Genomic DNA, 71,889 nt, shown 5'->3' with positions numbered 1-71,889 from the left:
CTGCAAACAGACAGACAAATTCCCTGCAAAAACTGCAAGTACTGCTGAGCATGAGGCATCACCCACAGACCCACCCCGGGAATCCTCAATGTCAGGACCGGCCGCCAGGGGGTCTAATTGACTAAGGGTCCCTAGTCTGCTTGGGAGAATTTGGGAAGGGGCCACTGGGACTGAACGTTGGAACGATTGGGACTGAATTTCAGAATCCCAGACACCAGAATTAAGTCCCTCTGTCATAAAAGGTGAAGAAAGTTTGACTCTCAGATTTGGAGAAATCAAAGAACGTGAGATTGGGTCACGGGGGGAAACTGGGAAAGTTAGCACAGGGTGACGTCAAAAACTTAGTCATCCTCCCACCTCATCCAGCCCACCACCAGGGAACTCGATTTCAGCTCCTTCTCATCAAGAACCGAACAGCCTAAAAGATCTACAGCTCCTTGGGTGCCAGCTCGTGTTAGGCCAGCCAAAGAGTCTGTCATACTTTGGGAAAAATCTCCTTTGGGGAAGAAAGCCCATGGCCGGGGGCCCAGAGAACAATTCAGCGCAGCGAGGCCATCCACAGTCCTGGACAAGACAGCTAAGGCAGCTCTGAAAACACCTTTCCCCCGGGTGTGACCAGAGCAAGCACACTGGGATTGGAGCTTTTAAATACCCTCTCCCATCTTGAAAACACATGGGTTAGCCTGGAGGAGGAAGAGACCTCTGTAGTGTGAATCCAGAGGGCAGAGTCAGCTCTAATGTGGAAGGAACAAGAGAGGCGCCTTGCTGCTCCCAGCCAGTGATGGGGCAGGTAACCCAGCAAGTGTTAGGTGGTCACTGGTTCTGAGAGCCATATAGAAGAGGTTGTGCCCTCAACTCTGAAGGCCACGAGGTTCAGGATTTGGGGGTTTACTCAACATTATTTCCCCAGGTCCTTAGCACATAGCCGGATTATAATAGATGCTCAAAAAAACATTATCTATTGAATTAATCAATTAGTGAGATGAAGTGTTAGACCAGATTACCAAAAAGGGTCCTTCCGGAAGTATGTGGAATTTATAATCAATGTCTATAAAGTCCTGATTATTTTCATCATGACTCATTTCTTCCAATGTCCATGCCCTCATTTAACCCAGCTGCAGTCCCAGATCACTCTGCACTCCTTTCAGGTTATAACATCCCACCCTAGTTGCTTCACCTTGAGACCCCCCCCACATAGCACACCATGATGTCACCATGCCACTTAACCAAGGCCCAGAAGTTGTGCATTTGGTCATTTACAATATTTTACATTTACAATGTATTGTAAATATGTTGTGAAACATATCTGCAAACGTGGGTATTCAAATATTTGTTTTCCTTCTTGGTTATTTCCCTGGAGTCTACTTTGCAAAAGGAGATTGTTGGACGTCTTTGCCCAATTGGTGACTAGCTCCTCTGGCAGAGTTGGGACCATACACTCGAGTTCTTCCAGGTGCTACGCGTTGCAGTGATTCCTAGTCCCATAGCTAGCAGACGACAAACCAAGAGCATTCTAACTCAGAGCTAAGTGGTCCTAGGACGTCCCAGAGTCTACTGAGAATGCGAGATCCACAGGGTTATTCTTCAACTCACTTATATCATCTCTGGATAAATGACCTCCCACTTCACACACCCTTTCCTGTAGCCCTTTGGATACAACACCACAGTCTGGGTGATGGGTCCCAGGAGAACCACAGAATGGCTCTCCTGAAATACATTGTTTATTTCCTGTCTTCTTATAGCTCGTCAGTGGTGGGGGATGTGGGAAGCCTGCAAAATAAGACACACCGGTGTTTGGGCTTCAGTGAGAGTGTTCATTTCAGATAGTAAGGTTTATGGGCCTCAGACACATGGTCAGGAAAAGTGAGCAAAAACTGTCATGTCTGGGATTCCCAACCCGGTGCAAACGGTCACATTCGACCCTGCCCAGCAGAGTAACCTGGCCAAAAATCTAAATGGTTTCCTGGCCCTTATGAGCCCTCTGGCAAGACGGACTGATTTCTAGGACCACCAGCAGAGTACAAATGCATGCCCCTCCTCCCCACCGTCCCAAAGTCAGCTCTGAGCCGGACCATCTTTTCTTGCTTGTTTAATGGCTGCGTAATATGACCCACAAGGCACCAGGATGCGCTCTGTGTGCGTCTGCCTGTTGATGGGTTGCGTGCACTGCCCAGTAGATGGGATGGTTACGTACAGGGACTGAGTCCCCTCCGTTGCCGAAGCAGTGAGCTGGGGGCGTGCTGCCTGTCCCCTGCGTTCCCCATTATGATATCTGGCATTTGCTTCATTACAATTTGTCGTGCAAAAAGGTTTTTTTCTTTCAGTATATTCTGGGCTAATTTTAGAAATTTGTTTTCACCTTCCCGACATTGACTCCTGGGGCAGCTTGCAAGGTGCCGGGAACAAAAAATCAATGGTGACAGTAGCAGAGTGGGCTCCAGTTCTTCATTAACCTGGAGCTCCGAGCAGCCCCAGCCCTGTCTCCTCCCTCAGGGCTAACCCTGGGCAAAAATGGGCAGCTGGGAAGTTTTCCTCTGGTGACCTTCACCTTTCTGTTCTGAACCCTCTCTGTCTGCCTGCTCTTCCTTTATCCTTTACCAAAACCTATGACCCACCAAGCATGGGGAATGGGGTGGAGAGAAGAAGTAAGATCACTGAGTGCCTATACATATGCCAGACACTGGGCTAGGCAGTTTACATGCATGATCTCATTTAGGTCTATAAATAATTCTCAGAAGTTGGTATCGCCCCCAGAAGAGGAAACTGAGGCACAAAGAGATCAAGAAACAAGAACAGGGCTTCCCTGGTGGCGCAGTGGTTGAGAGTCCGCCTGCCGATGCAGGAGACACGGGTTTGTGCCCCGGTCCGGGAAGATCCCACATGCCGCGGAGCGGCTGGGCCCGTGAGCCATGGCCGCTGAGCCTGCGCGTCCGGAGCCTGTGCTCCACAACGGGAGAGGCCACAACAGTGAGAGGCCCGCGTACTGCAAAAAAAAAAAAAAAGAAAAGAAACAAGAACAGCTAGTAAGGTGGAGCTGAAATGAGAGCCTCTCGAACTCCAAAGCCCGTATTCTCGCCATTGCTCACCATTACACTGGTAACCACCGTGGTGCAGAAATCCAAGAGCAGGTGTCTGGGGGAGCAGCATCCCCCAGGGACACAGGTAGTATGCTTTGCCCAGCACCCAGCTGCCCCCACTCAGCCGAAGACTGCTGAGTTCTACACGCAGGGACTGGCCCTAATGAAGTCTCTAGGGATCTCAGGCTGTGCTCCTGAGTCTCAGCTCCACCCACCAGAGGCAGCAGCATGGACCAAGGGAGTTCTAATTGAGAACTCACAGACCCCCAGAGCGGAATCGCGGCCCTCTGGCCAAGGGTCACCTCCAAGATGTGCAGAGCAAGAAGTGGAGGCTGGGATCTTTGAAACGAGTCAAAGACAGCAAAGCAGACAGAGAAGCAGTGACTTCCAGAGTGGAAAGGGGGGTAATGCTAGAGAAAGTCTAGATCAGCCTTCTTCAGTAGAAATATAATGCGAGCCATATATCTATTGTTAAATGTTCTAGTAGCCATATTTTAAAAAGTAAAAAGAAACCGGTGAAATTAATAATATATTTATTTAACCAAACGTATCCCAAGTACAATTTCAACATGTAATCAAATAGAAAAACTTATTCATAAGATTTTACATTTTTTTTTGTACTAAGTCTTTGCAGTCCCATGTGTATTTTACACTTATGTTCCATCTCAGCTTGGACTGGCCAACTTCAGGAACTCAATAGCCACATGTGGCCAGTGGCTCCTGTATTGCACAGTGCAGGACTAGACCCACCGTTTTTGTTCGTTTGTTTGTTTGTTTTTGCGGTACGCGGGCCTCTCACTGTTGTGGCCTCTCCCGTTGCGGAGCACAGGCTCCGGACGCGCAGGCTCAGCGGCCATGGCTCACGGGCCTAGCCGCTCCGCGGCGTGTGGGATCTTCCCGGACCGGGGCATGAACCCATGTCCACTGCATCGGCAGGCGGACTCTCAACCACTGCGCCACCAGGGAAGCCCGACCCACCGTTTTTAAACGATGTTCAGTGGACCCCAGCGTTCCTCAGAAGTGCTCCAGGCATTCTCTAAATGTTTGCTTTTAATTTCATTTTTTATGGATTTTAAACCTTTAAATTAGTGATATAAAAAAATTCACACTTAAAGATGTCCCATCCCAAATTTTAACACATTGAAGACGATCAATAGGAAAACTTGTGTTTGTATTTGAGAGAAAATATTAATTCATCTCCTTATACAATAAGTTTGTACTAATAAAACATCTTTTAATCTGTTTTAAATATTACTAATATATACTAGCTTTCAATTAAGTAATAACAAGAACAACCAGCATTTACCACACATTTACTGTGTTCCAAGTGCTTTATGGGCATCAGCTCATCAAATTCTCCCAACAAACCTTTGAGGTGAGCAATTTTATTCTCTTCATTTGCAGAGGAAGGTACTGAGTCTAGGGAGTTCAACAGCTGGCCCAAGGTGGCAAAGAACAACGTCAGGATTTGAACTTAACCCCAGCTGTCTAACTTCTAAATTAAAACTTTGTAAGCACCAGACTACAGTTAAAAGCAGAAAAACCCACCACTCAGTATAAAATTCTGAACTTCGTCAAACTTCTGTCTACCTCATATTGCTTCCTCCCTATAAGCCAGGCTCACAGCCTAAGTCACCCCGCCTCTCATCAGACCCTTAGACACAAGCAAGCACACCACACAGCATTCTGTCTAAGCCAACAAGCATTTACTGACACTACTATGTATCAGTATTAGCTGTGGTCCCTTCATAGCCAAGATAAAGCTCTCTAAATCCTGCTTAGCCCTCAGCCACTGAGGAGAGGTTGATTTTATCCTGTAAATGATATGAAGCCAGGGAAGGATTTAAGCAAAGGGGGTGACAAAAGAAGACCAGATTTGCATTTTAGAAAACTCATTCTGGTAGCTGCAGCAAGAGTAGGTTGGAGGGTCTTGGGACTAGAGAAAGGAAATCAAATAGAAAGCTGTCAGATTGGTGACAGTAGATATGAGACAGGGCCACAAATGATAGAAGTGCTGGGTCTTGGTGATGAAATAAATCACTGAGTGGGGGCAACAGAGAGAATGGCGAGGATGATCTGGCTTCTGGTTAAAGTGGTTGAGTTAATAGTGGGACCATTCACTGAAATAGAAAATACAGAAGAGAAGTTGGGGTTGAGGCGAATGAGTAGACATGATGAGTTTAGCTTTTGATATCGGGGTTGACATTGTAATTGACTGCCCAACATCTACTCAGCCCCTCTGCCATCTGTCACACAAATGAAGTCTGAGGAATTCACTCCAGATCCAGGGTGAACCCAATCATATAACCCAACCATAATAAGCCCATCCCATAATAATCCCACTTGCCAATGACGGGTGCGGAGCATAGGGCTAAGCTAATGAGCACATAGCATTCCCCTTGTGATTTTATTGGCGTAGAGACCATCAGTTGACTCACTCCAGACCATAGGAAAGAATCTTTCTTCCACCGTTTTGGGAAAGGAGATCTCTCCTGATGAGAACATGGAAACATGTAGTCCTGATTGCTACCGACAGCACTCCTCCAACTCAGGAGGCTTGGGCTAAGGCAATTCTGGGAGGAGAGTATAATGGAGAGATAGAAAAACTTGGGCCTTGGATGAACTCATTGAACCACTGGATCAAGCCACCCAGAAGCTCCACCTATCCTCCTAGATGAGCCAATACATTTCCTTGTTGCTTAATCCATTTCGAGTTGGGTTTTCTGCTATGTACCATTGCAAACCTCCTACCTGATATGGATATGTTGCATTGAGGTGACCCAGAACTTGGAGCCCCCTGGAGGTGGGCAACACAGCATCCCTAGGGTGGCCTTTGGAACACTAAGGAAGTGGTACCCAACAGGAAGATGCCTCATCAATCTGAAGCTCAAGAAAGAGGTCAAGCTGGAGATGCAGATCTGATGCCATCAGATGGGATAAAAACTGAGAAAGTAGATGAGATTGACCAAGGAAAGCACACAGAGTGTGGAGAGGAGAGAAGAGCGAGGTCAAGGACAGAACCCTGGGAATCATTAACGTTGTGAGGGCTCACTTGCCAGGGCTCTAAAGAAAACAAAGGAATGAAAACAAAGGAAACAAAGATAAGCCAAGATGTTCTGGATGTGGGGAGGAGACCGAAAGAATATGGCCAAGGTGGGGAGAGAAAAAAATAAAGGCAGAAAGGAAAAAGGAGGGATGGGGCAACTGCTGAATGCTGAAGAACACTGCTGGAAAGAGACATGGAGAGGAGTGAAGAGGGAATATTAATTAAGGTGTAGGCCAAGCTGCTTTAGCTATGAGACTCATAGTGGAAGTTCATTTCTCTCCCATATGACAGTCCAGAGGGAGAGACGGTCCAGAGCAGTAGGCTGTTTTTTCCCCACAAGGTCTTGAGGGGCCCAAGTTCCTTCTGTCTGGTTGCTCAACCATCCCATAGGGTCTTGCCTTTGTCCACATAACCACAGCTGGCTCATCACTGGCAGTTGCAATTTCCAGCCCACAGAAAAAGAGAAACAGACAATGTTCAGGGCAAACAGGTTCACACCTAGCTGCAAGGAAGGCCGGGAGAGAATGGACATTTGGGTACACTTAGCAAGTTCCAGCACGAGGGTCTAGGAAGATGCAGTAGGTACTATATAAGCAACTACCGCTCTCTTCCTCAGATTTATCATCTAGGCTTATCGGCATCAATACCTTAACCGAGTCAAATGGATAATGTTATGAATAAGATCTGAGGATCTAATGTATAGCGTGGGGACTATGGTTGATAATGCTGTATTATATAACTGAAATTTGCTAAGACAGTAGATCTTAGGCATTCTCGCGAAAATAAAAAGGTAAATATGTGAGGTGACGGATGTGTTAATTAACTGGATCGTGGGAATCCTTTCACAATGTGTATTATATCAAATCAGCACATTGTATACTTTAAATATATTACAGTTTTGTCAATTATACCTCAATAAAGCTAAAAAAACTTGGAAGGAATAAGAGGAAAATTTTTTTAATTTAATATAGAGAAAAAATAATCTCAGACAACCCCGAAGAATTTCAGGCTCTCCAAACACAGCACTTCAGCTGCCACCCCTTTGCCCACTCAGGAGACAGCCTTGCAGCCCAGTTAATGTTGCATGACCTGCTGGCTGTGTCCAACCCCTCCCTCCCTGCTTCCTGGCCTGTCAGCTTAGCTCTGGGAATGCTCACCAGAACCAGTCAGAAAGGGGAAACCATCACATTCAGGTGCTTTGCATTATGTAGGTCACGATTCCCTTTTTTATTTTTAATCACCTTCTAACCATTGACTCTCCTCAAAATTCCTTCCCTTGGCCGGGCCTCTGCTTAAAACTATCCCTTTATTTCTCTTCTTGCCTTCACCAATCCAACCACCAACTTGTTCCCAAACCCCCTGCCATCTGGCATCTGCCCCATCACTCAGCTGAAACTGTCACAGTGCTCGTTAAGTTTAAAGGTCTTCTCTAGGCCCTCTTCCTCCTCCACCTGGCTGGGTCTCATTAGACACAACTGACCACCCCTTCCTTGGAACTCTGCCTCTCTGGGCCGCTGTAATATGCCACTCCACACACCTGCCACTCCATACACCTGCCCTCCACCTGCTCCCTCCCTCTCCATCTCCTAGTCCTGCTCTGTGTCTTTCTTTCCGTGACTCCTCAAAAGACAGACAAACGCTAATGCAACTTCTCTACAGGGCAGTCATCCTGCTAGCCTGGTATAGTGGAAAAGATATAACCTGGGCTCAAATCTCAGATACGCCACTTATTTGCTGTGTGACCTGGGCAAGTTACTTAGCATCTCTGAGTCTGTTTCCTCCCTGGAAAAACAAGGATACAAACACCCCTCTTTCAAACTTTGTATTACCAGTCTAGGCAACTGCTTAATAACAACCCCTAAAACCTCAGTGACTTAACGAACCTAATGTTACAGTCCAGTGAAGGTGAGCAGGGGCCAGGGTGCTACTACACACGATTATACAGTGACTGAATTATTCAGGAATTCAGTCCGGTGGCTCAACCGTCGCCTGGGGCTCAGCTTTCTTCACTGGATTTTCTGTTTCAGCAAACCACAAGGGAAAAGAGTGAGCAAGTGTGTGTAGAAGACGGTGTGTGATATTTCTAGGGGACAGACATGAATGTGGCGTATATTACTCCTACCCACACTCCATGGTCTAGAACTCAGTCCTGTGACTTGACCTGGTAGCAAGGGATGCTGGGACATGTAGTTCCAGGAGAAAGAGGAAAGGGGATTTGATGAACACAGGGTATCCTCCCTATCACAGGGTCGCTGTGAAGATGGAAATGATAGAAGTAAATCCTGTGACCTTTCTGGAACATAATAGGTGCTATATAAACAGAAGTCAGTAGTAGTTTTTTGTTTTTTTTTTTTTACTGTTTGCCAACTTTCCCAAATGTTTAAGTATGGACAGACAAAGGCTGAGATAAAGAAGGATACCGGGGGAGAAAACGGAGAAAGGAGGAAAACAACTATTGTGGACAGAAATGGAAGTGCTGGCCAGGTTCGGGGGGTAGGAGCAGACAGAGCTTGGCCGGGGGCTCGCAGGGAGCGTGGAGCCCAGTGGTACTAAGCACAGCATCTGATCTCCTGGCCAACACTGGCTCCCACCTGAGCCAGAAGGGACTTAGAAAGCTCTGAGTTTCCTTGGAAACCATTTCTCTGGCCCTCTCTGCACCTTATCAGCCAAGTTGGTTGTAATCAAACCCCCACGGGGCAGAGAGTGAGCTCTCAAACTGCCATCCCGGTGTTCCATCCAAATTGCTTGCATTTCATAGTTAAATTGGTAATTTCCCCACAAGTGTTCCTCCTCCCCATCCCGAGATTTGTTGTGAAAGGGAAGGTCGGGACATGCACCCAGACACATCCAGGCTCCTTGGGAGCACCTCCAAGCAGTCCTGAGTCCTCTGGCACACCTCGGCCTCAGGAACAGCCACGCCTGACCAGGACCCTGTCCTTGGGCCCCCCTGGCTCATGGAAGGAAGAGCTTGGACAAGAGCATTGGAGAAAGGCCTACAGGGGCCACAGTGGGTGACTCCAGAATGGGGGGCACCACTATCCAAAATGAATGGGGGGGACTGACTGTTGGACATTTTGCAGGTACACACTTTCCAAGGGAAAGAGATGGGAGCAGGACCAGAGCACTCGATGATCTTAAAGTCCCCGAGGCCACGGGACTAGGGGACAGCTGGGGACGTCCCAGGGTGGTAGGCAGAGAGATTCCAGGAGGCTCTGAGGCCACTCACCTCCACTTGCTTGGTAACAAGCCAGCCCAGGCCCTAGGGGGACCACAGGAAGGGAGACTGGACCCTATCCCCTGTCCTTTCAGAGTGGAAAAAGGGCCCATCTCAGACAAGGACAGACACTCACAGACACACACTCAGATAGCCATACACACATGTATGTACACAGGCGTATCCAAGAGATCTGTATGTGTGTACCTGTGTACCTAAATGTCATGCATCCTGATGTCCCTCAGCAGCCACACTAGGCATGTTCATGTTCATGGTGGGCATACGGCCAGACTGCAGCCAGCACACGGTGACAACCGTGCATGACAGCCTCTGTGAACACACACGCACGTCGACACAGTCCGGCCAGCTGTGATGGCGTGACCACTGACGGACATGTGTACTCACACATATATGAGGCTGAGGAAGAGGGAGAGCCAGGCCAGGAAATGGACCCCGCTTTGCTGGTGGCTAAGCAGGCGGCGGCTTGGATTCCAAATTATAGATAGAGCCAAGGAGACGTGGCCAAAGTGAGTCTAATCCGGCTGCACCTGAGAGTCTAATCTGGACAGAAGTGTGAAGGCAGGGTGGGGCAGTGTGGGTCCTTCCTGGGTGAAGCAAGTTCCCAGACTGCACTGGGGATCAGGGACCAAGAACAGCCCCTGGGGGAGGACTTCCTCCATAAGTGAAGCTGGATGCCAGAGCCTTAGCCCAGTGGAGAACAGGTAAAACCAGGAACTAGCCATGGCCCTGGGCACCTACAGTCAGGGGACTGCAACAGGGTTTGTGGGCCCTGGATGTCCAGGGTCCCCCAGCTTTCATCCTCTATTCAGGGAAGTATGATTGTACCAGCCACACACACACTGCCATGCTGGGCTCCCCACTCAGAGCCAGGCTGGGTCAGGGTGAGTGCAGGGACTTGGCAGGCAGGGCCTATGGAATCCATCAGTAGCTACAGCTAGGGAGACTGGGGAAGACAGACCCAGCCTCTGAGCCAGCCTCTGGACTCTGTTATTCCCTCTGCTGCCAGGAAGACAACTGGTAGACCTGCCCTCGACCTCCAGATCCCAAGCTAGGGCCCCACCGCTACCACAGCTAGAAGGGTCTTGGTCACACACACTCCCTGGCCTCCCCTCCCACTGCAAGGCAGTGGAGAGCTGAGCTGCACAACTGAAAGGGGTGGGCAGCAGGTGCTGGATTCTGATGCCCAGAACAGCTGTCTCCACCGTTTCTCCTCCAGCCCTAGCACTGAGAAGAATCCCACAGAGCTTCGCAGCCCGCCTGCTCCTTTCTAAACAGACAGGTGTGAGGGAAGAAATGAGAACTCCAGCAGGGCAGGTGCAACCAGCTGTCTGTAGCTACGGCTCTCCACATCTTCTGCAGAGTCTGCTATGGGGACAAGAGACGGGTGGGGTGAAATTTCAGAACACTTGGAATTTCCCAACCACTCAGTGTCTTTCTCTGTGTCTCTGTGTCTCTGTGTCTCCCTCTCTCTCTCCTTTGTATATGCTGCTCTCTTTGCCTGGAATATACTTCCACTGCCTTATCTCTGGGAAAACTCTTATTTAACCTTCAAAACTCTATTCAGGTATTCCCTCTTCTATGAAATCTCTCCCTAGCACTCCCCCTGTTTGATGAATTACTCATTCCTTCCTCTGAATCATAGCATGTGTTATGATTTTCTATTCACGTGGGGTGTCTGTCTTCCCCACTTGACTGTGAGCTCCTTGAGGGCAGGAGCTGTGTGACACAAGTTTCTGCACCCCAGGGTCTGACAGAACATGTCCAGGAGAAGCAGTGTAATACAGAAGTTAAGACAGTGGGCTCTAGAATAAAGCAGACCTGAATTTAAATCCCAACCCTGCCTTGTCTAGCTACGGGACTTGGACAAGTTGCTTCAACACTTAAATTTCAGTTGGCCCACGTATGAAATGGAAAGAATAATAATCATCACTATGTCATCACCTGTCATGAGTAATAAATGATATAATAAAACTTTAGAGATTAGCCTGGAACCTGGCACATTAATTATCTTTCTTATTATCCCATGAGCATCTATGCTGTCGATTCTTTGTTGAAAAGTCACAACGACTCCTGTACAGACCTTTTGCCTAGAAATCTCACAAGCAAGTGCATATAGTTAAGAGGAATGAGTTCCATGAGAGAGCGGGGTGCTCTGGGAGCCCGGAGAAGGAAGCACTCACTTCAGTGGCCATGTGCTCTGGTAGTTATGTTCATGAGCTTTGGTATCAGAAAGTGCCAAGTTCAAATCGTGACTCAGACAGAAACTAGCTATGTGAACTTAAGGAAGTTCTGTAAAAACTCAGAAACACTCTCCCTAAGGGCTCCTCTCCGGGGATGGCTGCTTGAATCAAAGGCAAAGTCGTCTGCAGCCACAACAGGATCCTGTGAGCAGGCTGTCCTGGGAATGGAGCCAGGGGCAGCTCACCTATGTCTCTATCAGAAGCTGTGTCCTTGCACATTTGCTAATCAGCTCTGCTTGGCTTAGCACCATCAGAGACTGGAACTGGCTTCTATCTCAAGGCCCCATGGCCTCAAAACCATGTCAGAGACAAATTGACTCCCCTACCCTTTGGCGGAAGACAAACCACTGCAGTTCCAGGTCAATGAGTCCCTACCATGGCTGTGACCCTGCCGTGACCACTGCTGTGACCCTGCCTCCCTCTTCCTAAAGAGACGGAGGTGCCGAGGGAGGGTTCAACGTCCCTCCTCTCAACAACTCCCCACATCCTCACTCCCAACTCGGAGGGAGAGAGGGCTCCTCCTCCCATCCAAGGGCAACCCTGCAGTCAGATGGAAACTCACACTTCCTCAAAAGTCTGCACCCAAAACATCTCCCCTGCCCTCTTGCAACAAACAGGCTCAAGATCCCCGCCCCCATGCTATAGGTGGCCTTCCCAGAGTGGCCCTCACTTGTATCAAGCAGATCTGGATTCAAGTTCAGGCCTCATCACTTACCAGCTGCATCACCTTGAGCCAGTCTTTTCATATTTGCATCTCAGTTTCCACATCTGGAAATGGAAATTGTAGTCTCCATCTCTGAGAGAGGATTGTGAAATGAGGTGGTGATGCCTGGAAAGGGCTTAGCACAGTGCCTCCCTTTCACCACTCAAGCCCATTTTGTCATTATTATAAATGTGAGCCACTGTCTCATCAGGCTAATGGCCTCTTTTCTTCCTTTCACTAGCAGACTTCGTATATTTCCTGAGCACTCAACCCCCTTAGCCTATTTCAAACGGTACCCTGTCCTCACACCTCCTGCCCAGGTCACCAATGATCCCTGGTGACCTAATTCAATGGCTTCTTGCCAGCTTCCAATTGAGGCATTTGTTGCTGACGCCCACCTGTTTCCTTCCTCAAATTTTCTCCTCCTTTGGCTTCACAGCTACTCTCCTAGTTCTCCTCCAACTTTTATGAACATCCTTCCCTACCTCCTTTCTGCCTTTCCTAGATCAGTGGCTACACATTAGAAACGTCTGGGGAGCCTAAAATACCAATGGCCAGCCCCACCCTCCAGCAAGTCTCATTCAGTTGGTCTTAGGGAGGCTCAAGCATTCTAAGTGCAGCTGGTTTTGAGAACTGCAACCCCGGATGAAGACTATGCTGTTGGCCTTTCTACTTGTTACGATTATTTCGAGTTTACAGAAGAGACAAACTAATAGCAGCTTAGATAAGACAGAGGTTTGACAGCTACTGGGAAGTACTGGGGACAGGAGGCAGATTATAAGGTAAAGGAGTAAGTAGGAGGTAAGCCAGGAGCCACAACTAGAACACACCATGCTCTTCAGAAGTGTGACAACAAAGAGAGAGGCAATGGGAGGTAGGCAGGGAGGGGGTTGGGTTTCCTTTAATGATTTTCAATCTACCCCATTAAAGCAAAGTCTTCAGCAGTGTGGATGGATGCTTACTTTTTTGGGGGGGTGTTATAGTTTTCTGGGCAGCTTAAAAACAGCTAGAATAAACCTAGATATAGGGTATGTATGTGTATTTGAAATATAAAATCTTTAAAACTAAATATTTAGAGGAGTATATTTCAGAGGGAAGTGTCTAAGTGAAATAGAAAAAAGAGCATTTGCTTAACAGATTGAAAATCAGATCACAAATAGATATTTTCTATTATATTAGAAAAATGGTATAGCAGGCAGGCAAGATACTGAAAGTGCAATAGAAGAATTACTCACCCAATGACTCAACATGGCCCAATATGAGCAAATGGGCCTCAAAAAAAAAAAAAAGACAGAGGTTCGTGTCTCTTGTACGTATGGACTCTAGAAGCCTGGATGAGTTTAGTGGCTGCATCAGGTACTTAGACTCATCCTATCTCATGGCACAAAGCAGCTGCTTGAGCTTCACAGCCTTGCTCTAGCCAGCAGGAAGGAGAGAGAAGTGAAAAGCAGTAAAGGTCTGCAGGGACCACTTCCCCTCCCTCCTCACTAGCCATAACTTAGCAATGGCCACACTCAGCCTCATGGGAGGTTGGGAAGTATAGTCTTTATTCCACATGGTGTGTCCAGCTAAAACTTGAGGATCCTGATTCCTGAGGAGGAAGAAAGAGCAGCCCCTGCCATGCTCTCTTCTCTCTCCACACCCCATCATGTGGCAACCCCAGCACCTCTACCACTGCACCTGACCATTTCCCCCAGCCACACCAGGGGCCCCTCAGATGCCCTTATTTCCAAACCTGAACTCATCTTACCAAGACCCATGAGGCAGCAGGAGTTTTTGAGATTACACACTCGGTTCTAAGACTCGAGTGACCATGGATATGTGCCTCAGCCACTATAAGCCTTTGTTTTCTTACCTGTAAAATAAGATAAGAAATATATTTTATAGGTTATTGGGAAGATCAAATGGTTGGCTTACATAGAAACACCTGGTATAGTGCCTTGTATACAGTAGGAGCTCAATACATGTTGGTTTCCTTTCCTCCCTTTCTTCTTTCCTCATCTAGAACAACTATTCCCTTTCTCAAACCATGCTGTCCCCCTCCAAAACTGATATATATTTGGCCATTGGGCCCTGAGGACAAGACCCCTAGATGTGGCACTGATGTTACATGTCCTTGTCAGGACCGTATATCAGATGGTAGAGGGGGAAGAGGAAGAAGGAAAAATTATCTCTGCAGAAAAGGAGCTTATTCTCCTATCCAAACACTTCTCAGGAGACAGGACAGCTCCTCAAGAACTAATCAACTCTTATGGTTCAGGAATCTTTCCCCCCTATCTGCTCTGTACCACCCCCTTTTACCTCAGGGGAAATCTCTTTCTTCTCCTTTCTTCTCCTTCACTCTTTATATTATGGCTAATGGCTATAGGATAAGAGCAGGGGTCCCCAACCTCTGCGCCATGGACATGTGACCTGTTAGGAACCCGGCCACAGAGCAGGAGGTGAGCGGTGGGCAAGCGAGCGAGTGAAGCTTCATCTGCCACTCCCCACTGCTCGCATTACTGCCTGAACCATCCCCCCTCCCCCCCTCACCCCTCACCCCGTCCTTCGAAAAACTGTCTTCCACAAAACTGGTCGCTGGTGCCAAAAAGGTTGGGGACTGCTGAATTAGAGGACAGATGCCATGTTGGCCAAAGTCAAAAGTCTGGTCGGGGACTTCCTGGTGGTACATGGGTTAAGAATCCACCTGCCAATGCAGGGGACATGGGTTCGATCCCTGGTCCGGGAAGATCCCACATGCCGCGGAGCAACTAAGCCCATGCACCACAACTACTGAGCCTGGGCTCTAGAGCCGGCGAGCCACAACTACTGAAGCCCACACGCCTAGAGCCCATGCTCTGCAACAAGAGAAGCCTGTGCACCGCAATGAAGAGTAGCCCCCGCTCACCACAACTAGAGAAAGCCCGTGCACAGCAACAAAGACCCAACGCAGCCAAAAATAAATAAATTTATATAAAAAAAAAAAAAAGTCTGGTCAGCTCCCCAAATCCCTAGTTATGGACTGGCCCAATTCCCCAAGCAGAGACTGATCCTGGACCCCAGCCACAGATCACCCCAGACCCAGTCACAGACTGCTATAAGTTGAACTTTCCTACACCTTTGCTGTTCAGAATGTGGGACCCAACATCATAGGCATCACCTGCAATCTTGTTAGAAATGCAGAATCCCAGGCCTACTTGAGCCACACTAAATCAGAATCTGTATTAATACCTTTAGAAAGCATCCCATTTGCAGCAATATGGATGCAACTAGAGATTATCATACTAAGTGAAGTAAGTCAGAAAGAGAAAGACAAACACCACATGATATCACTTATATGAGGACTCTAAAATATGACACAAATGAACTTATCTACGAAACAGAAACAGACTCACAGACATAGAGAACAGACTTGTGGTTGCCAAGAGGGAGGAGGATGGGAAAGGGATACAGTGGGAATTTGGGGTTAGCAGATGCAAACTATTATCTATAGAATGGATAAACAACAAGGTCCTACTGTAGAGCACAGGGAACTATATTCCATATCCTGGGATAAACCATAATGGAAAGGAATATTTTTTTAAAAGAATGTATATTTTAATTCTTTTTACAATGCAACCCAAGTGTTTCTTATGTGTAGGTAGAACGCCAGCATCACCTGAACCCATCTTCCTCCAGGAGGGAAATAATTTGACACATATGGAGGGAGTTTTTCCTCTGCATCTCCTCTTTCCTTCCTCTTGCCTTCCCCAAGGACCCAACATTCACTAGGTAACCCCTAGTGTCCTCAACAGGACTCTAAGCTCCTGTTCTCCCAGTCACAGCTTTCTCCATCCACTGAGCCAATGCTCTCCAACAGTCCTGCCTGGCAATGAGCACAGCTGGTGTGGAATCCTTTAATGCTGTATCTTTATTTGAATGATGTATTGCAAATTTATGGGAAGAATTGGAAAGAAAGCATGTAAAACACCTAGAAGAGTACTTAAAACATGGAAAACAGCCAGTAGGTCGTAGCTATTATTATTGCCAGCTGTGTGGCCTTGACTATCCCTGGGCACACCACAGCCTTAGTTTTATCACTAGCACTCAACAAACATGCCAACATAGAGTGGGTCTTATAGTGTGAGTTCAACCTGATTCTCAACTCAATGGTAGGAGAGAGGATCAAATCCAGGATCGGCCAATGAAGAGAGGCAAGTACAGACACGGTCATGAGCCTAGACATAAGGTCAGGTAAACCCAGGACAAGTCTGATGAATAAGGAGGAGGCTAGCTTGGCAGGAGCAGGAGACATGCAGAGGAGAAATGGATGATACAGACAGAAGGATGACAGTGGCCAGTGATGGACCTTGAAGGCCAAACTAAGAAGTTTGGGTTTATGCTGAAGGCAATAGGGAACCACTGGAAGTTTTAGATCAGGAAGTAGAAGAGTGCCACAAAGTGCAGAAAGAGACTAATCTAGGGCAGTCTGTGATGGTAAAGAGGGGGGAATGGATTCAAGAGATATTGCTGTAGAATGCAGAGGACTTGTTGACAAATAGGGTGTGAGAAGGAGGAAGACGGAGGAGCAATCCAGAGATGGAACTGTTTCCAAATGGAATGTGATGCCCTAAAACTCCATTCCGTCATCCAAACAGTATTTCTTGAGCATCTATGCTACACACTGCATGGGGCTCTGAGTGTATCACGGTGTGCCAAACTGACAGTTCTTGTCCTCCTGGGAGATACAGCCTGGGGACAGGATGACGCTGAGGTGCCTATGGGGCATCCAGCTAGAGATGCCCAGGAGGCAATTCAGAGAGGAGTCAGGGTTGGAGAAGGTTTTAAAGTCATTTTCCCAACTGCCCTGGACATACATTTCAGAAAGCATCCAGAGCTGGAGAAATCATCAGGAGTTTTCTTCAAGGCTCAGACCCTGCATTTCTCATGATATCCAGTCAAAACCACCGCAGTATCCAGTTTCCCTCTGCAGGGCCCTGCTTCAAGGTGAGCATGGCAGAGGCAGCTCCCTTGGAGATGGACACCTGCCCCAATGGACAGGGGCTCCAGCCTCTTGATTACCTGCTAATGGGGTGTCTCATGATTGTTGTCATCTGATCAGGGACTCATGCTCTCGACAGAACTGAGCAGAGACACAGGCCATAGAATCTGGGCCAGGTAGAGTCATCTTAGGTATATTGTGGTGTAGGTGAGATCGTTCTTCAGCACTGCCTCACCTTTACCTCCACAGTGCCCTCCTCCCACTGTACAATCTGTTCCCTGAATGTACTTCTCCAGAATCCCCAATGTGCTAGCTGGTCCACATTCTCCACCCTCCTGAACTCAGACTATCTCCCTCTCTACAACCCCTCTAGCCTCTGCCTTTCAGCCTCCCAGACTCCCCATTCTCATTCCTGGCCCCTGTAAGCCCAATCAAGTGAACAAATCCACAGTTAATTAAATACTGAGCATTTAGAGTGGGGATGTATCACTTGGAAGTAAACTGCATGAATGATACTATGGAATTATATTTTGACGTGTTCTAATCGCGTAGGTACAACTTAACATTCACTGTGTCTTTTCTGTGGATAATGGATACTTATATCTCTTTTATAGAATTCAGAGGCCAATATAACTGTATAAATGATATAGACGTTTAAGGCTGTATTCCTCTATCCGTGACAAAGGATAGTTAGAACTACAATCTCCTGGCATTCATTCCTTGGAAAAGAAAGCAGTCCCTAGGTAACAAGGCACTCCAGTGTAGAAAGATGATCTTTTCTGTTGCCATCTGCTCTATGATGCACATTCCAGGAATACACCATGGGAGGGACTCCCTTTCCTTCAAAACCTACTCCTCCAGTGATTTTGTCAGTGTGGATCAAAAGCCTGAAAAAAAATATGCACTTCCTTTGACTCTGTAATTCTACCTCCAGAAACTTATTTTAAGGCAAATGTATGTGCGAGGAGGTTTGTGGAGCACTGTTTAAAAGAGCTACACAGAAAAATGGAAAGAACCTAGGTATAATATATACACAGTGAGATGCAATGCAAGATATTTACCTATCTCTCAGCCCAAATCCACCCTTCCACATTCTGCTCTGCTGCTGGGCCCAAGACTCTGCATACTCCACTTCCCAGACTCCAGGACCAGCTGGCTTCCTGTTAGGTTCCGGCAATGGGAGGAACTCAAGGAAGACTGGAAGGCAGGACGAGAAGAGAAGGGACTGAGTCCCTGTTTCTCCCTTTCCTGCCGGCCCCACTCCAGCAGCAGCAGCAGCTGGCTCCGGTCTCCACTTTCTTTCTGCGCTCCCAAACCCAGCCTCCTCAGACTCCTCCGAGGCACCAGCAACAGCTGGTGACACCCCTCCTTCCAAGGTCTGAGCGCCCCAGAACCCTCGCTCAGAGTTCCTAGGTTCCAGTTTCTCCACATCTTTTCTTTTGTTCCTCTAGCCCTCACCTCAGGGTGGTATCTGCTTCCTGCAGTTATTATCTTGATCTCTGTTCTTCCTTCTTGCTCTATCAGCTCCCCAACACCTATGTAGCCAATCGCCTGTATTAAATTCCCTCTGTTTGAAATACCTTATGTGGTATCTGATTTCCTAACTGGATCCTGGCTAATATAGATGCCATTTCACACCCATCAGATGGGGAAAAAATTATAAATGTAACAATACCAAGGGATAGTTAGGATTTAAAGCAACAGGAAATTTTATATATTGCTGATAGCACTGTAAATTAATATAACCAGTTTAGAGAGCAGTTTGGCAGGCAATATCTAGTAAAGTTAAAGATATATTCACCCTTCAACCCTGCAATTCTGATTCTGGGTATGAACTCTAAAGAAATTCTTATGGATTTCACAAGAAGATAGCATCATTCTTTATCTTTACTAACAGTAGAAAATGGATAAGTCGGACTTCCCTGGTGGCACAGTGGTTAAGAATCTGCCTGCCAATACAGGAGACACAGATTTGAGCCCTGGTCCGGGAAGATCCCACATGCTGTGCAGCAACTAAGCCCGTGCGCCACAACTACTGAGCCTGCGCTCTACAGCCTGTGAGCCACAACTGCTGAAGCCCACGCGCCTAGAGGCCATGCTCCGCAACACGAGAAGCCACAGCAATGAGAAGCCCATGAACCACAATGAAGAGTAGCCCCCACTCGCCGCAACTAGAGAAAGCCTGCATACAGCAATGAAGACCCAACACAGCCAAAAATAAATTTATAAAAAAAAAAAAGAAAGAAAGAAAATGGATAAGTCTATTGTGGCATACTCATAATGGAATACTACATAGCAGTTAAAATGAATAAATGAAAGTTACATATAGCAACATGGGTAAAATCTAGAAGCATGGTTTCGAGTGAAGAAAGCAACCTGAAAACGGATGTATGTAGTAGGATATCATTATATATATATATATATATATATATATATATGAAGTTTTAAAGCCTACAAATCAATACTATATATTGCTAATGGGTACACTTGTGTATAGTAATGAGAATATTTTCATGCATGAGAAATAAGAAGCACTAATTCTAGAATAATGGTTACTCAAGGGCAGAAAAGAAAATGGAATCAGGAAAAGAAATACAGAGACCTTTGTCATTATCTCTTAAGCCATGGTGGTAGGTACCATTAAAACGGGAGTCCAGAAGCAGAGGCTAAAGAGGGGGATAGAGTCTGTGTTTAGGAGGAGGGAGGAAGTAGGAGCCAATGAGCATATCACGCATCTACATTCGTCAAAATGATTGTGCAAAAATATAATTTATCAACGTGAAGAGCTGTTAAGGACATATTAAGTAAAAAACTGAGGACATATGGAGTACAAAATATTATGTATTTCATTATCCCCTTTTTATAAGATACAATATATATGTGTGTATGAGGGGAAACAGCTGGAAAAAAATACACCAAAATGGTAACGTGGGGACCTCCCTGGTGGTGCAGTGGTTAAGACTCTACGTCCCAATGCAGGGGACCCAGGTTTGATCCCTGGTCAGGGAACCAGATCCCACACGCATGCTGCAATTAAGAATTCACATGCCACAACTAAGGAGCCCAGCTGTCGCAACTAAGACCAAGCACAACCAAATAAATAATTTTTTTTTAATGGTAAGGTGCCTACCCCTGGGTAGGAAGATTATAAATGACTTTTATTTATCTGTATTTTCTATTGTTTCTAAAACAAATATGAACTTCTTATATAATACATTCTTAAAGTTTTTTTTTTTACTTACTCCTACAGAAAACCCTCCCTTATCCATTGCTGTGATTGCAACATCCCACTGTGGGGTTTCCTAAAGCTTGGAATATAAGATGATTTTAGGTGGTCAATGCAGATTAAGTATTTCTTATTCTCATAAGTATATGTTTACTTTAACGTATATTACAAAAATAAATTAGTTTCAACTAATGGTGCTGAAACAACCGGGCACTCACATAAAAAAAAAAACAAATCTAGACACAGATTTTATACCCTTCACAAAAATTAACTCAAAATGGATCACAGACCTAAATGTGAAATGCAAAACTATGAAACTCTTAGAAGATAATGCAGGAGAAATATAAATTAGCACATCAAACCCATGATTCAGTTGATACCCAAATTTTTTAAAATGGGATTCCTGCAGTGCATGGAGGCAAGGATTATCTTTTCAATAAATGGTTCTGGGTCTGCAGGATAGCTATATGGAGAAAATGTAATTTAGACCCTACCTCACTATACACAAAATCAATTCCAGGTAGCCTAGATGTTAAAGATAAACAATAAAGCTCCTAGGTCAAACATGGGAGAATCTCTTGGTGACTTTGGGGTGCAAAGATTTCTTAAACAGAATAAAAAACTACCAATCATATAGGAAAAGACTGAAAAACCAGACTGCTTTAAAATTAGGAACTTCTGTTTATCGAAGCACACCATTGAGAGAAAGAAGAAAAAAAAAGCGAAGAGTAGAAGATGGCAATATTTATAATCAACAATAGACTTGCTTCCAGAAGATATAAAGAAGTCCTACAAACCAATCATTAAAAGACAGACCACACAATTGACAAATGAGCCAAAGACTCAAACAGGCACTTCACAGAGGATGCCCAGTTATCTCACAAACGTAAGACAAATGAGCAGTACTTGTGGAGAACTGCCAGTATTCTTTCTTCTTTTTTTTTTATGGTTAAATGATAGTTTTATTGTGTTCTCTTTCTTAATCTGAGAAGTGATTAGATGGGTCCATTCACTCTTAGTTTCCTGATTTTCTATTCTTGAAGCTGCACACTTAAGATTTGTTTACTATTCTGTATATACATTATGCATCAATAAAAAGATGACTTAAAAAAAGAAATCTGGGTAAAATAATAAATAACGTTTTCGGCCTTGCATTGATCTACAGAAAGTTTAGAAATGTAATACTGCATTACATAACTTTCAAATAGAAACAATAGAAAGATAAACCAAAAAAATAAATAAAATTGATTACCTTTGGAGGGAAGGGTAAGAACAAGAGGAAGGAAATAAGAATAAACATTAGACTTCTCTGCAATGAAACCGCTCATTTTTTTTAACAATCTTCATTCATAATCATGTAAATAGCATGATTTTAAATATAATTTTTAGATAAATTAATTTCTAAGAAATATAAATCAATTTAATAATGAAGGTAGCACATAGATGCAGCAAAAATTATGATGGTGTCAACCTGAATTACTGAATTCATGCTGTATGAAAGTAAGATTTCCATATGACTGGGCATGCTGCCACTGCCCTTGTTACAACCAGGGCAGACATTGCTAATCTATCATAGATCTTTCTCATGGATCCTAGATTTCACCTCAGAATCCAACTCAACACAGCATTCCAGGAATAAACTAGCGGTTACCAGTGGGAGAAGGAAGATGGAAGGGACAAGACAAGGGTAGGTGATTAAGAGGTACAGACTACTATGTATAAAATAAAAAGACTAGGGACTTCCCTGGCAGTCCAGTGGTTAGGACTCTGTGCTTCCACTGCAGGGGGCACAGGTTTGATCCCTGGCTGGAGAACTAAGATCCCACATGCCACGCGGCAAGGTCAAATAAATAAACTACAAGGATATATTGGACAACACAGGGAATATAGCTAATATTTTATAATGACTATAAATGGACTATAACTTCTAAAAATTGCAAATCACTAAGTTGTACATTTGAAACTTATATAATACTGTACATGAACTATACCTTAAAACAAACAAACAAACAACAACAACAACAAAAAAAAAAACAGTACTCTAGGCAGCACTGACACAGGAATTAAAACACGTTTGCCATCCCTATCCTATCACAGTAGGTTTCAAAGAACCAGGTAGAAGCGGTCACAAACTCACCCAGGTCTCCTAACCCCTCATTTCACTCATGGGAAAACTAAGGCTCAAAGAGAAGCGGCTTTCCCAAGGACACACCAGAAGTTTAATTTTCACTCTGCTACACCACTACCAGCCTTAACATTCCAGCCTAAAGAATGGGCCCCCACACACCTGGGCAGAGGGGGGAGACAGAAGCAGTCAGCTGTGATGAGCTCTTCAAGGACTCCCAGGTAGGAACACCAGAGCTCACCCTTGTAACGAGCCTGCTTCTGCATCCAGAGCTCTCCCCTTCCCTTAATAACCAGGCCACTCTCTTCCCTAACCACCATCACAGAGCCTGCAGGGCTTTGCTGAGTCATACTGGGGACTCTGCCATTTCCCTGCTCAGAAATTGTCCGTGACTCCCTATTTCCTTAGTCCTAACTCCTTTACCTGGCATTCCAAATGGTTTGTGATCAGACCCCAAGCTGCCTCTTTTTCTTCCTCTCAGCTTACTACCCGCCATGAACTCCAGTGCAATCTCACTTCCAGATCTTCGTCCATGATGTTCCAACTACCTTGTGCTTTCATTGAGTCTTCCTTCCAGACTCTGGGATGAAGCCAAGCCATAGGGTGTGGTCAAGAGGCTCCAGCTGGAAGGAAAAAGGACTCCTGAGGCTGGAGTCAGGTCAAAGGGTGGACACGTTCTCTGGGGCTTTCTCAACCTTCTTTAGACAAAGGACCTTTGAGAATTTGAGTAAAACTATGGCCCTCATTCCTAGTTAAACACACAACATTTTTCACTTAGGGTCAATGGGCAGGGGAACAACAACTGTTGCTCCAGTTTTCATGGCTGTGTAACAAATCACCTAAAAATTTAGTCATGTAAAACAACCACCATTTTATTCTGCTCCCAAATTTGTGGTTCAGAAGTTTGGGCAGGGCATCACTTCCAGCAGACTCTACCCGTCAAAGCAGTCCCAAGCCAGCCCAGATTCAAGAGGAAAGGAATTAGCCTCTGCCTCCTGGTGGGATGTGACCCACCATGCACAGGTTTATGCAATGGGAGCTTTGTCCTGGCCATCTCCGCAATGATCAATGTGCCACTCGAAGCCCCTGCTCACATGCAAAATGGGGTCACATCAACCAGGCTGCTTCATCGAGCAGCCTGGAGAGAACAATGCTTAACATTCATCTAAGTCACTTTTTCAACAGGCTTCCTCATGCTCCGCGGTTCGCCCTTTCTGCCTGGAGAAAAGCTGCGGCAGCTGCACCGCACACCTCAAGGGCCACCCTCAGGAAGTGCCCTCAGTGACAATGCTTTCCTGGCAGCTCAGGACCTCATGGACTAATAAAAAAAAAAATATGTGTTCACCCAGCTTTCTTCTGCAGTCAGGTGGCCTCATCTGGGGCAAAGGTAAATCTGATGAGAGACCGAGAATCAAAACGAAAAAGGTTCAAACAAAAGACGTCATTGAGAGAGAGGATGTAAATTGGTACAACCTTTCCAAAGGGCAGCTTGGCCATATGTATCAAAATGTAAAATGTGTGGTACTCTTTGACCCAGCACTCCCACTTCTAGAATTTAGCCCAAGGAGATAACAGACCAAATGCAAGAAAACAAATACATAAGCACTACATGGGCAGGTACACAGAGTGTTGTTTATAACAGTGAAAACTTGGAAACAACCTTCACGCCCCCATGTCACTGATAGATTAGGCAAATAAATTGCAGTTCATTAATATTAATATTCAAAGAATGAAGTAGATCTTTATGGAGTGATATGGAAAAATCTCCAAGACATACAGTTAAGTGGAGGAAAAAACTATTTGAACCATACATATCATAAATCATATTTCTATAAAACTACGTGTGCTTCAGCCCAGAGAGACATGGCTGGAAGAAGGTCCCCTGGTTTGTAGCATTTGGTGTGAATTTTGCTTTCTTCTGTACTGTTAAAATGTTTAATAATGAGGAGGAGGCTTATATTACACTTACTATGGCTGTGAACTGTGGTAAACCCCTTACTGATGTTAACTCACCTTATCCTCACAACAATGCTGTGAAATGTATACTGCTATTATCTCCATCTTAGAAGACAGGGATACTGAGGCACATAGAGGGCAACAGCTCACCCCCAGTCCCATAGCCAGTAAACGACAAAGACGGGAGCCAAACCCAGGCAGTCAGCCTCAGAATCTATGCGCTGTCATTAAGCTATCCTGCCTCTCTCCAGCGATTTGATAAAGCATATTTACCAAAACAGTAAAGACTTTTTTTAAAAGTCACCAAATTGGCCTTAAGAATCTTTACGTTTCTAGAAGGAGCTTCCATGGGTCTTTGCAGGGGTTTTTCCTGCCCTTTTATCCCACTGGATGTACAGAGAGATATCCTCCTGGGAGAAGTCCAAGGGATGTGACAAGGTCTGCCCCAGGGAGCCCCATAGTGCAAACGGGAAATTAAGGAGACCCAACGGGAGGCTTGTCCTCTTGGGCTGGAGTGTGGGGTCCTTCAAGTCTGTGGCTGTTCAAAGGCCAAGAAAGAGACCCCTGGAGCCTGCAGACCCAAGCTGCAGCTCCTGACCTGAGGCTCCATTCAAGGCTGGAAAAATGTGTTACGATAAACATGTTTCAAATGAGACCCCAGTGGCTAGAACGTGAGATCCAGCAGGTAGTGGCATCAAAGGATGATCACGAGAAGAGATGATGGGCAGCACAAAAGGATGCAGGGGGCCCAGCCAGAGTCCACACTTGGACTCTGGGCATGCCTGCAGGAGGGGAAGGCAGGCCCACCAGGAACTGCGGCATGAGGATGAAAGGAACATCTGGGGAAAACTCATCCTAAGGGAAGGGAGAATTGCAGCCCAGAGCTTGGTCCAAAGACGAAGGTAGAGGCGATTCTGAGGACAGCTCTGCTATGTCACCTGGTTCCCCAGCACATCCCTACAGTCTCAGGTCCTAGGACCTAGGACACAAGGTGCCTCCATAAACACAAGTGTGAGTTTGAGAGGCCATTCCTCTCCCACCTCCCTGGATCCCTGCCAGCAACCGAGTCAGCAGCAGTCCCCGGGGCCCCCATGCACAGTGAAATGAGAGTTGCAGCCCCTTCAGCCCAAGGGATACAGCTGGCACTTCGCACTTCTATAGGGACAGGAGAGAAGCGGTAGACACTGGTGGTTGTCAAAGGCACATGAGGCATCCTTGGGATGCCCAGAACAACTTGGGAAGGGATTAAAGGTCTCAGGACTCGTCTCAGAGCAGTTAGGAGTTAAGTTACCCGAGGAGAGCATGCAGTGTGAGAAGGAGAGGTTCAAGAGCAAATCCACAGACAGACAGGAGAGAAAGAGGGCGTGCAAGAAGATCCAGTGTGCGATCCTCTGTGTCCTGGGGCTGCCCTCATGGGGAGGGGGATGGGTTCTTCCCACCTCGTCATCCCCACTGCCACCCCAGGCCCCTCCTCCTTCTCACACTCAAGAGCCCCTCTCCCCAGCTAGCTTTCAGTGCCCCCATCCACACCATTTAGGAACCCTGGTCTGTGTCTTCCTTCCATCAGAAGTCCTCAAGAATCAGGTAGGGGGACTTCCCTGGTGGTGCAGTGGTTAAGAATCCACCTGCCAAGGCAGGGGACATGGGTTCGAGCCCTGGTCTGGGATAGATCCCACATGTCATGGAGCAACTAAGCCAGTGCGCCACAACTACTGAGCCTGCACTCTCCAGCCCGCGTGCCACAACTACTGAGCCCACGTGCCACAACTACTGAAGCCCACACGCTTAGAGCCGGTGCTCCGCAACAAGAGAAGCCACCACAATGAGAAGCCTGTGCACCCAACGAAGAGTAGCCCCCGCTTGCCGCAACTAGAGAAAGCCCGCACACAGCAACGAAGATCCAACGTAGCCAAAAATAAATAAATAAATTTATTTTAAGAAGAAAGAATCAGGTAGGGCTACTAGGCTGGAGGCAGAAGGGATCTTACTCTGGAAACTTTCTTTTTAAAGCAAAGCAAGAAACAAATGGCTCTGCAGTCCACAGGGATCACCTAGGGTTGGAAATTTACAATGCATTAAGGTTGAGCGACCTATAAACATGTCATAACACGCTCTGCAAGCTGCTGCCTCCGTGACTTGTGGGCACGGGAGCCCCAACGGGCACAGGCAGTCACGTTCCCCACGCACACAGATGGACACACACCCATGCGTGCCCATCCCTGGAACACACTCTTTCACGTCTGTGCTCATGTGTGCCTGCACTCTCCCTACTCTCCACACACAACTCTGTGCACACGGCCCCCCAGATAGATGTGCACTCACAGAGCCTGCACACGCGCTCCTATAGGGAGAGAAGTGCCACTACATCCAGCCCCACGCTTGTGCGCACTCACACCTGCTGCATTCACACATACACACAGATTTGCACGCTAGTCACCCCACACCCTGCACATACCTTCACCCTGCATACACACAGATGCACACGCTCACTCACACCTGCCCCACCCACATATAAGGATGTGTGTGTACATTCACAGACACTTATCCAAAATATAGACATTAATATGCATACACAGTCATCCCACACCAAATGTATGCATTCGCTTTACTCAAAGCAAAGATGTGCACAAACATGAGTGCTCACCCGCACACACGGAGCGTGTATACAAACTCAGTCCACTGAGATGCAACACAACCACATAAACATTCAGCATTCCCACAGACTCCAATAGCCGTTTGGGTGACCACCCAGCCTGGACTCTTGATTTTTTTTAGCTTTCTTTTCTTTGGAAACGATGCCACCATTTGCCCAGTGGCTCTTCTGAAAGCCTGAGCATCACCCTGGATTCCACCACCTTCCTCGCCCTCCACATCCAGACCATCCTTAAAGCCAATCATTTCTCTCATCTCCGAAGCCATCGTTCCACTCCATGGCACCGTCTCTCATCTGCACCACTGCTACAGCCCCCTCCCCAGCGTCCTCATTTCTCCTGTAGCCACCTACAATTCATCCTCTACGTGGCAGCCTGGAGCAAAAGACCTTTCAGTGGTTTCCACGGCACTCTAACTAAAAGGCAGACTCCTTACCTAAGCCCACAAGTGGATGTGATCAGACCTCTGTCTCTCAGGCCCTGACCTCATCTCACACCTCCCCTCCCCTCTCTCAACCACCTCGGCCTCCTTTCATGGTCTCGAGCAGGCCAAACCCTTCCTCCCTCGGAACCTTTTCATATACTGCTCCCTCTGCCTGGGATGCTCTTTCCCTGACTTTTCCTATGGCCACACACATCTAGGTCTCTACCGGAATGTCACCTCCTCCAGTAAGGACTCCCCTGATTTTCTAATCTAAACAGGATGCTCCCCATCATTTTATTTTTTTTATTGAAGTATAGTTCATTTATAATAGTGTGCCAATCTCTGCTGTACAGCAAAGTGACTCAGTTTTACACATATATAAATTCTTTTTTTAATATTCTTTTCCATTATTGTTTATCCCAGGAGATTGGATATAGTTTCCTATGCTATACAGTAGGACCTTTTTGTTTATCCATTCTAAATGTAATAGTTTGCATTTACCAAACCCAAATTCCCAGTCCATCCCTCTCCCTCGCCACCCCCACCCCCCTTGGCAACAACAAGTCTGATCTCTATGTCTGTGAGTCTGTTTCTGTTTTGTAGATAGGTTCATTTGTGCCGTATTTTAGATTCCACGTATAAGTGATATCATGTGGTGTTTGTCTTTCTCTGTCTGACTTACTTCACTTAGTATGATAATCTCTAGGTCCATCCGTGTTGCTGCAAATGACATTATTTTATTCTTTTTAATGGCTGAGTAATATTCCATTGTGTATATATGTACCACATCTTCTTTGTCCATTCATCTGTTGATAGACATTTAGGTTGTTTCCATATCTTGGCTATTGTGAATAGTGCTGCTATGAACATAGGGGTGCATGTATCATTTTGAACTATAGTTTGTCTGGGTATAGGCCTAGGAGTGGGATTGCTGGATCATATTCCCCATCATTTAAATCCACTGTGTCTTGTTTCCTGCATAGTACTTACCATAAGCAATTTCTTTACGTTCATGTCTGCCTTTCCTCCTAAGCCTGCACTGTCCAATAGAGTAGTCACATGTGGCTAATTAACTAAAATTAAATAAAACCAAAAATTCAATTCCTCTGTCAAGTTAGCCACATTTCGAGCTCTCAGTAGCCACATGTGGCTAGTGGCTACTCTACTGCACAGAGTCTATCGTCATCACATCATCACAGAAAGTTCTAGACTGCAGCTTGGAGAGAGCAGGGCAATGTCTCCTCTACTCACCAACACGTACTCTGTGATCACCATGGTGTCTGGCACACGGTAGGGGCTCAGGGAATATTTATTGAATGAATTCACACATGTGTACACAGTCCTAAAAAAGAGATACCCCTTCCACCTATCAAAGACCCCATTCAAATGCCACCTCTTTCTTGAAGTCTTCTCACCATCCTTCCCTTCCCCTTTCTCCCAGCCATGGTGCATATATCTCGGTCACAGATGGGTCCTTATTGGGCACAGACCTGAGTTTGCTGCAGGCCCTTTTACCCGACACTGGCTGTGAGATGAGACGAGAAGAGGAATGGTTCAAGCTGTATCCTCATCAAGAACCCCCTCCATTCACCTCTTTAAAGGCAGCAGAGCAACTGCATTAAAAGCACAAGCACTGGACACAGGCAACCCTGGTTCACACCCAGCTCTGCCTCTTACTAGTCATGACTCTGGGTAGCTTGCTGAACCTCTTTGAGCCTCAATTTCCTCATCTGTAAAATGTGTGTAATAATGCAAACTTCACTGCTATTAAAAGTAAAAGAAATAATGCACGTCGAAGATGTTGCAACATTCCCTTGGAGGAGGGCGTTGCCTACCTTAGCAGAAGTAGGATTCATTTACATCCCGCCAGCCCTAAACCAAGTCTTGTGTGGAAACCTCAGTTTCTTCCTAATTTATTCCAGAGATGTCTGAAATTCTTGATAGATGGCTGCTCCAGATCACTGCCCAGATGGCCTAATGATTAATGAGGCTCTGATCCTGGCCCAGTGGCTGCAAGTCTAGAGCAAAACAGTCAATGGCTATACCTCAGTAATTAGTTTACATGCTATTAAAACACAAGTATTCATACCAACATTTTGTTAAAAGCAAGCTACAGTTACCACTGAGCCCCAGCCATGGTCCTTGGAGGTCATTCCACCCAAGACGGGGTGAGGTCCATGGCTGAGCCTCCTTGGTCCTTCTGGCTTGAGTCTCTCCAGGTAGGATGATGGGGGAAGAAGGCCCTGGCCAAAATAAATGATCAGAAAGGAAGGAGCAGGCCCCCGGAGGAAGCAGCTGGCTCAGGAGGATAAAGGACGGGCGATCACAGGGACTTTAACCCTCCATGTCTTGGCTATAGTGAACAGTGCTGCTATACGGAAAATACAGTATGTGCAGTGATAAAGTCGTGGCATCTGACGCTAAACTGCCTGGGTCCAATCCCAGGCTGTTCCTCACTGGTTGGGTGACCTTGACCAAGTTACTTGTCCTCTCTATGCCCTTGTCTGTGTAGCAGGGAAAATTGTAGTACCTACTTCAATGGGTTTTTGCGGGGATTGAATTAGTTAATATTATAAAATGCTTGGAATAAAGCCTGGCACCTGTTAAGTTCGGTACATAAATTGGGGAAGAGAGTTGAGGTGCGCTAAGAATTGGGTCTGGGGACTCTCCCTCCACCTTTGCCCTCTCTTCTTCCTTATGTCACCTTACAAAACCTTCTTCCCACTTTCTCCAAAGTCCTCTGCACCCAACCAGCCCACACCCCAAGTCTAGGCAGATTCCATCAGAGACCCCGAGTGGCTCTGAAGGAAATACAAGCGACTGAAACGGGGAAAGAGGCTCAGACACTCATCCTTCTTGTCATCCAGGGTGCAGGAATTAAAACCACAACGAGGGGTCTCGGAGAGTCTCACAGAGGGCCGAGATGCGCTCAGAACGCTTCTGAACGAGTGCAGCTTTGTTCAGTTGGAAATCTTAATGCAGCATATAATTCTCTGGGCAGGCCTCAGGTGTCCATGATTCAGGTTTTTAAAATACTGAAATAACACTGGTACAGTAACCAAAATTGCCTGCATTTCAGTACAACAATACAGGGTACCAGAACACCAGAATATTACGTTTTACAAAGTCTTAGAATCCCCTTATCACGCCCAGCTTTCATGGTCAAGAGCTGTTTCAGAAGAGAATACGTGGCCTGTCCACTGAGGCAGCCTCTCCATGTTGCGAAGCCTAGGGCCGGGGGTGGGGGGTCGGGGAGGAGGGAGAAAGGTGGAAGAGAAGAAATCACTGAAGAAGACAGATGGGCATCAGGCCTGTGAAAGGCAGTATAACCGCCCCTAAAGATGTCCACATTTTAGTTCTTGGGATTTGTGAATGTTACCTTACAAGACAAAAGAGACTTTGCAGGTGTGATTATGTTAAGGCTCTTGCAGTGGCGAGATTATCCTGGATTTTCTGGGTGGGCCCAAAGTAATCACAGGATCCTTATTCTTATAAGGAGGCAGGAGAGTCAGAGGCAGAGAAAAAGAGAAGATGGTGATGACAGAAGCAGAGGTTGGAGTGATGTAAGGCCACAAGCCAAGGAATGTGGAAGGCCTGTAAAAGCTAGAAAAGGCAAGGAAACAGATTCCCCCCTCACCAGAGTCTCCAGAAGGAACACAGCCCACTCACCCATTTTACACTTCTGACCTCTAGGACGGTAAGGTAATATATTTGTTGTTGTCTTAAGCCACACTCCTGGACAAAGCCCACTCTCCTGGAGCTTCTCAGGCTAGTGAAAAGAGACAGATAATAAATGAGTAAACAGACAGGATCATTTCCAATAGCTAAAAGTACATGAAGAGGGCCTCCCTGGTGGCGCAGTGGTTGAGAGTCCGCCTGTCAATGCAGGGGACACGGGCTTGTGCCCCGATCTGGGAAGATCCCACATGCCACGGAGCGGCTGGGCCCGTGAGCCATGGCCGCTGAGCCTGCACGTCCGGAGCCTGTGCTCCGCAACGGGAGAGGCCACAGCAGTGAGAGGCCCGCGTACCGGGGAAAAAAAAAAAAAGTACATGAAGAAAATAAGAAAGGTGACATGATAGAAAGTTACTAGTTACAGAAAGGAGCTACCTCAGATTGTGTGGTCAGGGAAAACCACTTGGAGGTGGCTAGAATGACCAAGAGCTAGCCAAGTAAAGATCTGGGAGGAGAGCATCTCAAACTATATGATTAGCCTTTGCACTGTAACAAACCACCCTGAAACTTAATGGCATAACAAAACCATCATGTATTTGCTCCCAGTTTTGCAATTTCAGCAGAGCTCAGGGAGAACGGCTCATCTCTGTTTCATGCAGCATCAGTTGAGATGACCCCCCTGGGGCTGGAGGGTGTACTTCCAATATGGCTCACCCATATGCTCCAGCAAGTTGGGAGGCAGACACTATATGAGGCTCTTCCACATCTGCTAGCCTCTCTCTATATTCCTGATAATGGAGCTATTAAGAACTGGGGGCCTCAGATGCCAGGAGGAATAGTTTATACCATGCCCCCAAAGGGCTGCATGATGTGGCCTCTGATGTGTCACAGACACACAGTGGGCAATTTGTCACCCCTGCTGCTTCTAGAACTCAGATTGTAGGAGGAACTTCCTGTGTGCCAGGCACCGTTCTAAACTTTCTATCCAGATGTATTATCTCACTATATCCTCACAATAGCCTTATGAAATAGGTCTTATTACAGATGGGAACACTGAGGCCCAGAGTCACAAAGCTAGAAATTGGCAGATCTAGAATTTGAACCCAGGTAGGTGGATTCCAGGGACCACTACCCTAGACTGCCACATAGCCATCATTTGAAATCCCCAAATTTAAGGATGGCAGGAGACCCTGCAACCTTCCCTCTTATGGGGAGAGGCACAGGAGATGCAACAGACCTTTCTGGAGAGGGGCACGGACCAAGGCGGCATGATGTTTCAGGAAAAGAACCAGCTTGGAATAACGTATACACACTACTATATATAAAATAGATAAAAACAAGGACCTACTGCATAGCACAGGGGACTATACTCAATATTTTGTAATAACCTATATGGGAAAAGAATCTGAAAAAGAGCTTTTATATATATGTATATCTGAATCACTTTGCTGTACACCTGAAACTAACACGACATTGTAAATCAACTATACTTCAATTAAAAATAAAAAAGGAGAAGAACCAGCTTGAGAGTCAGATCAGTGTGGGACCAAGGCCTGACTACCACTTCCTAAGGGACCACAGGGAAGAACCTTAGATCCATTTAGCCTCATCTTCCATTCAATAACACAGAGATCCTCATTCATTCATTCATTCAGCAAATAGGTACTGAGCGTCTTTTATGTGCCAGGAACTGTGCCATGAGTGACACACACACTGTCCCTTGTCCTCATGAATCTGACATTCTAGCTAGGAAGACAGATGAGAAAACAGATGAACACACGAAATAGATTTAAGCCCTAATGAGATCCATGAAAGAAATTAACAAGGAGCTGAGGGCAAAGAGCAGGGGAGGGTACCTCTTTGGGATGAGAATGGTCACCCTAAGGATAAGAAGGAGCCGGCCACGCAGAGAGGAGGCGCAAGAGCACCCAGGCAGAGGGAAGGGCACGTGCCAGAACCCCAGGAAGTTTGGGAAGCAGAGGAGCCCAGCAAGGCTAGCGCGCAGTGAATGAAGGAATCATAGCAGAAGATGCTCGTCACTCTTCTGGGCTTGTCATGAGCTTGGAAAAGGATCCTGCTCGGAAGGCAGTAGGCATGACGCCTTCAGTAGGCATGCGGTAGACACTTAATAAACGTGAATTCTCTTTCCTCCCTGAGAGAGCTGGGTGCTCTGGGTCCAGAGAGAGCCTCCTTCTCGGCCAGGAGCTGGGGTCAAAACTTCCGGGCATCTTCAGCCACGAATCCCTGATGGCTGCTCGAGGTCCCCGAGCTCCCAGCCTGTTTGCCACCATCCAAGTGCGCATTTTCTCCCTTTGTCTAATTATTCCTAATTGGAAGAAAAATTGTTTGGAAAATCAGCTGGCATCTATCTCCTCAGCTCCGGTGTCCTAGCAACCCAGCTCTCGAGGATGACACTGGGAGAGGAGGCGCTTTGTCGCCTCCGCACTGCAGGAAGCGCCAAGGAAGGGCGAGCGCCACAGCGACGCCCCCAGACTGGCGGCTCCCCCACGCGCCCCTCCCAGCCGCACCCCATCCCCACGCGTGCACACACCCGCGCACATCCGCGCGCTCTCTCCACTGAGGCCACCCGCGCTGTCCCTGCCTGAAACGTCACCTCAGCCTCTCTGGAAAGCAGAAGGTGTCTCCGAAATAGATTTCTAATTTTCCAGCCACCTGCTCGGCTGAAAGATATTCTGGAGTCTATAATTACTTTTTAGGCACTTAACTAGAGTCTAGTTTCTAGGGCAACCTGATGCATCTCTTAATGTGTTTATGGATAAATCGCACCTTCAGGCTTAGCTAGAGTGGCCTGAGAGTGGCCCAGCTAGGCCCCGGAGGAAAGAGCTGCCTCCCAGCTTCATTCAGCCCTTTTTTGTTTTTTGGTTTTTTTTTGCGGTACGCGGGCATCTCACTGTTGTGGCCTCTCCCGTTGCGGAGCACAGGCTCCAGACGCGCAGGCTCAGTGACCATGGCTCACGGGCCTAGCCGCTCCGCGGCATGTGGGATCTTCCCGCACCGGGGCACGAACCCGTGTCCCCTGCATTGGCAGGCAGATTCTCAACCACTGCGCCACCAGGGAAGCCCCCATTCAGGCTTTTTAAGAAAAATAACACTGACCTCCACGAGTCTGGGGAAGGAGTAAATGAGATGATGTGGGTACGGCTCCTGGCACAGGCCCAGGGAAGTTCTCCGAGAATATTTAGCAGCTGTAGTAACAGTTTTAATGAAAACAGATGGCATGGCCTCCACCTTATGGAAGCATGCAGACTCGGAGGCCAAGCCTCAGAGGCAGAAGCCACCTCTAGCTTCCACCTGACACCTTTGGAAGGCAGAGAGTGTGGTGGCTGGACCAGGGTTCCAATCCCCATGGCACCATTTATTGGCTGTGTGATCATGGCAAGTTACTCACCATCTCTGTGCCTCAGTCTCTCCTCCTGGGAAGTAGAAATAATGATGGCACCCCCCTCAGAGGGTTGTGATGGGGCTTAAAACAGTTAATTCATGGAAAGCACTGAGCACGGTGCCTAGCTCATCGTGAGCAATGAGTAAGTATTCTATTACTGTTATTACCAAAAAAAAAAAAAATTCACAGAACAGCTCCCCCGGGGCCAAGAAAGCCCTGTGTGGGTGTCAGGAGACAGAGACGGCTTCGGGGGGGCTTACAAACTAGAGCAGAGGTCTCCCATGGGAAGAAAATACCCACATATTGTAACTTCCATTTGTGTTTTTATCTCATCCTTTTTAATTTATATTTTATATATGTCTTATGATGCTTATATTATATATTATATATATATTGCCTCATTCAATCCCGTTTCAAGGACAGGGGAATGTGATTCAAAAAAGGGTAGGTGAGGGCTTCCCTGGTGGCACAGTGGTTGAAAGTCCCCCTGCCGATGCAGGGGACACAGGTTCGTGCCCCAGTCCGGGAAGATCCCACATGCCACACAGCGGCTAGGCCCGTGAGCCATGGCCGCTGAGCCTGCGTGTCCGGAGCCTGTGCTCCGCAACGGGAGAGGCCACAACAGTGAGAGGCCAGCCTACCGCAAAAAAAAAAAAAAAAAAAAGGTAGGTGAGAGGGAGTAAAACAAATTATTTCAAATGGAAGGGGCCCTAGGGGTCATTCCACCAACCCCCACCCATATTTCACACATGCGGACACCGAAGGCCAGCAAGGGGACTGCACTCAACCCAGAAACAAGAACCAAAGCTCTGAGAAATCCACAGAGAGCCCAAGAAGCTGGAGCCACAGGATTCCTGGGAGACAAGGGCCCCATGGGCAGCGCAGTCAGGAAGGCTTCCTGGAGGAGGGGACAGGGACCAAACTTTGAGTGAAAGAGCAAAGTCTCATCTGGGCAAACCTCGAACGGAGAGGAGGAGCCATTGCTTATAAAGCCCCTCAACATGGGCTCCCCAAGGGTCATGACGTGGGTGGACACTCCCCTTGGTCACCTCCTCTCCATCCTTCCCTCTGTCTCCCTTTCTCTGCATTTTTGTCTGCCTGTCTTCTTTGGGTCAGTCTCTCTCTTTCCTGAGGTATCTGGTCATTCTCCAACCTGGGGCGAGGGGCCAGGGAGGGGTCTCCTTCCTGGATCCGTATTGTGGGTCCCTGTCTCTCCCGGGCTCTGGGTCTCTCGGTCTCCCAGTATCTCTGCCTCAGAGCACATCCGTGGGTTGACTTGACTGTCTGTCACCTCCTGGGCCTGTTTCTCAAGTCTCTCTCTCTCTGGCTCTGAGTATGTGTGAATGGGGGTGGTACGCAGCTGGGTTTCTCCTTGTCTGATTCTGTCTGTCCATCCGTCTGCCTGCCTGACGTCTCTCTGGGCCTCTCTTTAAGTAGGTGATTCTCAAAGTGTAGTCCAGAGACCAGTAGCGTTTCTTGGGAATTTGGTAGAAATACACATTCTTGGCCCCTCCCCCTGCAAAGATTCTGTCTTCGACCAAACTCTATTCACGCTCCTCTGAGCTCTTCTTCAACTACGCTCTTTTCCAACTCAGCTCTTTTTCATTGGTTTCCATGTTCATCTCTGCATTGTCCAATTTTAGCAAGGATCCTGCTAAGTCAGTTTAACCAGAAGCACCCCACCGCCACCCCTCAATAGATATCTGATCAGGTTCCTCACCTTCCACCATCCCTCACCTGATGTCTGATCACCCTGGCCTCCCTTCAGCAAAAATTCCGCTAGGCTGGTTTAGCCAAAATCTCCCCTCACCCATGACGTCTCCTCTTAGTAATTTTCCATCCACTGACCCCCTACCCTGCTCTTTGGCTGTAAGTTCCCACTGACCCAATCTCTCTCCCTCACTGCAGAATCCCATTGCAGTAGTCCCTGTACCTATCAGGATACCCATTTCCCACCCCCCAGGCCCGGGAATAAAATCTTCCTTACTGTGCTGTAACGAGCAGCATTGAATATTTTTTCCTTTAACACCCCAAACAGACTGAATCTGAACTCTGAGGTTGAGCCCAGCAATCTCTGTTTCTAAAAGCCCCTCCAGGTAGCTGGGGGTGTCTGATAACAGGCCAACTTTAAGCACCAAGTCAATCTTTCTGGCTCTGTTGGGAGTGGGGGATGGAAGGGGGCTCCTTGCTCTCGGCCTCCTCTGTCACTGTGTCACTCTCCTCTAGGTCTATGTCTGTCACATCCAAGGCGACGGGACAGGAAGCAGCTGCATCCCCAGGGGTGTACTTCACTTGCTGTCCCCTGTCTCCAGCAGCTCAGACGCAAACAAAGAGCAGACATCTGAGAAAAGGAGAGCTGCCCAGTTAGAAGCACAGAGCAGTTTGTTGACTGACCACAAAGCCTGGAAAGTCTGCTCTGGATTAATTGGGAAACATCAACTTCTCCTTCTGCTGGAGATGTTCACCAGGCTCTAGTCGGATCACCTATTACAGCTGTAGCACAGAATCACCCGGGTGCTTTTAAAGCTGCCAGGAATGACTGCCGGAGACTGTGATGCAGTTGGTCTGGGCGGAAGCCCGGGCATCAGCATTTTTTAAATGCTACCCGGGTGATTCTAATGTGCAGAGAACAAAGTCCTAGGGTAACCCTCGTTACCCCCCTTAAAGATGGAGATCAGGATCCCCCTTTTACAGATGGAGAAACTAAGGCTCAGAAAGGGAAAGTGCTTGAGCAAAGTCATGTAACTAAAACTGGCATAACTGAGATCTGAACCCGGAGCTGTGGTCCATGTTCTTTATTCCACTCCGTGCTTTGCATTTTGCACATAACACTGTCATTCTCCATGGCTCGCTCACTTCTGGTCTCCCAGAGTGGCTGTATGTTGCCCACTCCAGCCAAGCCAATGGCATCTTCCCCGGCCAACTCCACCCCAGTTCTCTGCAGCAATGAGGGCCCTGGCCCTGGGCAGCCAGCTCTGCACCTCAGAAATGGCTGACCCCTCCCAGCAAGTGAACTCTCCTTCTTGGGCTGTTTGCAAGACTTGTTATTTCCCCACCAGGGAGCTTTCCTTCCTAATACCCCCCAGAGTGCCTCCCTCCATGTAAACACTCTTCCCCAGGCCCCTGCCCTAGAATCTGGCCAGCAGGTTTCACGTTATGACCGCCTGGAGGGGTGGGATAGGGAGGGTGGGAGGGAGGGAGACGCAAGAGGGAAGAGATATGGGGACATATGTGTATGTATAACTGATTCACTTTGTTATAAAGCAGAAACTAACACACCATTGTAAAGCAATTATACTCCAATAAAGATGTAAAAAAATAAATAAATAAATAAATCTCATTATCTTGTGGAACAAAAGAAAGAAAGAGAAAAACAAATACCATATGCTAACACATATATATGGAATCTAAAAAAGAAAAAAAAGGTTCTGAAGAACCTAGGGACAGGGCAGGAATAAAGACGCAGACGTAGAGAATGGACTTGAGCACATGGGGAGGGCAAAGGGTAAGCTGGGACGAAGTGAGAGAGTGGCATGGACATATATACACTACCAAACGTAAAATAGATAGCTAGTGGGAAGCAGCCGTGTAGCACAGGGAGATCAGCTCGGTGCTTTGTGACCATCTAGAGGGGTGGGATAGGGAGGGTGGGAGGGAGATGCAAGAGGGAGGAGATATGGGGATATATGTATATGTATAGCTGATTCACTTTGTTATACAGCAGAAACTAACAAACCATTGTAAAACAATTATGCTCCAATAAAGATGTTAAAAAAAAAAAAAAGTCGTTGGTTGCTTTCGTTTGGAGTCCTGCACCCTGTGCTCTGCAGCTACAATACTGACAGTGGCGCGACTGCCTGACAACAGTTTCTGAGACCCACCACAGAAGTGCCCCAACCCACAGGAGTGACCCCAGACCAGCGGGGGTTTGGACCACAGGCCCTCTTAAGCTCAAAATGTCTTTGAAGCCTCATATTTTCTCTTTAAAGCCATGTCAACTTTGCATTCTACTCCATAATGCATCAGGGTTTGTTTCAATATAAAATAATGCCAATGGATTGAATTTTCACAAGGAACGTGTATTATTTTGTAATGTAAAATATTCAATTAGTAAGTAAATATAATGCTTCTAATTCCTTACCATCAAGTAAAGTAAAACTGATGATCCAGGGAGATGCCAGGTTCACTCTGTGGCTTTATGAATTCCCAACACACCTAGGGTGTCCCTAGGGGCACCATAATACAGTCATTCTGCCTTTCATTCACTCATTCAACAAATATTCTTAGAGTACCTAGAGCGCCCCTGGCATTGGGCTGGAGTCTGAGGATATGAAGATGAGTAAAAGAGAAATGGTCCCTGCCTCCAGGGAGCTTCCAGACCACTCAGGGGACCAAGATGTTAAAACACACACACACAAATAAAAGTATAATAACTTGTAATAAATGCATTGTAGAAAAGGCAAAGGATGCACTGAGCAAGAATAATGGGGGCAACTAAACTTATTTACAAAGGAGTGGCATTTAAACTGAGACATAAAAGATGAATAGGAGTTAGGCAGGTAAAAGGGAGCAGTGGGACAATGTTCTAGGCATAGGTAATAGCCCAGGTGAAGAAGGAAAGGAGATAAACCCAAACTTTTCAAGAGGCTCAGAGGTGAATCCTTCACCCTCTGCAGCGAGAGCTCCCAGGCTAGAAGCAGCAGTAGCCCCTTCCCAAGCCCTGGGAGGCAGCCAGGCGCTCTGCCAGACCCAACGCAGCTGCAGTCTCTGGGCACAAAGCCACCTGTGATCACACAGCCAGCTCCCAGCTACATACCGGCGCTGAAGGAGAACCTGGAGCTAGGTGGGGTGAGGGCTGGTGGGACCCATGGATTCAGCCCCCGGGTGGCAAGGCATAGGACTGTGGTCAACTCTAGGTCAGGGTCAAGCCCAAACGAATCCTCTAGGCTTCCCCACATCTTCCTTGAAGTCTGGCAACAGTACCTTCGGGGCACATGGATGCGGGCAAACAGCCTTTAGGTACCATAGGGCCAGCTGCCCTCTCAGCCCAGGCCTCGTCAGAGATTCCACCTGTTGCCAAGGTCACCCCTCACCTTGTGCTCCAGGTGTGGGCCACAGCCCCTGGTCCTGATTTGCAGCCCTGACACCTTCCTGGCAAGCCAGTCCATGTAGGATTGGGGGCTGCCCCCCTCCTGTCTGGGCTGGACCCGTGTCCCGAGCCCTCGGCCACCACGGCAGTGGCGGGCTCCTTCTGGGGTCTGGCCCCACCCTCCCCGTGCTCAGCCCAGCTGCCCCGCAGGATGCCTCCCACCAGCCGCCTAGAGGCCTGGCTGGTTCCTCACGGACCCTGCCCTCCTCCCACCTGGACTATTGCCACAGCTTCCTGTCTGGATTCCGGCTTCCATCATCCTTCCTCCTGTAGCCAGAGTGACCTTTCTAAAAACACAAATCTGATAGTGTTGCTTCCCTGCTTCAAACATTTCAGTGAACTTTCCATCACCTTAGGGTAAAGTCCAAGCATCTCGGTAAAAGTTAGGCAAATTCTGCACCTCCACCCGACTCCCCACACCCCTCTGCTCTCAACTTCCAGAAAGAAGACTTGTAGCGTAGGAGAGGACACAGGAGAAGGTTGGGGGGAGCGTGTAGTAAAGCATTCAGAGGCAGGAGCACAAGCTGCAACACCCCAAGCCTCTGGCCTGAGCGCCCCTCCACTCACCCAGCGGAGCTGGACCTGCCACCAGAGAATGGCTCCTCCCCTCGCTCTGAGGGCGGAGACTGCCGAATGGGGAGCTCAGCCAACCTGGGCCTCTGCTGCCACCCAGAGGCTGAACGGAGCAGCACAGGCAGATGAGCTAGCCGCAGCGACCCGGAGGGGAGCCCCTCTCCCCTGGACTCCTCAAGGGTGAACAAGGTCCGGTCAAGGGGAGGGGCCAAAAGCAAGGGCCTCCGTCTGGGTGACAGTGTCAGGATCCAGCTTAAAGGGTCCTAAACACATTTCTTTTATGCATCTGCCATAATGCTTTGTAATTTACCTGTTCCCACATTTGGCTCCCCCACTAGACCCTGTAATCTGAGGTCTCTGCTCACAGAATAATCCCCTGATCTCCGGTCAGCCAGCCTCCCCAGCGTCTCGCGCCCTTACCGCTCTGCCCTTTCCTTCCCAAACCCCTGGATCGTGGGCAACCATCTCAGGACAGCTAACTCCGGTAGAGCTTCAGCCTCTCCACACACACCACCTCCACCACCTGCCTGCAACGGTACCTGCCTTTCCCACCACCACCATGTTTGTCCTGTCATTCATTCATTCACGAATTACTGAGAGCCTCCTAGGTACCTGACTCTACACTAGACCCTGGGGTGATGGCCTCAAGCAGACAGACAGGATCCCCCTCTCATGGAGCTTACCTTCTAGCTGGGGCAGACAGACAGACAAATGAGCAACGTAATTTTAGGTAGTGATACACTGTAACGAGTTAGAGTACTAGGAGGGTGGCAGTGAGGAGAGAAATTGGTGGTCAGGGAAGGCCTCTCTGAAGCCAAGCATAATGGTTTTAAAGTATGTCCATAAATTCTATGAAATATGTCCACTGGCTTCACAAAGTAGAATCTAATATCCCTCCCCATAGGCCCCTTACGTGCAGGCTGTACTTAGTGACTCATTTCTAACAGAATATGGCAGAAGTAAGGATATGTTGACCATGTATGACTTCCAAGATAGGGCATAAAAGGCATTGTGGATTCCACCTGACTCTCTCTCTCTCTATTTTTTCACTCTAGGGGAAGCCAGCCATGAAAATGCTCAAGGAGCCCCATGGAGAGGCCCAGATGGCTGGGAACTGAGGCCTCCTGCCAACAGCCATATGAGTGCACCATCTTGGAAGTGGATCCTCCAGGATCAGTCAAGCCTTCGGATGACTGCAGCCAGTGCCAACATCCTCACTGCAGCCACATGAGAGACCCTGAGCCAAAACTACCTGGCTGAGCCACTCTGGGCCAATTCATCCACTAGACACAGGAGACACAGTGCCCAGGGCCCACAATACTTTTAGGACCCACAAAAAAGTTTTAATTTCCATTCAAGTTAGGAGGAAGAAATTTTAGGCCAAAGAAAATGCTTTAATATATAATACTAATGTATCTGTCCTTATACCAACACAATCATAAAATATAATTCTTTTGGCCATGCCCTGCGGCATGCAGGATCTTAGTTCCCCAACCAGAGATCAAACCCATGCCCCCTGCAATGGAAGCAGAGTCCTAACCACTGGACCGCCAGGGAATTCCCAAAATATAAGTTTTAATATTCTTTTAAGAAGGAAGGGGCCAACAAAGACAAACATCATAATGTGGTTCTGCAGCTGCTCTCAAATTCCTGACCACAGAAACTTTGGGATAATAAATATTTGCTAGTTTAAGCTACTAAATTTGGGGGTAATCTGTTACACCAAATTACCAAATTTTGAGCACCATTTGTTACATGGCCTTGTGAAGATTTGAGGGCAGAGCACTGCAGACAGGGAAGAGCAAGTGCAAAGGCCCTGGGGTAGATGTAATCTTGGCATGTTCAAAATGAACAGAAAAAGACTTAACCCCTTTCAGCCTCTGTTTCCTCATCTGTAAAATGGGGGTGGTGATCATCACAGCTCCCCATTAGTTTGTTGTTGGGGGTTAAATGAACAGTATCTGGCACAAAGTAAGCCCTCTATGTTTGCTTTTATTATCCAGCCTCCTCCTGGCCTCTATTCCTCCTCCCATGTCCTGCCTGTACCCGATATCTGAAGGCCTGAGCCATCCTCTCACCTGCCACCTCAGTCTTCTCCCGCCCCTGATCTCCACCCACACGTCCAGCAGCTGGGGGTCCAGAGAGGCTTCTAGATGGGATCCTGAGAGAAATTTTTCTGGGAGAGACAGCTGTTCCACAGATGGGGATGGGAGGAATTCAAGTTTTGCAGCTCTCTCCTGAAATCACTGCTTTCCTTTCCCATCACCCACTTGCTAACTTACCCAGATCCAGTGAGAGTCTCCTACAATCCTAGAAAATTCCTGATTCTCAGGCAAAGCCCCTACTTTCCACTAAAATCCCACCATTTGCCCACACATCCTCCTGCGCTCTGCCGAAGCAGGGAGAAGCCCTCCTCCACCACTGTGATGGCGTAAAGGCCAAAGCAGAGTCATAGCCCAAGGTCCCAGCCACAGTGGTGGAGGGAGGGTCAGAATTGCTTTACACGCACACACACACACACACACACACACACACACACACACTCCCGTACAGGGAGGCCTGAACTCTCCCTTTGCTTAGGATGAATCCTTCAGACAGGATCACAAACAGGTTAGGAAGGAGAGCGTTGGAGTCAACAGTCCATGGACTGGCTGGGTGTAGCAGATGTGGCTCCACTCACTGCCCCTGCCAAGCAGAGACACCATATTCTGTAATGGTAATAACAACAACAACAATAATAATAATAATCTGTAGTGGGAGGGTGCTTCCTCCATGCCAGGCACTGTCCTAAGACCTTTACATGCATTCAGTCCTCACAGCAACCACATAAGGCATGGACCATTATTACCTCCAATGATGAACTGAGAGCACAGAAAGGTGAAGTAACTTGCCCAGAATCACACAGGGGCCAAGTAGGGATTCAAAGCCAAGCTCTCCATCAGCAGAGTGCAGCCTGAGCCATACTGGCCTGTGTGCCCCGCCCATCTAGGCCACAGCTGCCTGGACCCCAGGGTGGCCAGTCCACAAGAGGAAGGGCAGACCAATCTGTTGCTCTGTTAGCTAGACTGGCAGCAGGGGGCACAGAGGCCAAAAGGAGAAGCTGAGCATCCATGACGTAGCAGGGACAGATGGCCTTCAGGGCCCGGTGTCAGAGAGGAGAGAGCGGCAGTGCAGACAACAGCCAAGATGAGATGACAGAGGAGCTACTGGGTGAGGGGCCTGAGACAACCTCGATTCTGCGGCTCCCAAGTTCCAGGCTGCTGGAGGCCTGGTGGTCCGGCGCTCCTGCCCTCGGAGACCTGGAAACCCTGCTGCATCTACAAGAAATCCCCTTTATGGGGCGAGCTTGGAAAAGTCTCCCATCCTGGCTCTCAGATGAGCTCTGGCCAGAACATACTGTGTGACCTTGGGCAAGTTACTTAACCTCTCTGAGCCTCAGACTACTCCATGGAATGGAATTTTGTGAGAATTCAAATAGATATTGTGTGTGGAGCAGTTTAGGAGGCTGCCAGCACATGACAGGTGTGAAGTAGATGGTAGAGACTGCCGGGATATTTCTGGTACTTTTTCCCACCACCTCCACCTTTTTGGTGAACTAAATCAGGGTGAGCACAGTTCACACTTGGGCTGGGGCCCTGGTGACACTTGGCCAATGGGGCCCTAAGTGAGTTGCGCCACGAGCCTCAGGTGCCCCATCTGGGTGAGAACATTGCTGTGGGATGCCTGGGTCAACTGTCCGCACCCCAGCTCCCCTCTGGGGCCCTGACCTCTGCCCAGTGTTATCAGCCCCCTTCCCTGCCCCCAGCCAACAGCTAGAATCTGCCCTGTTGTTTTCCTTTAATTAACTTATTTGGAGATAATGTAAAAATTACACATGTAGTTCAGAGAGCTCTAGTATACCCTTCACCTAGCTTCCCTTCCTGTTAACATCTTACACAACCGTGGTGGTATGCTTACCAAAACCAAGAGATTAACATTCACACAATTCTGTAAACCGAACTCAAGATGTATTCAGACTCCAATTTCACTGTCTCTCTTCTGCCTGGTGTTTAAATTTGCTGAGCGTTCTGTGCAGGGATTGAGACATCCCCAGCCCAGCCCTGTCCTCAAGGAACTCACAGCCTGGGGCGGGGTGGGGACCAGATATGGAAAAACAAGCCGATTACCCAGAGATAGGAAGCACGCCTTGCCCTTAGTTCCTGCAGGGGAGGGTCTCAGTCTGAGCCAGCCTTGAGGGACAAGTAGTGCCTGCCCCCTTTTCCTCTTTCACCATCTCCAGAAGCCAAAGGGGTTCCTACAGGCCCGTTTCCCCATGACTTCCCAGTGAAGGCAAAGGCAGAACCACAAAGTAAGCAAAGACGAGGCATTCTGGAAGCAGACAGACTGACCAGCCCAAGCCCAAGCCCAGCTTCACCTCAGCGCTGTGTGACTCTGAGCAGGTGACTTAACCTCTCTGGGCTTCGGTTTCCTTGCTCTTTCCTTCCCTTTCTCTCCATCTCTCTTTCATACCCTGCATTGCGGGCTCTCTCTGTCAGAAACAGTGTCTTTCTGTCTCCAGTTCATCTCCCCTCAGCCTCTCCCAGCCTTGGCCGTCCCCCCATCTCAAACCCCTTGGAGTCCCATTAATTTTGAGAGGCTGTCTGTATGGATTGCTGCCTGGCCCAGTCCTGGGGCTCAAAGAGCTGTGTAATTATCCACTTGGAGCGGAGGGGAAGTGATAACCAGTTCTTCCTCCCTCCTTCCCTGCCTGCCTCACGTTCGTCCATTTCCCTCAAACGTCCCCAGGGAAGCTGATTATGGAGAAGCCCGCTGGGTGAGGAGGGGTGGAAGGTCAGAGAAAGTGAATGGGGGCATCCCTCCAACCTCCACCAAATACTATGGTCGTGACACCCCACCCCCCTATCCCCTTCCCTACCCCGTCCCCTCAACTCCCAACCCCCACCTGGGCCCTTTGTCTGCCCTGGACATCACAGCTTAATCTCTAGACCATTATCTCCAGCCTGGAGCTCTCCTATGTTCCAGCCTTGTTTGGCCAACTGTCCCTGGGACACCTCCCCGTGTACATTCCACTGGCCCTGAAACCTCCAAACCTGGACACACCATCTCCCCCTACTTCCCCCAACCCTACCCTCCTCCTCCTGATGTCCCGAAGCACCAGCCACCCCGGCTCTCAATAATACACCTGACATCATTCTTGCCTCACTCCCCTCGGCTAAGCCTCCATAACCACCCATTTCTCTGTTTACCACAGACACCAGCACCAGCTTCCGCATCCTAAAAGTCACCTGGGAACAGACCCCTTCCTCAGGATAGCCTGGAGTCCCTTCAAACTGGCAATGCCCGGGTCTGACTATATCATCTTCCCCCAGTCTCCCTGCTTCATCCGTGGCACCTCTTCTTCCCAATCACTGATCCCAAACCTCTCTTACTCCTCCTTCCCCTCTCTACCTGCAGCCAAACACTCCCTGTTTTTTGCCAGGAGAATGAACTTTGGGGTCGGTAAGAACTGAGCCACAATCCCAGTTGTATCATTTCCTAACTGTGTGACCTGGAGCAGATGACTTCACTTCTGACCCTCAGTCTGATCATCTGTAAAATGGGGCTAAGGGTACCCACCTTGCAGGGCTGTTGAGAAAACGCCCAGAACGACCATCTCAAATGACTACAGGGCCAGGCAAGTCCCATGCATGAGGGAAGAGGCCGGGAGGGGTCAGTGCAAACTAGAGAGCAGATACCTCATCAGAAGGGGGCAGCTGCCCGTCACTCCAGCTATCGATGCCGCAGGGAATGTGGGCCCCGTGTTGCTAGAACTTCCAAGTTTTCAAGAGCGGCCCCCAACCAGCTTTTCATGTGGAATCTCCAGATATGTATATGTTGGCAATTAATTGAAATGTTTCTTTAAGCCCCATGAAGGCCAAACAAAACATTTGCCTCCGGGTCACCAGTCTGTACTCTCTGAAGTGTGCAAGGAGTTGGACCCAGTGCCCGCGCATAACAGAGAGTCAATAAACATTAATTCCCTTCTCTGCCCTGCTTATTGATTCTCTCAAAAGGAAAAAACAAAAGTCACTCCCGGCCGTTCCTCCCACTCTACCCCGATCGTCATCACCATCTCCATGCAGCCCTCACTGGCCAGCAGCCGCCAGGCCCTGTCCATCCACAGACCGCGGCAGGGCTCTGCGCCCCTCATCCAAGGCGCCTCCCCTCCCTGGGTCCCCCCATTCCTGGCCTTCTGGGCAGAAGGGAGCTCTCTGCTTGGGTCCAACACTTCAAAGCCCCTGCCCTTTCACTGTCTAACTTATATTTCCAACAACCTATAAAGTATTATTGACCCTAACATGCAAATGAGGAAAATGGGGTCCAGAGAGTGTACATTAGTCAACAGATACTTATCAAACACCTACCATGCACCATGCTCTATAAAATGGCAAACCCAAGGTCACACAGAGTATTCTTGGTTGCGAGTGACAGAAACCTAAATTAAATAGACTCAGACAGAGGGACCATGCAGTGGGGAAACAACACTGGGTTCCAAAGATAAACGGAGCCGGAGACGCAAACATCTTCCAGGCACTCACTTGCTCTTCATCTCTGCTTCCCGCTCTGCCCCAGAATCATTATCTCATCCAGCCGAGCAGCATTTCCAAACAGCAGGACACCAGCAGGTCCAGTGTTGATCATCAACGGACTCTGTCCCTGCGCATATTCCAAAGTCCCAGGGAAGGACCCTTGGCAGATCAGCGTGGGTTACATTGTCACTTTGGGTTGATCAACTGAGCAAGGGAGGTGTGACTGATGAGCTCGGTTTGGGGCCAGCCTCACCCCTGGGCCAATCAACAGTCTACAGGAGAGCAAGCTTGTGAGGCTGGTTGGCCTAAGGATGGGGGAATCGCACAGGAAGTGAGGCTGCTGCTTGTTCAACAACAGATGTCTTAGTTTGGGCTCTCCCAAAAGGCAAGCCTGAGACACGGGTTTGCAAACAAGTTGCTTATTTGGGAGGTGATCCCAGGAAATATGGGCATGGGAATGGGGAATGAGGCAGAGAAGGGAAGGAAGCTGGTGAAGGTATGTAATTGAGTGAGTTTCTGTGGACAACTGAGCTCAGTCCTGCTGGGGATTGAACTCAGTCTGGGAAAGACTAGGACGTGGACCTCACAGTTATCTCAACCCAAGGGGGAGGAGCCTGGAGGAATCATGCCCTAACTTCCGTAAGGCATTGGCTGAAGCCTGCCCCCCGTGAGGCGGCAATTCCCTGGCACTTCCAGGCTGCCCCATTCATGGGCAGAGAGACCCCAGAAGCCCAGAGAGCCCCGGCCAGCCTAGTGGCAGGTGCCGGCCACTGGGCACTGAGCCCACCTACTGTAAATCACCATGCTTTACATAGGTCCCCTCAACCACCAAAACAGAACAGGCCAAGGAGATGTGGGCTGGGTTCTGACAGCACCCGCTACCTGTACTCACCGCTTGACGGAACAAAGTTTAAAACCCAGATCTGCCCAATTGTTTGCAATAAGCCATGTGGTCCCCACACTAGACCGTGACTGAGCAGAGGTGCTGAGCACCCAGGCCAGAGCCCACAGGGAGGTCCCTGGCCCTGGAATGCCAGCAGCAGAGAATGTGGTGGCCAGTGGCCAAAGCTGCAAGAACTGTACATCGGCCTCCCAACCCTCTGCAAAGGAGGCTGCACAAGCTGCCCACAGACAGCAGAGCACCCGGTGATTTGGGCTATCAGTTCAGTCTTACTGTGGGCCTGGCTGGAGGGATGGGGAGGTACGGAGGCATTGGGCCCCCAGCCTCAGGGACAGTGGGTCTCACTGCTGCCGTGACTCAATCCGCCCAGAGCCACAGAAATAGTAGAGAGAGGCCAAGGGGCGAGGCCAGCTCCAGCCCCCTCGGGCTGAGCACGGGAGCATAGGCAGAACTGGGGGTGGGTCTAGGGCCCCAGGGGAACAGCATGACTATGTGCCCACCTGGGGCCCCAGGAAGATAAAATAAGAATGTTGGGAGCTCCCTGGCGATCCAGTGGTTAAGACTCCGTGCTTCCACTGCAGGGGACACGGGTTCGATCCCTGGTCAGGGAACCAAGATCCCCCCGCATGCTGCGCGGTGCAGCCAATATTATTAATTAACTAATTAAAATCTAATATCTAAAAAATAAAATAAAATAAAAAATAAGAATGTCCACCCAAGCAACCAGAGAGTTATAGCCTGCAGGGCAGGGAAGTAAAGGAATGGGGGCTGGCCGTGCCAGCCATGACCCACCATACTTTTCCTCTCCATCACTTTCCTCCACATCAGCCGTCACCCCCGGGTACAGGAATGACTCGAAGTCTCAGAAAGAAAACTTGGCTTGGTCAAGGACATGCGGCTAGGGAGCAGAAGGGGACTTGAGCCCGGGTCTGTGCGGGCTCTGTCTGTCACCCAGCTCTCTCTCCTTCCCAGCTCTGCTTCCTCTCTGCTGCGCCTGTCTCCCACCCTTCCTAGACTCCTGCCATCCCACAACTCCCCTCGTTCTGCAAAAGCATAGCCGTGAAGTCTTGCCAGGGATGGGAACTCACAACTCTTTCCAGGAGAAAGCAAAGCTTCTCCATCAAAGGAGCAGGCTGTCTGGCTAAAGCCAGCCCAGGCCTCACAGCAGACACAGGTCAGCAGCAGAGGAAGCTCTCCCGGCGGCTGGGTCCGGCTCTTCCCCCAGAACCTACATGACGGGGTCTCCCCCACCCCCCTCTAGGCATCTGGAGGGCAGGAATCCTATCTGCAGCATCTCGTGTCCTTCCAGTGACGGAGAAGGATTGGACTGCTCAGGCCCACATGACTGTTTACCCCTCCCCGCATTTCCCCTCAGCGGAGCTGAGACGGGCTCTCCCAAAGACATGTCCAAATCATCGGGGACAGAAATCAGAAAGCAGCATCAACTCAGTCTCACTCCCAGATAGCAGTCCTGTCTGGGAATTACAGCAGCTAGCTTTTATTACATGTTTATTATGTACCAGGTGTATATATTTTACATATTTTTATTCATCTGAGCCTTACAACGATCCTATGAGGTAGGTTCTGGCATAGTCCCTATGTTCCATGTGAAACTGAGGCCCAGAGAGGCTAAAAACTTGTGCAGGGCTGCACAACCAGTAAGCAGGATTGCTGGGGTGGGAATTCAGGCAGCCAAGCTCCAGAGCCCAGGCTCTCAAAACAGTTTCACTTCAGTACCCTTATGCCCAAGGATTTGGCAGTGTTCTTGGCTTTTTTACTTTCGATAAACAGAATCATTCATCCATTCATCTTCGAATACTCATAAAGCACCTACTACATGCCAGGTGCTGTGCCAGATGGTGGAGATGGAGCAGCAAGCATGATTCCCATGACCTAACCTCTGGGCCTGGTCCTCTTGAAGATTACAGTCTAAAGGAGGAGAGGACATTAAACACACAAGCACACCCATAACTCTAGGAATGCAGTTGTGACAGGGATACAAAGGAGAAGCACATGCAAAGAGAATAGATAACAAAGAACCTGACCTAGTTTCAGGGGTTAAGAATGGCTTTCCTGAAAGTGACATTTAAATTGATATCCAGAGGGACTTCCCTGGTGGCACAGTGGTTAAGAATCCGCCTGCCAATGCAGGACACGCGGGCTCGAGCCCTGGTCCGGGGAGATCCCACATGCTGCAGAGCAACTAAGCCCGTGAGACACAACTACGGAGCCCGCACACCTAGAGCCCGTGCTCCACAGCAAGAGAAGCCACCGCAATGAGAAGCCTGCGCACCACAGTGAAGAGTAGCCCCCGCTCGCCTCAGCTAGAGAAAGCCCGTGTGCAGCAATGAAGACCCAACGCAGCCAAAAATAAATAAATAAATTTATTTTAAAAATAATAACAAAAAAATAAATTGATATCTGGAACTTGATGGTAGCTAGCTCAAAGAAAATGAGGAAAGAGCATTGAGTCATGTGCAAATGCCCTGAGGTGGGAAAGAGACTCCTCCGTTCTAGAAAGTGAAAGAAGGCCACTGTGCTGGAGCACAAACACGGAAGGGAAGAGACGGGGAACAAAGGCTGGCAGAGGCCAGGTCATGCAGGACTTTATAGGACATATTAGCAACCGGAGTTTTTTTTCAAGACAATGGGGAGCCTCTGAAAGACCCGGAACAGATTGTTTTAATATGATTTGTATTTTCCAAAGATGACTCTGCTTGTGTGGACAACTGCTTAGAGAGGGGCAAGGTGAGAGCAGGGAGTATTACATACAGGATGCACATAGAGCATTTGACATGGTTTCTGGCACAGGGGAGGCGCCCGGTGACGAAGCTGATACTATTACCCCATTGTCCAGCCTTCCCACCTCTCCTGAGAACAGTGAACGGACACCACCTTGGCCTCACAGGCCAACCTAGCTTGTTCGTCCAAGACCAAAAGTTTACTTGCCTTTGGGAACAGTAGTTTTGATGGGTAACTGGTGGGGTATCGGGCCCTGATGCCTGCGCTGTCCTCTGCCCTCTGCATTCAGAAGGGAGCCCGGGGGGACGGCTAGTCTCCAGAAAAGACTCCAACTCTCGCTCACCCCCCACCCATTAACAGGGAGAACAGGCAGGGCTCAGCCTGAGCCAGAACATGTTGGAGGCGGTGACAAGAGCCAGGAGCACCTGGGCTGAAAACTGGGGGGACAGAGACAGCCCAGTAGAGGCCAGGGAACCAGGAAAGAGCAGAGTGGGGAAGGGATAGGGTGGCAGATATAAAACAAGATCTAACTGCAGGTCAAATGGCTCTCCAGCAGCTCCTTTGATGTGTCTGTTCCCATCTCCCCAGAAGAAGCGAACCCTTCTCCAGCTCTGATCCCCCGCCTTTCTACCTCGCTTGTCAGCTTCCTGAAAACGTGCCACCCATGGCTCTCTGGCTTCTGTCCCCATCACTCTGCAGAAATCACTCGGGCAAAAGTCCCCAGGGACCTGACCGGCCTCTCTACCGCTGGGTTTCCTCCCGTGCCCGCCCTGGTTTCTCTGTCCCTTACTGTGCTTTCTCCTCCACAAGCATCTTTCTTGCCTGCTTCCTAGACGTCAGTGCTCCCCCGAGCTCTGCCTGGACCATCTTCTCTTCTCACTCCGCACACTCTCCCAAAGTCACCTCGTCCACTCTGACAGCGGCTCCCACCACCCCCTTGGGGCTGAGAACCCCCAAAGTACATGCCCAGCTGTTGCTGCCAGCTGCTGGCTACGGACAATCCACACAGCTGTCCTCCACACTCTCCCATTCAGCACATGGAACATTGAACTAACTCCCAAACATCTGGAAAGAACTCCCCCTCACCTGCCCCTCCCCTCCCCCGCAAGCAACCTGCTCTCCTCCCATATTCCTTCCTTCCATCAGGAGACCCACCACCTGCCAAATCACCAAAACTAGCAAACTGGGCGCCCTCCTGGGTCTTCCACCTGCCTCCTTCCCTGCATCCACTCAGAGTCCAAACACTGCCAGTTGTATCTGACAGCTATTTCCCAAATCCACCCCTCTGGCTCATCCCTTCCCCAAATCATTGCAGTAATTTTTTTACTGGTCTCACACGCCTCTTCCTTCGAAGAGCGGGAGCTTTCTAAACATACCATCAATCCTCATTATTCACAGATTCCATATGGGTGAGTTTGTCTAGTCACTAAAATTTATTTGTTTAACCCCAAAATCAATACTTGCAGTGCTTTCGCTGTCATCCGTGGACACGCACAGAGCAGCAAAACACTTGAGTCACCGATGTGCACATTCCCAGCTGAGGTTGAACAAGGGGTTGCTTGGTCTTCTTGTTTCAGCTGATGCTGTAAACAAATGCCCCACTGGAGGTTGATTTAGTACCCCTTTTTTGCATTTTTGTGCTTGTGGAAGGTGATTCTGCTGTTTAAACTGGCCCCCAAGCGTAGCACTGAAGTACTGTCTGGTGTTCCCAAGCATAGGAAGGTTGTGACGGGCCTTAGGGAGAAAATACGTGTTAGATGAGCTTCGTTCAGGGGGACTTCCCTGGCGGTCCAGTGGTTAAGACTCCTTGCTTCCACGGCAGGAGGCACGGGTTCAATCCCTGGATCCCTAAGATCCCACATGCTGGGGCCAAAACAAAAGAGGATAGAAAGATGAGCTTCGTTCAGGAGTAAGTAATAGCGCTGTTGGCTGTTGAGTTCAACATTAATGATTCAACACTATATATAATTAAGGTGTCTTTCAAGAGAAACACACGTAGAACAAGGTTACGTATTGATCAGTTGATGAAAATGCTGTAACCAGAGGCTCACAGGAACCGAACCCTGTATTTCCCCTACTGGCAAAGTTTCAAGATTTGCTAATTCAGTGTTTGTGGTGACTTACAGAACGTAACTACCATGAAGAATGAGAATTGACTGTAGCAATCTGACCACATAGCCTCCTTCCTTCCCCCAGGTCTCCCTCTGCACACAAGATCAATCCAAGCCCCTTAACACAGTGTTCCAGATCTTTCACGGTCCAGAATGTCCTTGCTTTTTAGTGCCCCCACTGCTGCCTCCTCCAGCCCACTCTCCAAAGCTCTTCCATCATCCTTCACTACACACTCTATGCCCTCTGCCTCAAAGGCCTGTCCTCCTCATCTCCTCTTGGTGAACTCCTACACATCCTTCAAGACCCAGCTTAAATGTCACTTTGTCTGGGTCTCCCTCTGGCAGAACTTGACACTCCCCTCTCTGTTATATGTCTCTTATAGCTCTTCTCACAACGTTGTACCCGATCCATTCATGTGTCTCCTCTCTCCTGTACTTGGCAATCATTTGGAGGAAGAACATGGAGGGGGACAGATATGTGTGACTCTCTTTGCAGGGTGTGTATATTTCATACATCATTCATTCCAAAAACGTAAACAGAGGCCTAACATGGTACCTAACAGGCCCCATACTAGGCACTCAGGGCCCAGCACTGCCCCACAAGTGTGTAGCATCATGCCCATAGTGTGGCCTGGGTGTAAGAGTGTGTGCATGTGGGATGTGCCACGCTCGCTGTAGACCTGCGGTGTTTGTGGCTCTTGGACACACCGTCCATTGAATTCAGGCCCCGTGTGACCTGCCGATAAAGGGCATCTTAGAAGCTAATTAGACCAACAGGCTGCGACCAGGCACTAATGAGAAACCCTCCCGGGGCACCTCCTGCCTGCCCTCCCCACTCCCCAACCGTCACTGCCTGACCCGGGTTTTGCCTTTTTAACCCAAAGACATCATCCATCCACATGAGATTTCCTCTGGCAAGTAGTCTGTCTCCCCCTCCTTTCTCTGCCTTCCTTACATCTCAGAGAGAAGAGATGAACAGGGAAAGGGGGAGGAAGTCATTTTGGGTACCCACCACGTGCCAGGTGTGTGCGGGCAGTTCACATACATCAGAGGCAGTGGTAGAAAGGGCTTCCTTTGTGCCGGGCACTGTTCTGGCACTGTGTCTCTATTGGCTGGGCTAATCTGTGTGCCAACCCTACGAGGTAGGCAATGCTATTGTCCCACTGCACGGATAGGAAACTGGCACCACACGGAGAGGAAGAGGCAGAGCCGGATTCAGGCCACGCAGCCTACACTCAGGCACCGCCCTGCATCGCTCTCACTGTCCTCACAGGACACCCCTCACGGGCACAAAATGTCTCATTGTACATCCGAGAAACAGGGAAAGTCCCCAGATCTGAAGGAACCAGAGGTGAGATTCAAATCCAGGGCTGTGAGATTCCAGATGCAGGGGTGTGCGCCCAGACGTAGGGGTGTATGAGCTCCAGATGCAGATCTCCCCTGCCTTAAGGCAGCTCCTTCTTCTGCCTGACCCATTAGACAGGGAGGCACCTACTCTGGACAGGACTCATCCACTCCAAGGGACCCCAAGTCCCTTCTGCTGGAACTCACCCTCAACGTCCTTCTTACATCTCTGTGTCTCTGCGACCCTATCTGTGTGCCTGCCCCGGGCTGGGAGACCCTGACAACCTCTTCTGCTCCTCTCTTTATCTGTGTAGCCCAGCCCCAAACACAGCACCTGGCACACAGCCGTGTCTCAGCAATGATTTTTGAATTCAAAACACGGGCTGATGGAAGGGCTAGTGTGTCTGGTATGGGGGTAGGGGGCAGCCCCTCGGGGTTGGGGTAGACAGTGAAGGGCAGTCAGCCATGAAAGGGTTGGGGAGGAGCTTGGTGTACGTGGTCGGGGAGGAGTGGGGCTGTGTGTGCAGGGGAGAGGGTGGCTTTCCATACAACGCCTCAGATACTCAGTGTTGGGGTGCAATGATCGAACTAGATTCCAGCAGCAATGGGAAGCTGGGCCCAGAAACTGTTCCATGAGCTCTTCGCCATCATGAGAGGCTATGCAGCTGGTACTAGACTTATCAACTGGTAATTAAGGTCGAGCTGGTGAGCTCCTGGGGGTCAGGGGCTGATACGTGTTATGTTGTGCTCACGACAAGCCCCTAAAAATGTCCGTTCATGGGAGCTGATTTGCTCATTCAATAGGCGGGTCCCTGGAGCAACTTCAATTAAAATCAACTATTCCAATACAGTGTGATGAGACTGTGGAGGCTGAGGGCAGTGGAAGCCCCGAGATGGGGCCCTAAGCCACCTGGGGCTGCACAGTCAGGGAAGGCTTCTTGGAGGAGTAGGCCAGGTGAGGAGAAAGGTGAAGGAAGGGCATCCAGGTGGGGACTATTGATGGGCAAAAGCATTTGGGCTGGAGAGAGAATTTGGGACTCATGGCATTTCCAAAGGTAACTAAAGCTGTGAGAACAGAAGGCCACTGAGGAGCAACTAGAGAGGGAGGAGAGTCTGGAGCGGCCCATAGAGTCCCAAGAAGTGGCAGTGGGAATTTCTGGAAAGGATAAGAAGCCAGGTCAGGCCTTGGCTTCTTCCACACAAGGCCAGGGATGGGAAGACAAGCGGGGACTCAGAGTGGACCTGTGGTTGTCCCCAAAAGGATGCCAGGATTTGGGGCCCAGCCCCTGGGAGGAGGGAACCCCTAAATTTCCTAGGCCTCATCAGAGGCAGTCTGGGGATGCTGGGGCCCAGCCAGTGGCAGTGCCTGGCGCAGCTCCCCCTCCTGGCCGGTGGCACACCCAGGCTGCCTGCCGAAATGTGCAGGCTCTGTCCTAGGAACGGGCTTCCCCAGACACTCTCCCTGGTTCTGACATGAGTTCCCGCTGCCTGCTGAGTTCGACGGCTGGCAGCCAGGAGCCGGTACCCAGAGAGCCCTGAGGAGTAGCCACTCAGGTAAGGCCATCTGTGTCCAGATGTGCTCTGCCCCTCAGCACACCTGGAAGGGGGAGTCTTCTCTGGTGGAGTGTCGGGGGAGTGGCCTGGACACAAGGCCGCCCTGCGTCCTGATGGTGGAGGAATGAAGATGGGCCGCCCCCCTCCTCTGCTCTGAGTTTTTCCCCTTTCTCCCCAGCTGAGCAGAGGTGGGAGCCAGGGACTGAGTGGGAGAGGGGCTCCCAGAGGGGCCAGGAGCTAAGCAGATGGGGCAGCTCTCCCTGGGCCTGCAAAACCCCACCAACTCCAGGTTGGGCTGGGCGGAGCGCCCCTGGGCTAGAGCCTCCTTGGGTGTTCCCTGAGAAGCTGCCAGGAGTTCCACCCACCTTAAGCAGGACTGAGCAAAGACAAGTGGATGATTCAGAGCCAGGGCCCACATTCTTATGTAGACAGGACAGTGGAGAGACAGGGCAGGGAGCAGAGTCACCCCCAGCCTCCCCTACTGGGGATTCACCTGGTGGAGGAGGGAGTGGACACAGCAGGCAGCTTCCCGAAACCTAAGGAAAGGGGCCCAGGCCCAGAGTGTGGGCTCCGAAGCCAGCCTGCCTGGGTTCAAATCCCAGCTCTGCCGCTTACCAGCTGTGTAACTATGAGCAAACCTCTCTGTGCTCCACTTTCCTCATCTGTGAATTGGGAATAAAACATATACCCTTTTATACAGTTGCCGTATTGATTCATGCAAAGTGCTCAGAACAGTGCTGGCGCTGCATAAACACCCGATAAATGCTGGCTTTTATCGCTACCCTGCCCATCTGCAGTGGATCACGCAGTTGGTGAAGGGGGCGGGGGGCAGGACAGCACAGTCACCTTTGGCCTAGACCAGCACTAACCCCTTAGAGCAACAGGCTGTGCAGACAGGCTCCCTGAGGTCCCAGGGAGCCCAGTAGGGTAAGACCACCGTGCACAGGTCTCAGTGGACCCCCCCAGGAGCCAGGCAGAGGAATTCCAAGAGAGGTCGTGGGCGCCCCTCACTCTGAACCATAGTCACATTCCCTAATTGGAGGTAAATCTGATTCCTGTGTGTCCATCACACCAAACTCGCCAGCAGAACTGACCAGAGCAGCATTTCCCATTTCGGTGTCTTGACAAGGCTGTTCTACAAGATGACAAAAAAGGGTTCTACAGTCAAAGGAGTTGGTGCAATGCTGCATATTCTGTCCTCCTTTGGGAGATTCGTAATGTGAATTTATTAGCATGGTCAAGTAAAGGGACCTATTTAACTGTGCACTGAACATAGTGCTTGACTACTTTTCTTGAACACAGAAGAGAATCCTTTTCTCTTGCTGCTTCTGTTGCCAGCCTATTGAGCAGGGTTCCATGGAACACCAGTTTGGGAAGCACAGGAATACCAGGCTACTCTACGAAGCCTATTGTATCAATATCAAGAGAATCATCGCTTTTGTTTCAGCTGCATTGCCATTGGCCTTGCTTCAAGTGAGCCGCACGTGAGCAGGACACTGCCTGGATATTTATGGTGTTACACCAGACGGGAGTTTGGGGACAAGGTTCCAGCCTCCTCTCTAGCCCCATCCCCCAAACCAAGTAAAAGGCAAAGAGCAGGTTCCCCTTGGGAGGAAGCTGTCTAAAGGGAGACAGCCTAGCTCAGAAAGGAAAGGAGAAGTCATCCCCAGGTCTGACTCGCTGAGGAGGAGGGCCATGGTTGGGAGAGAGAGGGAAGTCAGCATGTCCCACCTCCTTAAGACCTGGGAGGACGAGTGGCTCCCCGGACCCGCCTTCACCCACTGCTATGGGGAAGAGTTGGGTTCTGGGCTGAATGACCTGTGCTCAAGGCCCAGCTCTGCACCTAATCGTGTGTGACCCTGCACAACCCCTCTGAACCTCAGTTTCCCTCAGCTGTAAAGGGGACGATAATAGAACCTAGCTCCGCCGTGGCTGGGAGGATCCAACCCAGTGACACTGTCCTATAAGGTGCTGAGCGTGAGCGTTCTATAAACTTGGGAAATGACAGTCATCCTCTCCCTGCAGTAGCGGCCGACGCCCGGGGCCACCATGAACTGGGGGATCTTCGAGGGGCTCCTGAGCGGGGTCAACAAGTACTCCACAGCCTTCGGGCGCATCTGGCTGTCCCTGGTCTTCATCTTCCGCGTGCTGGTGTACCTGGTGACAGCCGAGCGCGTGTGGAGTGATGACCACAAGGACTTCGACTGTGACACCCGCCAGCCGGGCTGCTCCAACGTCTGCTTCGACGAGTTCTTCCCCGTGTCCCACGTGCGCCTCTGGGCCCTGCAGCTCATCCTGGTCACGTGCCCCTCGCTGCTCGTGGTCATGCATGTGGCCTACCGCGAGGCCCAGGAGAAGAAGCACCAAGAGGCAGCAGGGAAGAACGGCAGGCCCCTCTACCCGGACCCCGGCAAGAAGTGGGGCGGGCTCTGGTGGACGTACGTCTGCAGCCTGGTGTTCAAGGCCGGCGTGGATGCCGCCTTCCTCTACGTGTTCCACTCGTTCTATCCCAAATACACCCTCCCTCGCGTGGTCAGGTGCCACGTGGCTCCGTGTCCCAATACGGTGGACTGCTTCATCTCCAAGCCCACGGAGAAGAACATCTTCACTCTCTTCATGGTGATCACGGCCGTCGTTTGCATCGTGCTCAACCTAGTGGAGCTGGCCTACCTGGTGAACAAGAGGTACCGGGAGCGCCTGCTGGTGAGGAAAGCCCGGGCCACGGGCCTGGGCCACCGCCGGAACTGGGCCACCGCTTCCTCCAAACAGGACGACCTCCGCTTGGGCGACCTCATCTTTCTGGGCTCAGACGCTCCCCCTCCTCTCTCACCGGACCACCCTCGAGACCACGTGAATAAAACCATCCTGTGAGGGGCTGCCTGGTCAGGCCTGGGTTGGAAGGACCCGGCAGCCAAGGTGCAGCCTTGGGGGTGGGAGCGCTGTGCGGGGAGTGGGGACAGGCAAGAGGGAGGGTCCGACGACCTGGGTTCAGATCCCTTTTCCCTAGCTCCTGCCGCCTACCCCAGCTGTGTGGCCTTGGGCAAGTTACCCCTCGGAGCTGAACCTCGGCTTCCTTTTGTGTACAAGGGAGAGGATGAGGCACCCCCCAACAGGGCCGCCGCTGTGAGGAGGGGCTTAATACGAGAATGGATGTGCACATGCCTTCAGTGTGTGGTGCCCATGGTCAGGGCTTAATAAAAGTCAATTCATTCACTGATTCAAGGTGACCTTTGATCCTTCGACCTTTGTGAGCCTTATCAGGTCATGGGGTCAACATCTCTGCCCCTGCAAAGGGCTGCACTTGATCTAGCCAGGTAAGAGCGCCCCCAGCACTCCTGTGGGTGTCATGCCCCTTGCTCATGCTCAAGTCTAGCCTTTATCCCCAGTTGCAGTTTTAGGCCCGTGGGTTGTCTGCAAAGAGAATGGAGCTTAATTACATGGGGAACCGCGTGTCTCGGTGGAAAGTTAATGGACTTTTGAGTCATAACACTTGCATTTGAACACAAGTTCCAGTGGAACTCTGAGAAAGCGACTACAGCTCCTCTCCAAAATGGGTTAACAATACTGAGCTGGTGGGGTCGTGAGTCTGGATGAGCTCACGACTGCGGATGGGGTTAGCCGGCTGTAAAAAGGCCACATAAGCATTAGTCACTGGTATTAGGAAGTGCTCTATAAATGCTCGTGGGAAATGAGGCAAAGGAGCCCCTCCCTGGCTGCACACTGACGTTCACTGTTCCAGGCCCAAGGCCTCTCTGCAGCCCCCACTGGGTCACACTCCGACTTCCCCGGAAACCCAGGCCCATAGAGGCTGGACAGGGAGGCTGTGCATTTCATGCTGCGACCTGCATTCCTTGTCTCCACCAGGGCAGCGGTGCCCTTGTCCAGAGGAACCATAGGCAGGCCCTCCCACGCCCTACACAACTCACCAGCAGCCCAAGCTCTAGTCCCCAGAAATGTCCTGCCAGGGTAGAATGCAATCCTGGACTGGATCAAGGTCTCCCCTTTCCACAGATGTCAGCTGCTGAGGGCCTCAGAACCAGGCTTCCAGAGAAAAGGTAGGAGAGAGGCCTGGGGACAGGGGGACGGGGGCAATAGGGCAATGGGAGGGGGACGGGGACAACGCCATCTGGTGCCGACCAGGTCCCGAACACGAGGCTACCAGGCTCCTGCGCCTGCTCGGGCAGTGTCCCTGCCAGCTCGGGGAGCCAGACCCAGCCATGTCTGGCCAAGCTGCAGAGAAGGCGTGGGCCAGGTGAGAAGGGACACAGGTGTTTGCTCTGAACATGTGCCCAGCAAGCCCGCCCGCCTACCTGCCTGCCCACCCGATCGCTCTCATTTGGTTCACTGGCTCAGAAAGCTCCCCCAGCAGGGGAGTGAGGAACAAAAGCTGCCTCCAGGAGGCCCTCGGGCAGATGGGCAGACAGACCGGCCCAGGGACAGGAGAGTGGCTGCTAGACCCAAGAAAGGTGAGGACCAAATCGGGAAGGAGGCTGGGCTGGGAGGCAGGGATGAGCTGATGATCCCCAGGGGACCCCAGGCTGTGGGCCAGACTTCAGGGAGGAGTAGGGGGGACAGAGGATCTCTGGAGAAACCCCAGGGAAGCCCCAAGGAGGGGAACGAATGTCCTGCCAGACCAAAGGGAGGACAGAAGACTAGAGAAGAGATAAATAAGAGGAGGGATGAAAAAGAAGTGGGGTTTCGACTGGGTTTAGCAAATGTCTATTGTGTGTTCACTGGGCCAGGCTCGGTGCTGAGTCCTGGGGAATCAGAGACGAATGATATGCGGAGGCTGCCCTCCAGAAGCTGACAGTCTGGCACGGAAAACAGGTGAACAGACCATTTAAGTACCTGTGAGGCATTCTTCCAGAAACGATGGAGGAGGAGGCTCAGAAAATGTCCCAGAGGCACAAGGTTTGAAGATGCTGATACCTGAGTCAGGGATAGGGGAGGGCCCAGGGCCAGAGGTGGAAAACGATGTCACTGCAGGTAAGGGGTGTGGAGGATGGAGCACACAGCACACAGCCTGAATGAGACAATGGCCTGTGTGGGCAGCAAACAGCCACTGAGCAGACGGAGAAGGGAGGTGTCCCTGAAAGAAAAGGTAGATGGTGGGGGAAGGACCGTGCCAGAATCTTAGCTCTGTCCCTTCCCCAATCCCTCCCAAAGGCTGGAATGGTTGGAATTCCAGAGGAACCCACTGTGGTCAGGACAGTCAGCCCTCAGGCCCAGCCCCAAAAGAAGGGGTGGCAGGATGATACCAAGCCACCATGGTTCCAAAGAGCCTGTTTCATTTGGAAGGGAATGTCAGGGTGGGGGACATCCTGGAGCCGGAGAGGAGAATGAGGATGGATATCACTCCGGGGTCTGCCCACCAGGCACAGGGCCTGGCTCATGCTGGCGCTCAGTTGGAGAAAGTTGAAGGATAAAAATACACATCCCTCAGATTTCCCTGGCGGTCCAGTGGTTAAGACTCCATGCTGCCATTGCAGGTGGCACGGGTTCGACCCCTGGTAGGAGAAGCTCTGCACGCTATGCGATGCGGCCAAGAAATAAAGATACACATCCCTCCCGTCCTGCCGGGTCCAGCGCTGGGAGCTGATGGGAGAGCAGATCATCCAACCCACACTTTGTTACTATTTCTTTAGAAGTCATGTGACGCCGCAGGCCTGAAGGTCAGAGTCGATGAGGTTGGTGGGCACATCCATGCAGGATGATTACCCTTCACATGTATCTATGACTTTGTAGAATAAAATATGCCTTGATTCTGGAACTGGAAGATGGAAGTTCAAGACCAGCTCTGCCACTTCCAGCCGTGGGCCTTGGGCGTGTTCCTCTCTGGGCCTTAGCTTACTCCCCCGTGAACTGGGGACAATGGCAATCCTTACCCCACCGAGTCATTGCCAGTGTGGACATGATGATACGGTGGTCGTGAAATGGTTTGCCAGTCACACCCTTAATGAAGGTTCCCATTTCCAGGTTCTCCTAGGCCTTGGGACCCCCTGGTCTAGATCATCCACACGAGGAACAAAGGCCACAGTCAGCATGAACTGGGCGTTCCTGCGGGGCGTCCTGAATGGGGTGAACAAGTACTCCACGGCACTGGGCCACATCTGGCTGTCCATGGTCTTCATCTTCCGCGTGCTGGTGTACGTGGTGGCGGCCGAGGAGCTGTGGGATGATGAGCAAAAGGGCTTCATCTGCAACACCCGCCAGCCGGGCTGCGCCAACGTCTGCTACAATGAGTTGTTCCCCGTGTCCCACGTGCACCTCTGGGCCCTGCAGCTCATCCCGGTCATGTGTCCCTCACTGCTCGTGGTCATGCATGTGGTCTACCGCCAGGAGCGCAAGCGGAAGCACTGCCTGAAGCACGGGCCCGACATCCCATCCCTATACAACAACCTGGACAAGAATCGGGGCGGGCTCTGGTGGACAGACCTGCTGAGTCTCCTCCTCAAGGCGGCCGTCGACTCTGGCTTCCTCTACATCTTTCAGCACCTCTACCAGGACTATGACATGCCCCACGTGGTGGCCTGCTCCGAGTTGCCATGACCCCGCACTGCGGACTGCTGCATCTCCCGACCCGCGGGGAAGAAGGTCTTCACGCACTTCATGGTGGCCGCAGCCATGCTCAACCTCAGTGAGGTCACCCACCCGGTGGGCAAGAGGTGCCTGGAGACCCTTGGCTCCAGATGCCGGGGGTCTCAGCGCTGGACTCACCTGCCTGAGACATGCCCACCGTATGCCCTCTCCCAGGGGGAGCACCCCCAGGATGGGAACTCTGTCCTAATGAAGGCTGGATCAAGCACAGTGGATGCAGGTGGGTATCCATAACCGGTGGGGTCAGCAGCTGAGGCCACCAGAGCCTCTGCCTGCTCCCTAAGGCCACGGCAGGGCAGGTGAGGAACGTGGGTGTGGAGCTCAGGAGACCCATCCAGAGGCTAATGCTGGGAAGCAAATTGGTCTCTGGGTCCTCAGCCCCAGGGAAGGAAGGTTGATGGCTGGAGGGGATTTTATATATGGTGATAGGGTATGTCAAACCCTTAATAAATATGATTTTCTCAGTGTTTTGCAGACCAGGGAGGGAGTGATGGGAAGGAAAGCAGGGGGGTTCACAATGGAACTTGGAGAGGAGGCCAAGACCACTCAGTGGGCCTCTGAGCCCTAGAACCTCAGATCCAGGTTTACCCATCACACACACACACACACACACACACACACACACACACAGGCACACCACACTCACACACCCACACCACACACAGAGCATGCCCCCAGGACGTGGTGGGAAGCCCAGAGGCTGACCCAGGGGTCTCTGGACTCTGCAACCAGCTGGTCAAAGCAGGAGGGGAGGGACCCCAGGAGACCCTGTGCCAGCATGAGTTGGTTCTCAGTGAGTGTCACTCAGATGAGTGCACATGGCTCCCCCATTCCGGCCTCCCGAACCCTGCCCAGCACAGGTCCCCAGAGGTAAGTCCCTTGGAGGGTAGGAGAGGCAGGCCTGCTGTGCGTGGGGCAGTGCCGAGAGCACATCCCGGATGGGCAGTCTGCCAGTGTGTCTAGGAGGCCCACGCCCACAGGCCAGGGACCCACAGACAGCATCCAAGCTAACGGGCCCCTCACAGATCCTCAAGGATGAGGAACTTCCCTTCTCTTTACTGGCTACACAATCCCTCATCCTCCCCTATACACACCACTCAGACCTTGACAACGGCCAAAACCAGCCTAGACTTGCCCTGAGTCCCAGAACACACACAAATGGCTCATGGAACAACCATCTGGGAGACCCCCAGGCATCTCCCACTCGGCAACCCCCAAACTGACCACGTCATCTTCCCCAAACCTGCCCTCCTCAAGGATCACTACCCCCCCCCATGAATAACACTGCCATCCGCCCAATTGTCTAAGCCAGGAGCTAGCCTGACATCCTCATCTCCGCCCCATCTCCCAGCCCCTCACACCCCACCTCCCAGTACAGCACCAAATCCCACTAATTTCAACCCCTAAATGTTTCCTGAATCTACCTCTCCTCTCCCACCCCACAGCCTGACCACTTCCCACTGGGCCTCTCCCATCTGCCCTCCTCTACGGGGACAGAGCGGTTGTGTACGAATCTGACCACATCATTCCTCCTGCTTTGACAGTCTTTCCAGCATGGCCACCACCCCCATTGCCCTCCACCTGGCCCCGCTGACCTCCCCAGCCTCACCCCCACCCTCCTCATACCATCATAACACACCAAAGGGCTTGTGGATCTCCAACCAGACACATCACGCTGGTTCGTGCCGGGAGCTTTTGGACATGCTGTTCCCTCTGCTGGAATGCCCTTCCTCCCTCCGCTAGGACGCTTCCTCAAACCCCAGGGACAGCCTCAACCACATTCTCTGTGCGCCAGCCTCGCCTGTACCTCTGCCATTCTCCCCGAATTGGAGGGGTCCTCTCCGCGTGAGTCTGTAAGCCCTTCACGCACAGGGCGATGAGTCATCCAGCTCCCTGCTGCCTTCAATAAAAGTTTGTTAAATGAGTGAAGGGGCGATGAGCTGCTTGACAGAAGGGACCGTGTCTCATTTATCTGAATCCGAATCCTCCACCACACCTAGCCCAGGGAGTTCAGCATGGTGTTTCCTTGCTTGTGTGTTTTGTTGTTTTAACTAATCCAGCCTAAAGGTTGTTTGTTCGTTTTTTTAAGGTATTCAGCAATTATTCTTTATTGTTACCGGAGCTGATAGATACTAAATCATTTAGGAGACACCATTTCATAGGTAGTATACATCCCTTAATCCACTTCATTGTTGGGGAGCTAGAATTCGAAAGAAGGAACATCGTGCCAGCCTCTTCAGCTTTCCAGGGGAACTTGGTACTTCTTCCCAAGGTATCCACCCCCATCATACAGTGAGGGCACAGCGGCAGGAAGCTTAGGTCTGAACGGAATGGCGTTATGCAGATACACTGAATAAGTCCATATTACATATCTTTGGTTGACTCAGTCTTCCACCCAATAGTTTAAAAACTTCAGTTCACATGTGGGCACCTTCATTCATTCTTTTATTTGTTCATCTAAAAATAGTTATTAAGCACCATTTGTGGGTGCTTATCAGCTATCAGCATCCTTCCCAAGAGGGAAGCTTTGGGGAAACTGGTCATTCCATTTCTGGTACCTCCACAGAGCCTAAAGGTTTTTATAGGTGAGGAAACTTTGGCTTAAAGAGGGAAGGGGACCTTCCAAGCCCGCAGAAATAAGCTGAATCTGTGGGGGGCTGTGTCCCCCATGATCCCTGGAGAGCCTCCAAGCCCACCCCTGATTATTGAACAAGATCAGAGAGCCACCGAATCTTAGGTCAGGGTCCCTGGAAGCAGAGCCCGTGGCAGGAATTTGTGTGCATGTAAGGAAGGAACAGAGGAAGCAGGATGGCAAGGGGGAGGAGCTGAGCAGGGTGTGTGTTCAGGGAAACTCAGCCTTAACCTGATTGATCCCCATGGGGTGAAGGGCATTTGGATCATAAGTCCCATCACAGCGTTGTCCCCCTGGAGGAAAGGACATCAGGCTTAGGAACTCCCATAGCCGTCAGTCATTGGTTTCACCCCAAGCAGGAGGGCTGGCAGGAGGGGTAGGTGGCTCCCACTCAGTCAAGGTCAATTCTCCAGGGGCAGCTATAAGCCATGAGTGGATGTCCCCCAGGAAAGGGGACATGGGCAGGGCACCGATACCATCCACTGAACTCCCAACCTCAAGAAACAAGGTGGCCCCCACTGCCAAGCTGTGACCACCCAACCCTGGGGAACATGGTGGCCCTCTCGACCAGTTCAGAACCAGACGGCCCCCAGCTGCTCAGCCCAAGGCAGCTCCCGCATGCAGGACAGCAGACAAGCCACAGGCAACACCCTCTGAGATTCCAGGCTTCCCATTCCAGGGGCTGCTGCTGGGTCCAACACAGGGCAAGAGCATCCTAGGACCTTGACTACTCCCACGCCAGCCCTCTTCGTGGGCACTATTCCCAGAAGTCTCAAGTCCTGAGCCAACTGAGCCAGGTGGAGACCAAACACCATCTGACCGGCCTGAGGCCACCACTCTCTGACATTCCACCTCCATCTTCTTGAAAACTCTTCCCTCTTAGGCCCTGCCATCTTTCCCCCCAACCCTCCACCCACCCCCATGGCTGCACCTACTTCTCCTCGTTCATTAAAGACTTGAGCACGTGACTCGTAGTCTTCTGGTATTCTCTCACGGCCCAGGGCTGCGGGGACCACCCATGCATCACTCTGCCCTCTTCATTCCATGCCGTCCTCGTGTCCTGTGACCTCCTCCTCCACTCCATTTAGCTACCCACTTGTAGGACCACACCCCGGACCTTGTCTTCCCCTACAACTGCTCCACCTCTAGAATCTTCCATCCAATTCAGGTCAGTGAATATTTATTGTTCACTTTTATGTGACAAGCCCCGTGCCAGGTGCACAGGATTTATCTGGGAAGAATCAGGTACAGTCCCTGACTTCGTGGAGCTTACATGCTACGAAGAGGATGGCTGCTGAACTCCTGACACCTGGGGAAGCAGGGGGTGCTGGGGGAGGGGGAGGAGGAGCCAACATCCGGGCACCCAGGAAAAGCTTCCCTGGGACTTCTTTCTTTTTTTTTTTTGGCCGTGCCACGAAGCCTGTGGGATCTTACTTCCCCGACCAGAGAACGAGCCCGTGCCCCCTTGCAGTGGAAGCACACAGTCTTAACCACTGGACCACCAGGGAAGTCCCTGGGACTTCTTAAGCTGACATCTAGAGAAAGAGGAGGATTCTGCCAAGCAAAGAGGGGAGGGGATTCCAGGCAGAGGGGAGAGTATATGAAAAGCCTAGAAAGGAGAGCAAACCTGATGCCAAGGACAGGAAGCAACCCAGGAGGGCTCATGGTAGGAGTCGGGCCAAAGCAGACAGGGGCTGGATCATGCAGTGCTTTGTCTGGAAATCTCCATTAATGATTTTGGACTTTATCCTAAGAACAATGAAAAGTCACTGGGGAGACTTCATACAGAAGCGACACGATCTAATTTCACAGCGTCTGGTCACAGTGTGGAGGGGCCGAGGCAGGGCTCTCTGTTTAGAGCCTGACACAATAGTCCAAGTGAGAAACAACAGTGGACTCAACTAGCGTGTGCACAGTGGTGATGGAAAGAAGTAGCTGGATTTAAGAGATGCTTACGAGATAGAATCGAAATGATTTGGTGACTTGGTTGGGTGTGGGGATCAGGTAGAGAGAGGAATCAAAGTGACTCCCAGGTTTCTGGCTCTGGGTGGTGGTGCCATTTACCAAGTGGAGGAGCAGGTGTGATAACTTCCACCTGATAACTTCTGATAACTTCCGTTTCAGACGAATTAGACTGAGACACAAATAAGGTGGTTATCCCCTCTCATTCATGGACTGCCTTATAAACCTGGCTCGCTACTAAGACACTTATTATCATTCTTGGTGACTTCACACCCCAAACCTTGACCTCTCAGTTCCTGGACTTCCTTGTTTCCAACAATCTTTTTCTCCACCCATTGAACCTGTCCACATGTGTGCTCACACCCTAGACCCTGTGTGTACCGAGAGCTGCACAACCTCCTATCTGTGTAGCTCACTCTCTCTCGTTCCCACTCCAGCAATCCTTCTGCCCCATCTATTAGTCAATAACCCCATTACCTCAATGTCCGTCACCCCCTTCATATCCCCACCTTCCCTCCTTCCCCAGCTTAGAGTCCATGGGTCCCCATGTCATTGCCGACTCGTAGTTATCCTCACTCCCTTGCCTTTCTGTGCTTCTATCATCACTCCCCAGGCAAGACCCTAACTTCAATTAAACCCAACTCTTCATGTGGCCCCTGTTCCAGAACACCAGGAGAATAATACCACTGGACCGGCTGGTTTCAGGTGCAACTTCTAGCCACAAAGATCAAGTGGGCACTCAGCATCTCTAAGAAATTCTACGTTTTCCTAAAACTTTAACTCTATTCTCCAAGATAACTATATCATACCTTCTCTTTCCCCAAACCTCCAGCCCCCATTCTCCTAATCACCCATTTCAGCCGAGAGCCAGGCATCCCGTGCCATTGGGCAATAGAAGCAGTAGGCAAGCACTAACTTATCCCCCACCACCAAGTCTGCAAGCACTAACTTATCCCCCACCACCAAGTCTGCAAGCACTAACTTATCCCCCACCACCAAGTCTGCAAGCACTAACTTATCCCCCACCACCAAGTCTGCAAGCACTAACTTATCCCCCACCACCAAGTCTGCCAGCACTAACTTATCCCCCACCACCAAGTCTGCAAGCACTAACTTATCCCCCACCACCAAGTCTGCCAGCACTAACTTATCCCCCACCACCAAGTCTGCAAGCACTAACTTATCCCCCACCACCAAGTCTGCCAGCACTAACTTATCCCCCACCACCAAGTCTGCAAGCACTAACTTATCCCCCACCACCAAATCTGCCAGCCTCCTGGCATGAGTGCCCCTTCACTCTGCCTTCTCCCGTATAACATGGATGAAGCATCCCTGCTCCTGCTACCCCCGCCCCCAACTGTATGTGGGCACTGGACGCCATCACCTCCACTGCATCACGATTCCTTTCTATAAATATAACCTATTAGGTTATCCTCTCTCTCTTTTTTTTTTTTATTTTCTAGTATTTGTTTATTTATTTTTGGCTGTGTCGGGTCTTGGTTGCAGCACATGGGCTTAGCTGCCCTGTGGCATGTGGGATCTTAGTTCCCCAACTGGGGATCGAACTCACGCCACCTACATTGGAAGGTGGATTCTTAACCCCTGCGCCACCAGGGAAGTCCTTCTCTCTTCTTTAAAATTCCCTCTTGACATCACGTCCTTCTCCAGCTACTACCCTGTTTACAAAAAAACCAAAATCCTCTAAAAGTTGTCTACACTCGACAGCTCCACTTCCTCACCACTTTAACCACTGCAGTCAGGACTGCTCTTGTCAAGGTCACGAATGGCCGACACATTGTCAGATCCACTGGTCATCCTCATCTTAACTCCGTCAGCAACATTTGGGTGTTGAGAGCTCCCTCCTTAAACACCATCTTCCCTTGGCTCCCGGGCAGCACCCTCTCCTGAATCCACCTCACTGACGGGTCTTTCTTGACCTCCATGGATTCCTCTTCCTCTTGCTGATCTCTGAACGCAGGGTGCCCCAGGGGCCAGTTCTCTACCCTCTTTTCTCCTCTATCTACACTTCCCCTCTGTGATCTTGTCCAGAATCATCCATAAAATCATCTATAAGCTGCTGGCGCTCACATTTTTAAGTTCAGACCTAACCACTCCCATGAGCGTTAGACTCACGCATCCAACTTCCCGCTGGTCACCCGAAATAGAACTCTTAATCCCGCAACAGAGGACAGATTTATGCTTCCTCTTGGTCTTCTCCACCTCGGAAGATGTCATTCCTGTCCACCCAGCTGCTCGATTCAAAGACCTAGATGTCTCTTTCCGCATAATCACATCCACACCGTTAGTGAGTCAAGTTGGATATAATTCCAAAATATGCTCAAAGTCCATTCCCTTCCTACCATCTCCAAGTGCCACCTCGCTGAACACTGGATACCTGGAGTTGGCTCCCTGCCCCCACTCTTGCTCCTCTTCAATTCCTCCTCCACGCGGCAGCCTGAGAGATCTTTCTATCATGTAAATCAGGCCAATTCACTCCCTTGCTTAAAACCCTCCAAGTGACTTCCCATCAGGGCCGTAAAACATGAAGATAAACTCTTTGCCATGCCCGCAAGTCCCTACCTGGTTAGGCCCTGGTTACCTCTCCAAACTCATCTTCCTAAGCCCTCCCCTCCCCTTCTCGCACGCACCCCACCACCACCACCACCCGGCTCTCCCCCGCCCACCCCCCACCCCCGCGCGTGCACACACACCAGCCTTCTCCCACCTCGGTGTCTTTGCTCTGACTTCTGCTGCCAGTGCTCTTCCCCAGAGCTTCACACAACTGCCTCCTTAGCATTCTCATCTCAAATCAACATCCTCTCCTCCAGGCGGCCCTTTGTGGCCCACCCACCCCCAATGAAACACACAGGCCACACAGACGCCCTCTACCATATGACCCCATTTTATCGTCTTCATGGCATTTACTAGTATATGAAATTTTCTTATTTGTTTACATGTTTATTCTCTGTATCATCCCACTAGGATGAGCTCCTTGAAAACAGGGACTCTGTCATGTTCACCCCTTTATCCACCAGCACCCAGAACAGTGCTTGACACATAGTAGGCACTCAGTAAAAATGCGTTGACCCACTGAGTGATCGGCACCCAGGTGGAGACGTCTAGCAAGCTGTTGGGTATAAGAGGGAAAAGCCGTGGCCAGGAGATATCAATTTGGGAGTTGTCAGCAAAACATCTACATATGAGGTAAGATTTTGCTCCAAAATTATGTCTGAGGTAGGAAAGATTTGTCTTATATTCCAGTCCTTACAAAGCCTCCTGAATTATGGGGCAGGATCTCAATTACTACGTTTTGAACAACAAAATACTCTTTGGGGAAAACTCGTTAGCCTGAAATAACCTCAATCAATGAAGTTTTGGATATGCATGGAGGTCGCTGGTAGAATCAGAAAAAAATGGAGGCAAGGACATTTCACACAGATTCAATCATTATTCCTAGGGGTATGACCTTATAATTTCAAGTATTCATCTTTTTAAGCAAGGCTTTCTAAAAAAAATCACTTCAAGAACAATAAAGAAATTGGTTATGTTGTGGAGACGACAAATACACACCTACCAGATGATTTTTTTTTTTTTTTAGTTTATGTAACCTAATATTATGCAATCAGGTTTTTGTGGCAAAGAATAAAGTTTCCAGCATCACACACAGATTCAGAAAGCACTATGACACAAATAACTTGGGCAAAAATAAAGTTTATGTGTTCTATAAAAGGTTAATGATAACAAACAAAAGCTCTAATGGTACTGACCCAGGTGTTAAAGAGAAATGTTAAAAGTTTAAATAAAATTGCTTCATAAAATATGAGGGGAGAAAAAAATAATGTATTACTACAATGTCTTATATAATATGTGATTTTTTTAACATATAGCAAACTAAGTTAATAAAGTACATCAGTACTTCAACCACACTAAAAGTTTATGTATTCAAATTAGGCTCCAAACTTTTTGGAGAGTCTCCTCATTGGGAATCTAGGGGATTGCTTTTAATTTGGTTTTTATCTTATATCTGGGCCTCTATGGTAGGTGGTAACTTAAGCCCTGAGACTGTCTAATACTGTACAGAGACTGTTTGGGGGAGAGATAAGAAGATGCCCTAGGGTGGAGGCTTAAAGACCAAATAGAGTGGGCCTGTGGGATAAACTGGTATCATATAAGCCAAGGGAAACAATGTCACAGAGGAGGAAGTTGATGTCACGGAAGCCAAGAGAAGTTTCTAGAAGAGTTTCTAGGAAGAGGAGAAAGTGATCATCAGTGCCAAACACTGTCATGGGTCAAATCACATAAAGACTGAAAAGTGTTCTTTGGATTAACAAAGATGGTCATTGGTACCCATGGAAGGAATATCTGTAGAGAATGGGGTGCAGAAACCAGGTCCCAACAAAGTGAGGGACAGTGAAGGTCAAGCAAATGGGGATAGCAAGAGCAGACAACTGGTTGGAAAATGGTGGCTGTGGGAACAATAGAAAATTAAAGGGAACTGGCTGCAAGAGAATGGGGGCAGTCAAGCAAGTTTTTTTTTTTTTTTTTTTTATAATGAGAGAGGCTTGGGAATATTTAGATGTGGTGAGATGAAACCAATAGAAGGGAAAGGAGGTCAAGTTCCCCAAGAAAGCCAGAGGGAATGGGGTGCAGAGCCCAGACGGAGGCTCAGACTTCAACAGGAAAAGTACAGTTCAGTTATTGTAACAGGAGGAGAGGAGGAAAGGGTGAGGCAGGTATGAGTCAACCCGCTCTCTAACCACAGTTACCCCAGCCCTCTCACTTCTCTCTCCCTCAACAACTGCCCATGTTTGTTGACCTCACGGGCACCGCCAGAGCTGAGCCTGTGACCCTCTCCTGCCTACATTCCCTTCCGTCTGTATCCAGCCTACATTCGGGCTCCACAGAATTCCTCCCACCACCCTCCTCTCACATGGGAGCTTCTAAATTGATGTCTAATATCATATGATATCACTTATATGTGGAATCTAAAACAAGGCTACAAATGAACTTATCTATAAAATTGAAACAGAGTTA

General features: G+C 49.6%; 2 protein-coding genes across 2 annotated transcripts; both read left to right on the top strand.

Annotated features, from left to right (window-relative positions):
- The first annotated feature begins 57,680 nt into the window (after positions 1-57,680).
- LOC111175551 (gap junction beta-5 protein) lies at positions 57,681-59,229 on the top strand. The gene has a single exon (XM_030760029.2). It carries the CDS (start codon positions 57,714-57,716, stop codon positions 58,533-58,535), a length of 822 nt encoding a protein of 273 aa, XP_030615889.1. The 5' UTR covers positions 57,681-57,713; the 3' UTR covers positions 58,536-59,229.
- A 464-nt stretch (positions 59,230-59,693) lies between these two features.
- On the top strand, positions 59,694-63,348 carry LOC111175553 (gap junction beta-4 protein). Its single transcript, XM_089896482.1, has one exon. It carries the CDS (start codon positions 61,536-61,538, stop codon positions 62,211-62,213), a length of 678 nt encoding a protein of 225 aa, XP_089752608.1. The 5' UTR covers positions 59,694-61,535; the 3' UTR covers positions 62,214-63,348.
- The last annotated feature ends 8,541 nt before the right edge of the window (positions 63,349-71,889 follow it).

Source organism: Delphinapterus leucas, chromosome 1 (genome assembly GCF_059928025.1).
Source record: "Delphinapterus leucas isolate spDelLeu-1000000601 "Yukka" chromosome 1, BTC_Dleu_Yukka2, whole genome shotgun sequence".
Lineage (NCBI taxonomy): Eukaryota > Metazoa > Chordata > Mammalia > Artiodactyla > Monodontidae > Delphinapterus > Delphinapterus leucas.
Note: the sequence above shows the minus strand (reverse complement) of the source record. Positions and strands in the feature narration are given on the sequence as shown.

Excerpts from the sequence above, each read along its gene's own strand:
- LOC111175551 (XM_030760029.2), top strand. The coding sequence starts at position 57,714 with ATGAACTGGGGGATCTTCGAGGGGCTCCTGAGCGGGGTCAACAAGTAC.
- LOC111175553 (XM_089896482.1), top strand. The coding sequence starts at position 61,536 with ATGGCAATCCTTACCCCACCGAGTCATTGCCAGTGTGGACATGATGAT.